Source organism: Calypte anna, chromosome 1, assembly GCF_003957555.1.
Source record: "Calypte anna isolate BGI_N300 chromosome 1, bCalAnn1_v1.p, whole genome shotgun sequence".
NCBI classification, from domain to species: Eukaryota; Metazoa; Chordata; class Aves; order Apodiformes; family Trochilidae; genus Calypte; species Calypte anna.
In genome coordinates, this window is record NC_044244.1 from 112,697,854 (window position 1) to 112,769,942 (window position 72,089).

Consider the following 72,089-nt stretch of genomic DNA (forward strand, 5'->3'; position numbering starts at 1 on the left):
AGCAGAGAGCCAAACTTCCATGGGGCTTCAGCCTCAGCAGCTCACTCAGCAAGTTGTCAGTGGTGATAAAATCAGTCCCATTCTGTTTCAAAATTGGTTTAAAACGCCTGGCTGTTTAATATTTAAGCTGAATGTTTAATGTTTAAACAGGGAAATCTTTCTGATTGTTAGAAAGGGCATTATAACGCGGGATGGAAACGGGTCTAAAAGCTCTGACAAACACTGCCCTTTGGCTGCAGCAGTGTGGTGCCTGGGAGCTGCAGGGGCTTCAGAAATGCCAATTTTAATCAATCTCTTTCATTTCATTCACCACTTACCATTCCCACAGCAGTGAGCCTCTCATTTTCCCCACGGAGGGGGGTCTACTGTAGCTGGCCCCATTGAACAGTGTGAGGTGAGTACAGCCAGATTGAACTTGCACTTCACCACCCAAACAAGTTGCAACAGAAAGGGGTGTGCACAAGGTGAAAAGTGAAGCTGGACAGTGTTGGCTCCCCCCTTTTTGCACATGAACACAAAAAGCTGTAAATTTCAGAGACCAAGTTTCAAGTCAGCACCAAAATGTTTGTTTCTCAGCCACAAATACACATATGGATGAGTATTTTTCAATAGCCATGGACAGTGGTTTTGAGGCAGAGGACACATCCCCCCAGGGAAAGCGTGTAAGAGTGCAGAACCATTTCATGCCACATAAGGATTGTCAGGAGAGAGCCCTTGCTCCCAACCCAAGGCCTCAGGTGGGCACTGTGGCTGTGCCAGGCTGCACACACAGGGTTTTCCTTGTACATGGGGATCCCTGCTCAGTAATGGCTGGAGCTGGGGAGAACATATGCACATATGAGTCCAACAGCAATTCAGAAGTCACTTCCCCACCTATAAAAATGCTCCTAAAGTGGATGCTAATCTGACCTGTCATCTGACCTGTAGCATTTAACACTACAGTTTAGTGTATTCAAAACCCATCATTGCTGCTTCTTTCCAAGACTGCTGTGGGTAATTTGCTGGTGTGAGCTCAAGGTAGATGGGAAAACTGAAGCTGAAAATGTAGGTAGTCTTTTTATAAATGACCTGTTCAGGCTTGGTTTTCCCCAGAGAAACCAGTAGTGTCTGGCTGATCCTCAGCGCAGAGTAGATGCAAACAATGATCAAAGCAGCTCAGGAGATTGTCTGTACAACCTTTTCTGTGCAGTTGCTTACCTCTGGCACTGCAAGTACCTGCTCACGTCTAATGAGAAGGGGCCTCCTGAACCACATTTCCCCTCTGCAAATGGCTTCTGGTTCGGAGCCCACTGACACCAAGGCTGAGATTGGTCTGCACTTACAGTGTGTACAATGCTTTTGTACCAAAAAGTAAGAGAACATACGAAAGTGCTTGAAGCAGAGACCAGAAGTGAAGTCACCTTTCAGAAGTAGGTACTTGTGTTGTTTTTCTATACATCTCTATATATACATATGGATCACACTGAGCAGCGCAAGGGTATGGTGGCTGCTGCATATGTGTGTCTAATGATTTAACATACTAAGGAAAAATCACTGTCCACAAACTCACAAAAAACAACTCAAGAAAGAATCTGAAGAAAAGTTTATAGAGGAGCTCCTCTTATCAAAGTTTCAGGACCATTGAAAGGCACGTTTCACCCATGTTGAAAGACAGCTGAGTTCATGGACACATACAGTGCTCACATTTCACAGCAAAAAGACCACATTATGATGGTATGTTGTGAAACATATATTCCAGACTTTAGGTAAATGATAAAGTGATTATTTGAAGTGTGTCATGTACATAATAGGAGCAGAGCAGACAGATGCATCCAGTTGCTGTAATTTACAAGGCAGTAATTCAGCCCCAAATACATTTCTCCTTATTGGAGGAAGGCAGTGCAGATTACAAGCAAAAAACAGGGGCAGAGAATTGACAGAGAGCCAGGAAGCTGCTGCCATTCGGAAAATAACAGCTCGTACCTCCTGCAAGTCAGAGGGGCTTTAGCTTTGGTAACTCATTTCACTCCAACAGCGAATGCCTGGGCTGGATCAGATGAACTGAGCCATAGCCCTGTGGCCCATGATATGGGCACCCTGCAGAACATACAAGCAAACAGATGTTTGCTCAGTAGTTTGCTCGGCAGCAGGCAGAATAAAGTCCACTTGTGCTTCCTCTCTCACTGCTTAGTGAGCTGCTTTGTGCTAATTACCTCTTCTCATCCAGCTTATGGTTAATTTTCATGTTACAATGATTAATAATTAATCAAATGCATCTGAAAATTAATTTGGCAAGTCTGCATCTGATTGCCACGCTAATCTCTTCCGTGCAGTGGGGATGGTGTGGGAATAACTTCAGATATTCTGAGCTGCTAATCGAGGTGAATACATAAGGGCATTTGTTATCTTGTGTGGTAAAAAAAAAAAAAAAAAAAAAGCAGTGAGTAGAAATAAATGCATTCCCCAAGGCCTCTGTGACTTTCAGGAGAGGTGTGATCCCCATTTTGCCTTGCCTGTATTAAGAATGTTACAATTGATATTTTCATGTCCAATCAAGACAAACGGACAAGAAAAAGGCAAATTTGAAAAATGCCCCCACAACCAATTTATTTCTGTTCAACTGGCAGCAGCTGCAGTAGATTTGGTGCATTAAATATGGTACTAAAAAGAAAAATCACAAGGAAAACAACTTCAGCCCTTTCCAGCTGTCCATGCCATTTCTCTCTGGAAAATAACACTCATCTGGTAAGAAGAAAAAAGAGGAAGTATATAGCTTCCATTGGTGTGTGGTCCCCACTAGTTTCGAATTAATAGTCCCTTTTTATAGGCAAAGAGCCCCAAAGCAGCCACAGAGGTGAGGCAGATGGTAGAGCTAAGCAGGCACAGCAGCCCTGGTGTGGATGGCAGATTCCTCTCCCAGAAGCTGGTGGTGAATGGCTGGGCTGGGACATCCTGTGGGAGAGAAGAGACAGAGCCACTGCAGGGTCACCCTCATCATGCAAGAGGGGAGAAATGTTCCCCCTTAGGCTGGGGAGATCACAGGTTTTCCTGAGGGTCAGATCAGGCTAGGGGGAAGGAGGGTCACAGCTGTGAAATGCCTGTATTTTATGGTCAATGAGACAGTGAAGGTGGAGTTCCTTGTGACTGGAAGTTATACCTGGCTTAAAACCTGGGCCTGGGCAGAACTAGAATAATTTTCTGCATTTCGCAGTCCCCAGGCTCTGAGATCCCCATCCTTGGCTTTTGGCCATCTACTCTTCAGACAGAGGTAACACCATATCCCAGGTGAGTCAAAAAAAAAAAAAAAAAAAAAAAAAAAAAAAGATGACCAGCAGCACATGATGTAACCAAAACCTCACCAAAGCAGGGGACACCATTCTGACTGAGGGGTGTGTACCTGACTAGGTGACAATGAGGGAGTCTCTTACCTTCGACTCTGGCTCTGGCATCCAAATTGCATTTTGTGAGATCTTCCCCATGGTGTACAATACCTATAAGAAAAAAATTATTTGTGTTATATGAGAGAAAACCGAAACCCGTGCTACTTTCAGAGCAGCAGCTTCAGAAAAACAAGGTGACATTGATAAAATGCATAACAATGATAGCTGAAAGTGCTTTGAACCAGAAAATATACAGTGATTTCTCTGTTTCTATCAGCAAAGAGAGAAGAAGGAGAAAGTTTTGGTAATAAAGTTTGTTAGCTTGGGTAAATACATGACAGCTGGTCATCAAACCAGTGTCTTAAGGGTAAAAGGAGAGTTTCACAGAATCATTTCTTGAAAGTAGGACTTCACTTAGAAATACACATGAACTTCAGGTGTCTGGGGTTTTTTTTTGTTTGTTTGTTTGGCTTAGTTTGGTTTGGTTTTTTGGGGCTTTTTTCTTGTTCACATGACAGTTTGAGAAATAGCGAGGTGAGGTTACCACCAAGTGCTTCGGATGCAAAGCTTGTTAGGGGTGACCCAGCTTGAATCATCAACTTGAAGGAGGAAAGATAACAACTCTGGGGCTTTCAAAGCATACAATTTTGGAGTTGTATCTTGGCTATTCAGACAGTACAAAGCTCATGGAGGATTCATCTTGAGAATAAACTAATTGTAACAACCATGGAGGTTCCTGGGGGCAAATTAGTATCTCCAGAAGAGACAGCTCAGTGTCTTTGTAACTGCTGTTCACATGCATGGAGTAAAAGAAAGAGAAATAAGGTGACTTGAAACCGAGCAAGTAATAATGAGGATTATAAAGCGAATATGATGTTCTGTCAAATGGAACCACAGGACTGATTTTCCCTTAAACAACATGGTCCTGTTGTACGGCAGCTGTAACTGTAATGTACACCCTTTAATGTTTTTTCCCCATCCCTCCAGACCATTGTAAAAGCAATTTCACTGTCACTGGGAACCCAGCCCACTGCGTTCCATTCTGAGGAGATTTAGACATTATCAGAGCCAATGATTAGGAATTCATAGAGCTGAGCTAACAGTACTCACTTGTAAAAGGAGAAGCAGAAGGGATAGATCAAAAATGAGAACAATGCTCAGATTTCCAGATTGCTGCATAGGAAATAGCTGTGAGCATCTGTAATGACTTAAACAGCTTTTAAAACATACAGTGATTAATCTGTTAGAAATTGCAGTAGTATATCTAAGGGCAGTATCAGGCTGGAGGGGCTTTTCCTCTAGACATGAGGTATAAGGCATGAGCTTCATTTTAAGTCTCCAGTGCAGCAACACACCGCATAATGCTCTGATTCAGGTGAGATTCTTGGTATCACTTTATTCAGTAGCAAATTGAATTAAAAAAACAACAAAAACCACATTACATCCTTTTCTGGGATTCTTCCCCACCACTTCTAGGAGCCCTTGCAGGGTGTAAGGCAAATCAGGCCCTTCAAGCTGTACTCAATGTTTTTTAACCTTTTAATAGAGATATTGAAAGCAAACCAATTATCTGTACCTCTCTGGCTGCTCTCTCTCCTGCCTGTACAGCTCCCTCCATGTATCCACTCCATTGGGTAGCTGTCTCTGTACCAGCAAAGTAGATTCTGTCAACAGGCTGGCGAATGATCCTTCAAAGCAAATGGAGAATGTCAGATGACAAGTAACAGGAAGGTGATGATCCTTCTAAAAGCAATTTATGGGCTTTGATGGAGTTCTTAACTTCAGTCCTCCACAATTCCTGCAGATCTGCACAGCCAAGTATGGTACAATAAAACTGTCCCCACAGGACCACCTACTTGCTTCTGTACACAAAATTCAAGAAATGAGAAAGAAAAAATCTAAGGCATAAATCACTATGCCCAGGTTCTGTGCAAAATAACATGAGCCTTATCTTAGTGCTGGGATAAGGGATAATCTTAACGGCCTCCAGAAATGCAGTGCAGCTGATAGATTTGTATCTTCTGCCTGGTAGCTCTGTTATTATCCTGCCATTACAATGGGATGTGAATGATGTTATTCCAGTGATAGGTCACTAATAGTAGCTTCTGTTTGGAGGCTGGACTTGCCTGCTTACAAGTCCTGCCAAAAAGGGGATGGCAGTGAAGGCCTCAGTCTTCAGGGGGCTGCATTCACTCTGTAGGGTCATGTAAGACCTCAGCTGTGGAAAGCTGGCCAAGTACCTCAGTCAAACAAGCCACAGGCAATGAATTATCTTTTCCATAGAGAGATGTGCTTGCCCTAACCCCCATGATTACATTTTTCCTGTGTGCCTGACACTGGCTTCCCTAGGTCAAGGGCCCCATCCATCACTATCCAAGTGTTTAGATAAATTACAGCAGAAGAGTCTGTGCATGAGATGACTTCTTCCTACATGCATTTGGCACAGAGGCAGGCACAGCTCTGTGATGGACATGCCAAGGGAGGGACTGTACTGCTTGGTTTGTCTGTTCTTTGGGTATGGAGACAAGATTTGTCTGGTTGTTCCTATTACATGCTGAGCTGGGCCTGCCAGACACTTTTCAGTATTATATCTAATATTAATCAGTATTATCTAAGGCATTACTTTAGGAATATGAGCCATTCTATGTGGGGAGGGCATGGGAGGTTTTGATGGGTGGGAGGAGAGAATGAATTTTCATTTAAGGGTTTTATCTCTTTGCCTCGTGATGTGACCCGATGAGGTCTACCAGAACCCAGTGGTCCACCTACACAGCCAGTGGAGATGCTTTGTCTCTCTGAGGTGTGTGCTCTCAGGGTCTTAGAAAGCATTAAAGGGGTCTACTGCAAATAATGTGTAGCAGCAAATACTGTAAGTAACCTAGTGGGGAATGGTTTCCTGGCTCGAGCAGTTCTCTTTATGGCAGTGCTTTGTTTCCTTGAAAGTCACAAGAGAAGCTCTGCTGTTATTACAGTCAATAGCAAGATTCTTGTTAGCCAGGGAGTAGGGGAAGAGAAAAAGGGTTGAAATTCCCTCAGTATATTACTATGCCATAAATTTGTTGCATAAAGTATATCAGTGTACATGAGCTGAGAAATGTAAATTAGAAAGCAAAGCATTCTCTGGTTTACCTTCCATAAGAATACATTATGCCTGGTGGGAAGTAGGCTGTGTAGCAACCCCCTGAATATTGCTCCAGGTTCCAGTTCTTTTCTTCATAATGCACAGGCTGTAGGTATTCACAAACGTTAGAGAGCACAAGAGAAATTGGAAATAATAATAAAAAAAAAAAAAAAAAAAAGAAATTCCTTTGAAGATGGAAAAAACAGGCCAAGGATACCTGTCAAGAGTGCCATGTCATCTGGTTAATGCAATCTATCTGTACAAAACAAATCTTTGCACTTTTACAGAAGCACTAGCCTCCCATGGGGAAATGACAGGATAAATTAAACCATGCACTGCCTTCCCTTTTCTTGTAAAGAGTGAGACTGGCAGGTCTTTTCTTCCTGTACTAGGTAGTGCTGCCCTTCACTTGGGACTACAGATTGTATGGCACAACGTACAATTCTAAGTACATATTTTAGGTAGAAGGAATTTTTGCTTCATCCTCCAGAACAAAGAAACAGCATTACTGTAAAACAGAGGTGAAAACAGGCTTTCATTGCTTACATGTAAAGCCTCTTCCATACCCATTGCCCTGGCATATGTCTCACAGATTTTCTTCTTCCTGTATGAAAATAAAAAAACAAACAAAAGAAAAGTGGAAAAAATCTCCTCTCAGCTATTATTCTTCTTATAAAAAAAAGAAAAAAACCCTCCAGTTATTGTGGTGCATTGGAAAGAAAGTTGGCTTTAGCTTTGGTTTTAAGCCTGATTTTAAGTTCTTATCTGAACCTACATATTTCAAATGCTGATGCCTAAAATGTGATATCCAAAATAGATGCATGGAATGGGAAATGAAGTTTGATTTTGGCAATGAGCTCAAAAAACCCAAATTTTTGTGAAGTTATTTTAGGATGCAGAACCAATTCATTCTCACATTCACTGGTGTAGGACCAGAAAAGAAGCATTATAAATCAATTAAGTGCCTACAGTTTTACTATGGGTGAGAAAAAAACATTAGCTGGAAAATATTATTCACATTCCTAAGCAGAACTCTTTCACTTTCATGCATACCAAATATCACATTTGGAAAGTACTGTTTTTTAATTTCACAGACTATTGGAGAAGCCATACTGTTGGAAACATGGAGGTTTAAAAATTTTATCACCCAGTCTGAATGTGAAGAATATCCAAAAGTACCCATGTCAGTGCTCCCTATATCCCTGGGGTAAAGCATCATTCACTGGGGATGCAGTCTGGGTTTGTCTTTGGAAAAATCATCTCAGTTCACATAGATACACAGAGCTGATACATGTAGAAGCGTGCAGGACTTGGAAACTCAGAAATATGCATAACTGGATGCATATTAGCATTAGTGTCCTTGGCTTGATTATGCCAAAAGCTCAACTTTTGTCCCATTTTCCAGCATTGGTATTTGTATTAAACACATACACATGCATATGCACACACATATTCCTCTTGGGAAGCATCCCAAAGAACTATCTTATTCCTAAAATATTTACAGTTTCTGAAGTCTTACCTCTCTTCCTTACTGAGATTGGCCAGCTTAACAGCCTTTCTAGCAAGAATGAAACTGAAAAGAAAAAGATGACACATAAGTATCATGCAGTGTCAGCACCAAAGCCAAGTCACAAGCTCTTTCTTGAAAGAACTCTTAAACAAAAAGACAGGCAAAGCTCTTTACGAGTATGTAAAATTCCTGTATGTAAAGTAGCCAGCACATAAAGTACTGGCTTAGCACTTTTTAAATCATATCTCATCACTTAATTATTAAAGGTCACATGGATGAAAAAGCCTGTGTGGGGTACCCTGTGGAGATGGTTGAAAGGGAAAGACAGCATTCCCAGGAGGGAGGTACAGAGGACTGCCTGGCAGCTACCAGATGAGAAAGTTGCAGACTGGAAGCTTGTTTTCCAAGCTGCTAGCACTGGCCTCATTTTGCTCTGTGGGAGTGAACCCTCCATCCCCAGAGACTCCGAAGAACAATGTTACACCCAAAGTAGGCAGAGAAATGACAGTTTCCAGCAAACTTAGGTCTTAGCCAAAAGAACTAAACCCCTGAGTTTTCTTGAGGTTCTGAAGTCTTGCAAGCATCTGGCCATGCTACTGCTCATGTCATCTGATGTTAACAAGAAAGCCCCACAGAAGCTGAATACAGGCTCACAAAAGGATCTATTTCTAAAGCTAATCCACAGCAAAATCAAACAAAAACCCAAACATTAACTGAATGCCTAAAATGAACTACAGCTGAATTCAGAAACTCTTTCCAACCATCTCCTTTAGACAGGAGAGGGCACCACTGATGTTACATGGCCATTTCCTCTCTTCTTCCTCCTCCCACTTCTTCATACAAAAAGAAATTCACATTTCTAAGTCTGGAGTAAAAGCTTCTAACCCCATAATGGCAGGGAAAGACCCATCAGGTTTCGTGTCATCTAAGGTTATTTCAATTGGAGACTCCTCATCCTCAATGATGAGGGCACCGCAATAACCTACGGGGGGAAAAGAAAACAAAATTATTGTCAGTGAAACTTGATAAAGAGAATGTTTTTCTGATAACAATGAGCAAAGAGAATTATCCACGAAAGAACTTTTACAGTAATTCTTTGGTCACCAATAATATCTACATGTCTGAAGTGTTTTTGTGATAGTCTCTCTCTTCTCTTCCCTCTGACTCTGAAAAATGTTGTACACACACTTGTGAAACATATTTAAATTCCATTCTTACTTAGCAAAGAATCTCTGTGGACTGTTGCTTTCTACATTGGGGGCAACAGGCATTCAAAATAAACAGATCTAGTAGAACTAAGATGGTGCATTTCATAATTAACTTTGGCCAAAACAACAGCAGCAGCCACAAAACCCTGTGTTATTACATGTGGTCACTGCAGGCTCAAATTTGCACTCTGTATTGATTTTGCTGGTGATAAGACTGTCAGGAATAGTGTCCTGTAACAGTAATGCAGCAGAAACATGGGCCATCTATTGCAGTAACACATCAGTACATGTTTCAGGTGAACATGCAAAAAACCCTATGTAGATAGCAATGCATAAACCTACTTACACTTCTCTCTAATCCCAGTGGCTATTTTACGCCTTGAAACATTATATTAACAGGAATTATATCCTATTGATTAAGAAATGCTCTCACCCAGTGCAATTCTCAGTATCATTACATAGGGAGTGGAAACTAATCTGTACAGACAGATAATTCTGGGAAGGAAATGGTATCAGTTGGAGCTGAGAAACACACGATGTTGCAGCACATGGAAAAAAATATCTTGAATTAAACAAAGAGCTAACCTACTTTTTCCAGTCCTCTGAGATTTTGAGTCTGTAGACCAGAGGATTAAAAACAGGGAAAAGTCTTGCTTACATGTTAAGCTCTCCTTGTCATCTGCTGTAAATTCTCTTTGGCTGCCTTAATCCCTGGCAGGGAGAAACAGGGACCTGCTGTTGCAGGGTCCCTCCTTTCATGCATGGCAGGTTTCAGCAATGCTTCTTAGGGAAATCTTGCTTGTTTTCTAGGTCATCCCCCCTCAGCTAGCAACAATCAGATTTGGGATCCTATTTAGGTCTGCAATTATCTTTGGGACAAGGAATGCACTCAAACTTGGAGGAAGAGCCCAAAAGGGCTTTACCTTTTACTTTTCTGTGCTTTTTGCACATTTAACAGAGCCCCCCCACACTCCCTCAGATTTATTCCTTGATAGACAGCGGAGCTTCAAAATTCACCTAGCATGGGGCTCCTAAGTCCTTTGCTTTCTCCACGTACCCTTTCTTTCCCAGAAGGCTTCCCTGTAGTACATCATGCACTTTATGATACACCCCATAGGCAAACGCTGAATTAACTGGTTTCTCTTTGGCGGCAGTTCTGGTTTGTAATGAATCTTTGTTGTCAGGATTGGAGGGATAGCAATGATCACATACTTGCTCTGAAATGTAAAAACACAAGTCAGTACAGACAAGGTGTTGCCTCTTGCTTTGCTCACCTTGCAGGACATTTTTGAAAGACACTCTTATTGTTAACAGCTTTCCCACACGTGACTTTGCTGCTTGGCTTTCCCACACAGATTTTTTCCAGGTGACCAAAATAATTCTGGCATTTCAAAACAAGAAGCTGAGAAAAACATGTTGTTTTGTGGTTAGATGATTCTTAACAGCTTTCTGGACACTACAGGACCAGAGTTGAAACTTGTCTGGGAATAGCTGGGGAAATGGGGCAAGACAGAGCTTACGGCACAGGTAAAACTGCCTTCATCATCCCCAGGAAAATATGACCCATATTTTTCCAAATTATAAGCTGATAAAAAATAATATTATTTTTGGCATGTTCACAGAATATGCCAAGAAACACTGATGGTGACTTCAGTGCTCCTGAACCCGCTCAGTTCCTCTTGCAGGTCCTGTATCTGACTGAAGTGATGAAGGATGCTCTGCTTCAGGGCTCAAGGTGATTCCATGCCACAAAAGATGCTGCTCCTCCCAGGTCTTGTCATGCAGGTAGGCTGCTGAATGCAGGAATCCTGTCTCCTCTGTGTGGGAGAGGCTACCTGTTTAACTTTGGGGTTTGAAAATCCCTAGGTGGGGAAGAGAGAGTACCTCCTGGAGGACATCCTTAGACCAGCTTCTCTCTCAAACAGCCCCTTCCCTTTCTGCTAGCTTTCTCTAAATATCCTCTAAAATATTGGTGAGACAGGGGTCCTGCAGTCTGTGATGGTCCTGCACAAAGCCCTGTGGCCAGCTGGGCTCTGAATGTCAAAGGGAGCTGCTGCCCCATGGGTATCACAGCAGGAATTCAAGTACTGACAGAGCTTTTCACTGCACAGAGGCAAAATCTTACTAAAGGCATTTGAAGTAATCGTGGGGTTTTTTGTTTGTTTTGTTCTGCAAACCACAAATTCAGATACAAACAGGAACATTATTTTCCTTTCTTTGAAATGGTCTCCATGCAGAACTAAAATGTAAAAATATATAATCACAGAATAAGGCAAAGTACAGAAAATGACCAGCACAATACCAAGAAGAGACCTAGTCATAAATAAATCAATAACACAGGTTTCACAGTGTCTCACAGAGTGCCTGAGAAATAGACCCACACAAATGGATACTTCCTGATTACATCTGGCTAAGAGCTACAGCAGATGTATTCCCTCACTAAATGCACACTCTGCTTTTATTCTGATCAAATTACCTCATATATCTTGCGCTTTAGAGTCTCCACAATGACATTATCACCTGTCTGATCAATACGGACCACAGGTTGCTCCAGTTTAACTCTGCCTTTGAGGCGTTCCATTATTTTCTCCGATATCTGACCAGAACCCCCTTTAAATTTCCTCTCCTAAAAAACAAACAGAAAAGAAATTCAAACAGAAAACTCATCAGCATTAATCCCAATAACATTGAATATGACTTCTGCTCATAATCAAGAAACTCCAAGCTGAATCTGCAAGTCACAAGTTTGCATAGAGAGGCTCAGACTTGCAGAAGAGCACAAAGCTGAGGTCCAGTGGGGACTGATGCCTAAAACACTTTTGCAATGGTTTCCTTAATTATCTGGCTTAAAGGCTCTCAAAGCCTGGAGAACAAACATAATAATTGAGGTATTCTAGCTAGTGTAACATACCAATTCATTAAACAGAGGATTTGAATATTTCACTCATCACTGTCCCACGTAAAGCTATATAAGCTATATGTATCACAAAACCACCAACTTGCAGCTGTACAGCAAAAACCTGCACCAGCCCAGAAGCAAGACAGATCTTTAACTGGGTCTGGCCTTGAGTGTAGCAGGCAATGAGCTTCATCTGTTCCTGGGAAGACACAAGGACACTGATGTCTGGAAGAAAACACATTCTGTGACACATATTTCCTTGTGATGCCTGTACAGAGGCTCAGGGGAAGCACCAAGCATCTTTCATCTACTACTCAACAAGGTTAAATTGTGCAGTTCACTTTTATATTTAAGAGGCTGGTACTTGCAGGGAGGAAAGGATCCACAAAGTCTTGTGCTGGAAGACTGAAATGGGTGAGTGAAGAAGTTAAGACTTGTCATAGCCAGTAAGTCAGAAATCCTTAGTTTTTGCTCAGCTGATTTTGATTGGAGTGAAGGAAAGGGAAGGAAGGTAGAAACCATGACATCCAGACAGAAAGACAAGGAAGTGCTCTTTCCAGGCTAGCTTTCCCCTCCCCACGTGTTGTTTAGAGACTAGTATTCTCAATTAAATTTATTTTTAATTCTTGTTGTGACACATAGCAGTTGCTTGTGTGAGACACCAAATGTGTCTGAGGGGTTCCTGAGGATGAAAGTTCATGGGTCTTGTTCCTACCTCAGGGCAGCTCTACTGGCATCCTTCCTGACATATGGTTGTCTGTTCTTATCCCAATTAACAGATGTTGATGGAGATTTTGTATCTCTCCAGGCAACTTGTCTTAATGTCTTCCTACCCTGGGACTTTTGGAGGGGTTTGGTACTGTCTCCACTTTTGCTTTTGGTAGCTTAAGTCTGAAATGCTGCTGATGCTTCCTGAGGTTCCATTAACCAAGGTAGGACAGTAGTAAAGGGTGCTGATGTATCCCACCTGAATTACTTTGACAGCCACCTCTCCCCTTCTCTGAAATTTTATCCAGAACAATGACATGAAAACCATGATGTTCTGCAGGCAACCTGGCCCCCACCAGGACCAAGGCAAGAAACAGTCTGAAGTAGCTCATAAAACATGCTGCATGTGGATGCAACCCGCAGAAAACAAATTGGCAAAAAAGCAACAAAAGAACAGTGGTGAAGTGAATAAAGAAAAAACAATTGATTAAAATGTCCCAATTTATCCCAAAGCCTAGCTAACAAAATTTCTCATTGTGCAGAGTTAGTTGAGAGGGCTGTTCCACCCCATGAGAACATAACTGTCTCCAATGCCATGTGAACTTGGTGTTTTAGCCTCTTCTCATTAATCACAGGGCTCTGAGAGCTGCAACACTCCATTTACTCTTCACAGTTTTAAGAGAGTAGGAAGAATATGAGACATTTTGTACCTGGCCTCCATTGGTGACAGAGAAAATCCTGGATGTGCCACCACACTGCCTCACGTACCACAGGAACCAGAGAGCGGAGACTTCGTGAGGCTCAGATGTAACATTGACATTCACAAATAAGGTGGCAAATTCTTTAGCAGCTCTGCATGACACACAGGACAAGACACAGGCAGTGAATAAATGTGACTTCCTGACTGCTTACAGAATTTGTTGGTAAGGACTGCTTTCCCAAAGTCAGAAAAGCCAAGATGATTTATATTCATCTCATTTTTTAGCCTGTAGACTGTTTCAGCTGGTTTATATCAGCACCTCCCTCCCAAATCATTTACCCATTTAGTTCAAAATCCCATTGATTTCACCTTAATTATTTCTTATACAGTTTCCCAGTTACTATTCTCTATATGAGAACAAATAATTTATCTCAACAGGACAATGCATTTAGTTAACAGCTACTGAAATGTCCCTGCATTTCTCCTCCATGGGGAGATAATCAGGCACATTTCAAAGTCTGATGTACCCCAGCTAGCCACGTGGCCAAGACATCCCCCATCTCCCATGTAACACTGCTGCACAGACTTTGTGGAGACAAGAATCAGACATGGTAGGTAACCCAGAGACACCAAACTGACAATCACTGCCATATAAGCTGTCTATGGTAATAAGTCCCCTGAATATAAACAGTTACAGCAGCAGAAAATGAGGATCTGGCTATTCCTGTTTCTTTCCTTTGTGGCTAGAGATGACTAAGAAAATTGAGATAATTTTGCAAAGAGGGTGAAAGGTCTTTGACTTGGATGAAGGTTCATAGAACAATGTGAATGTATAATAATCTCTTAAAGGAAGGAGATTTGAAAGTTATCTGGGCTAAAATATTTAACTTAAAAACTTTTATAACCTCATTTTTAGGGTTATGAAGTCCAGACACCTCTATTTCATTAGCCAGGATAAGAAAACATGCACAGTCAAGAACCCTTTGCAACAATCCTGAAAGCAACAAAATATGAAAACACTGTGGGAAGTTCAGAGAAATCTGAAGCCTCTTCAGGATCAGTAAATGCTGATCTGTGACACATGACAAACAAATCTTCTTTTATAATCTTGACCCAAGTTGTAAAAAAAAACTTGCGGTAGAGATTTTCTGTTTAGGGCACCAGAGTTTTTAGCAATGTAGAGAAAAACCTGACTTGGCTTGAAAATCTAAAATGGCTTTTTACTGAGGTTTTGAATATTTCAGCTTAGCACATCCAATAAAACTGGAGTGCTGCAAAACCACAAGCAATAGAAGCAGTCTTACAGAGAAGCGTGTTACAGGAGACATCACTAAAAACCTCATTCTTAGACTCCACTGCCTCCCTGACCAAGTGGAACACCAAAAATCAGAAAAGGAAGAGTCAGTGCACTTACAACAGAAAGGGTAGTTCAAAGTGACCCAGTTTGCAGGCACATGGCTCATAAAACTAATTGTAAAGAAAACTACACTGCCACAGAGAGCAAGAGGAAGTCCTTGTACCTTGTATCACACGGAGCTAGAGCAAGATTTAAGCCAGATGAGTAATTTCAAATGGGAAGTTTTGGTCAGAAAGCTGAAGGCACAGTGCTAAACCACAGTCAGAGTGAAAGGGCAAACAGAACACAGACACAGAAATAAAAGATGTTGAGTGCAAGGGAGGAGATCATTACAGAATAACACAGGGGATGGCACAGAAGGTGGGGACATAAGTGCTGGTATGGGCACACTTCTCACTGCTGCTACCCCAGCTGTACTCAGCTATGCCCTAAATTTGCCAGGGACCCACTGTTATTCTGCAGCTGTATTTAAAAGTGAATAAAGGGTTTTGTACTTGGTCCAGCAGATCTTATTTATCAGCTCTTTCATGGTCATCTTATCCCATTCTTCAGCATGTGGAGCATCCCATGGTGCTTCAGGAGGAATCTGAAGGCAGAGGCAAAATATTTAAGAAATTATTCAGTTCTATATCATTGCTTGGTCATTGCTAGCTTGTAGCACAGAGTGGAGTGATACATTGGCCAGGAGTTGCTTTTGTCCCTTGCACATGGATGTACATTGGGGATAAATTATCTAAATATAATAGTTTCCATTCACACCTTTGGACACCATGACCACCAATCTGGCTTTGTCTAAACAATGAATTATATCCATATGCTCATCCAGCCTTCAGTCATCCAGAAGAGAGGTATCTATTCTAATTTAGTTGGCTTGGTGTCCTCTAACAGCTGAAGGAAAAATACTTTCTCCAGTCAGAGATTCTGTCAGTTACAAGATGGGCACCAAAGGCCCCTCTGTCTCTCTGTTAACTACAGAGGGTGCAAAAATGTCCATATACTACTAAACAACTTTTAGACAGTTAAATTCTTAATAATGATCCATTGCTTGCAAGTACCATGACATGTGAGGATGCGATTTTATATTTGAATCTAAAATACATATGTATTATTTGTAAAAAAACGGTGTAGTATCACACAGTATTTGATTCTGCAAAACCACAGAAGCCCAATGAACTTCCAACCTCATTTTTTTCAGATATCTTGGACACCTCCAGATCTTTTTTATGTCCTCTCATAGATTCATAGAATCTATGACCCTTAAAGGTCATCTACTCCAACCACTTCTCAGTGAGAAAGCTCTGTTCTTCCTGGTAATTCCTGGGCAACACAGTTATCTTTTCTGATGGATGAATCTATCTATCTGTCTATCTATCCCCTTCCTTTAGAAAGGAGAGGATGAGACAAGTGACCAAAGTTGACCAAACAAAGTATTCCATCCCATGCATGTCATACTTGGTATAAATTTGAGGGATCACAAGGGTAAAACCCTTTCCTACTCCTCCTTCTTCGCCTGTCCCTGTTTGCTTTAGCATCCCATCCATTCCTCTGCCTGTGGTCCTGATCCGTGCCATCCTAAATCCCTGTGTTCTTGCCTACAGCTCCCAACTGCTGCTGACTCCAGGAGTCCAGCCTGGACTTTCCCAGGGCTGCCCTGCAGCCTCGGTGGTGATGTGAGAGTTATTGGGGGAGAGAGAGGGGGAACGTGGTATTACTTTTTCTGTATATTTGTATATATTAAATAATTTTTCCTTTTTTTTATCATTACTGTTTCATTAAAGCTGTGTAGTTTAGTTTCCAACCCGTAAGTCTCTCTGCCTTAATCTCTCTCCTTTCTTTATCAGGGATAGGAGGGGGATTAATAGAGAACATCTGTCATTTGGTTAATTGCCAGCCCAGCGTTAAACTGTGGCACAACAATAAAAAAGTCTTCCAGAAACAAAACCAAAACCAAACCAGATATACCCATGGAGACTCATGAGCACTGTAAGAAATAGATACAATTTACACAGCCTACCTCTTTTCCCATCTTGTCCATGGTCCTCCAGAGGTTATTGTAATCCAGATAAACTAAGGGATTCCATGTTGAAGGGAAGATACCCATGAAATGTCGTGACTTTCCCTAAAATATACATGAGAACGTTAGCAACTGAAACACAACAAGGTATATCATTGCTCAAGAACACAAAATTATCAAAGTTAACACCCAAAGAGTTAATTTCTTTTTTCCCTTTTTTTTTCCCCTGCATATGCAATGGAATGCATGAAGCTAAGTGAGGGAAGAAAACAGTTGGGCTGACATTAAAAAGGATAATAACACTTTATTTTTAATTCAGAGGGGATGGAGAGGGGTACATTTGAGATAATATTCCTTGTTCCTAAGCATTATTTGGTACTAGATATGAATGAATCTAATGTTTGCCTCTCTCCTGAAATCAACATCCTAAAATCTGCAAGGGCCTAAAATTGCATGCAGTATGGTACACCTCACCTATAAAAAGCAAATGTCCCTTTTCATTATGCCAAGTACCTTGGGAGAAACTTAGCTTAAAAAAAAATTGGCAAAACAAAAGTTTTTGGTTGCATGAAGAAAATCTTCATACACTTGCAAAAATGGTATCAGTACTTACAATGTGTATGACACTGAGCTGCAACAGGAATAAGGACTGTTTCAGATAATCCTGTGATATAATGATAAGTGATATAATGATACAATCTAGTAGCAGCTGGTTCTTGGTAATAACTTTAAGCTGAGGGAGGACTAGATGAGCAGGCAATATTTTCTCTCATTGAATTGCTTTGAACCATCTTCCATGTCAGTCAATGGAAAAGTTCTCATCAGACCTCTTAAATGTTTAACTTTCCAGTTGTGTTAAAAGTTTGCACGAGGTCATGTATCAGGTCACATATGCAGCAAACATGCTGGACCAGGATAGGTAGGAGCTGTGGTGCTAAGCTGTGTTCAGTGCACTTCCAAGAAAGAATTTATTGGTCTTTTTCACTGATAACTATTCCTGTGTGTAAATACATATGGATTTCTAGTATTCTTCAGAACATTTTTCTGCAAAGACCATAACAAAATAAAAGGTGCAGATGAAATTTAGATAGTGCAATGAGATTTCAAAGCTGGCAAAGACAATAAAAAAGCCGAACTACCACATTTTGGTTAACTTCTGTAATCCCCAGGGAATCCTCTGCATGACACTGCCTCTTCCTTTTCCTTAAGCACAATTTTCATAGCCAGTTTGGAGCACTGTGTTCAGCCACAGACAAGAGGATCAAAAGATGCATGTGAAGCAATATACTGCATGCCATAGCTACTGCTGTCATAAACCAGTGCTACATCAAACAAGGAAATCCTGCTACAAAGCAGCAATAATTTGCTAATAATTTTATTCTTATTGCACAACATCTTGTTTTTCCAAAAAGATCATGAAATACTGCTCCTTCAGAGTTCATTTACTGATAGATTCTTTATTCTAGTCAGGAATGCAAGTGCCATCAATGTGTCTTCCTTGACATGTTTTAACATCAATAATCCTGCCCTTAAGCAGAGATGAAGTGCAACACTGTCAGGTCACCCAACAACAGGTGAAGATAAGCTACTATTGACTTTCTATCTTGTCAATATTGCAAGGGGACAAGATAAGCCCATCAATGAGGTTTGGTTCAAAGCAGCTTTTCACCTCCCAGCATTACTCTACTGTGTTCACACAGGTACAGGAACTCCCAAACTATCCTGATAGGGCCATTGGTGAGAAAACCTGCCCACTGCCTTGATACCTAATATTATCCTCCAAGTTTTCTATGTTTATACTGTCTTTAGACCACTGTGACCACAAACTGCTGAGGACTGATCCTTTCAACCTCAGCTACTGGTATGACATGACAAGAGCCATCAATGTGCCCTTGTGGCCAAAAAGCCAGGACCCTCCAGGGGTGCATTAGGAAGAGTGTGGCCAGCAGGTTGAGGGAGGCCATCCTCCCATTCTACTCTGCCCTAGTGTGAGGCCACAGCTGGATTACTGAGATCAGTTCTGTGCTACCCAGTTCAAGAAAGAAAAGGAACTAATGGATAGAAACCAGCAAGGTGGTAGAAGGGTGATTAGGGGTCTGGACCATCTCTCTTCTGAGCAGAGATTGAGAAAGCTGGGCCTGTTTAGCCTGGAGAAGAGAAGACTGGGAGGGGATCTTATCAGTGCTTATAAATATCTAAAAGGTGGGTGTCAAGAGGATGGCGCCAGGCTCTTCTCTGTGGTGCCCAGCAACAAGATGGGAGATCATGGGCACAAATTGTATTACAGGAAGCTAGATGTTACACCAGAAGACGAAGAAAAACTTCTTTACTTTGAGTGTGGTAAAGCATTGGAACAGGCTGCCCAGAGAGGCTGTGGTGTCTCCTGGTCTGGAGATATCCAAAACCTGCCTGAAGTGATCCTGTACAATCTGCTCTAGGTGAACCTCCTCCAGCAGGTAGGGTTGGACTAGATGATCTCCAGAAGTCCCTCTCAACTCCTACCATTCTGTTACTCTATGACATATATTACTCTGGATATTCATTCACCTGCTATTTGAAAAAAGTGCTACCCTTTCAATACTGATCTGCAAATATTATCCCCATATCCTTGGTCAATGGCTTAGCACAGGAAGATCAACAGGAAAACACATTTTATCCTGAGAACTATTAAATGTCAACTGATAATTAACAGAGCCTAAAGCTGCACTACTTGCTGCCCTCTTTCATGTGCAAAAAACACCCTTAAGTTGGAGAGAGACAAGGAGCAGGAAAAGCTGGAAAAATACAACAGTTCTAGGAGACCTGGAAGAGGCTGAGACTGAATTCAAGAGCCTGAAATAGTTCACAGTCACACCAACTCCTTGTACAGGGGAGCTGGACCTATAAGAGGTGGGAGCTGATCAAAGAAAAGCCCAATTCTAACAAATCCCTGTAGAAAAATTCCTATTGCCCATCAGAGAGAGAGCACCAAACAACCTTAACCACATCAATTTTTCATCCCTCTCTCTTCCACAAGTATCTCTGCAGCAGAAAATAAATCTAGCCTAATGACCTGGGGCTGGTAAGTTACTCATTTGCTTTTAATATAATTTCTCTACTAAGCAGAGGAGCTCTGGCTGCATGATTCACAGAGGAGCTCACTGCAAGCAGGTCTTGCATTATTCCATTTTTAAACCAGTTGATAGTGTTCTGGGTATATTATTTTAAGAACTACTGTTTTCTTAAGTGAAAGGCCAATAACCTACAGGCTTTGTTCCCATGCTAACAGTAGGCTGCTGGACTGGCCTGTAGTTTATCTATTTCTTCATTTCCTAGTGTGTCAAATGCTTTTGTGCAAACCTCAGATTTGAGTCCTGATGCCTTCCTGGATTAGTTACCTTACACCAATCCGAAGGAAAAAATATCCCCAAGCACTATAGTTTAGTGGTTAGAAAGAAGGCAGCAGAGAGAGATGCACTCTGTAAGGTCTGTTGCTTTCCCTGCCCAGGGCTGCACTGTGGATTGTAGCTGTAACTAAAGGATTTAAGCCCAGGCCATCACACTGTGACATAACCTCAGGTTTAAAAGGGGAGCAGACAGTTTTGCTGATCTTGAGAAAGGCAAATGTGGCTCCTGCCCTCTGTGCTGTGCATGATCTATAGTCAGGAAGCACAGGAGGAGCATCCTTTTAGCCCCAGAGCGGGATGCTACTGCCCTTGGGCCATCCACAGCTCACACAGCTAGAGCAATGTCTCCCTGAGGTGTAAGCTTTCAGGTGGGCATCCTTCCCTGCTCTGGATTTTCATAAGGTCCAGCCTTGCAAGCTCTGCAGTGTCTTGGACTGGGTGATTCCTGTGTCCTAGCTGCAGATTTACAGCAGTCTGTATTGACTAAGTCACCAACTTACTTGCTCTATGCCAATGTCTTAATTTTAAAGCTAGATGAAGGGAAGATTAGCTGCCTAGTGTGAAGCAATGGATAAGAGTGCTCATACTTTGTCAAATGGTACCTTGTTCTGAAAATCAGAAGCAAACAAATAGGCAAAAGCAGTCCTTACTTAATAAAGCTACATATACTGAAGCTGGGTGCTGTGGCCAGGTATAAGAGGATTACAATTACATGAGAAGGTTAATACCACACCAAGGCCCTAACACCTTTACTTTCCAGGTTATTCTACCAAAGGGAAGGTGAAAACAGAGCACAGTGCTAACTTAAAGGAGCTCTGTAAAAACAAAAAGCTATCTGCTTCTTCTGAAATGGGAGAACTCTAGCACATCTGCCTTTTCAGAGTCCTAAAACATTCCAGATGAATTATGGGACAGTAGTCACAGAGCAACCGGGCTGGAAAAAAAGTCTGGGGCTTATAACAAAATCTACAGTTTGAAGTTATAGATTTACAACAACAGAACAGGAACAAATTCCTGGTGGATGTCAGAGCTGTCCACATTACCATGTTAACTGATGGGAAAGAATGAACAAATGAAAAAAAAATAGTAAGCAATTGTTACTTATTTGGATTTTTCAGATAAATTGCAACTACAAATGAAACCTGCCCACACAGAGCAACATGGATTTTAAAGCTTACAGCACATGGAAATTTTCCCCACACATGTGGGAAAAATTCCTTTCTGAGCAAAAAAAAGCTCATAAAATTCCTCCAGGGATTTCTACTTTCCCTTGGCTGCTTCCACTGCTAGGATAAACCATTTCACAACTTCCCCTTAACTCAGTCCAAGCAGTATCCTGGAAACCTTCAGAAAGAGACAAACTTAACTGATTTAGTATTACAAGTAATAGATCAAAAATCTCTTAATCTAAAGATGCTGGGGATTATATTTGCTTGAATGACTATCATGACCAGGTCTAAAGCTATGTTTAGTGATTCCTCAAAACACTGTCCCTCCTCTCACCTCTGACAAAATGCACAGCATTGCAGACTTTGGAGAAATGCCCTTGAGAAGAAACCTTCCTGTCTGGCCCTGGCTACATGCTTCTTGATGGCCATCAGCTGACAGAAATAGCAGATGAGATGCATGGAGAAAAATTTTACTCATACTTTTCAAAACTGAAAGGCAGCAGCTGGCCTATGGGTAACAGCATTATTAGCCCAAGAAACACATCCATCTTTCAGATTAATATTTAATTTCTGAGGCAATGATCCTTTAATACAAAATTGCCTGTTTGCCAACACATTTATGGGGTTGAAACTGGGCTCTCCAGAAAGGAGCCTAAGGGTGGTCTACCCAAGGTATGAGACAAACCAGCAGCCCAGCTGAAGTGCATGTACACCAATGCACGCAGCATGGGCAACAAACAAGAGGAGCTGGAAGCCATCGTGCATCAGGAAAGCTATGATGTAGTCGCTATCACAGAAACGTGGTGGGATGACTCCCATGACTGGAGTGCTGCCATGGGTGGCTATAGGCTCTTCAGAAGGGACAGGCAGGGTAGGAGAGGCAGAGGGGTAGCCCTATATGTTAGGGAGTCTCTTGACAGTGTAGAAATTGAAGTCTGTAATAAAAAGGTGGAGTGCCTGTGGATCAGAATCAAGGAAAAGATCAACAAGGCTGATATCGTTATGGGAGTCTGTTACAGACCACCCAACCAAGATGATGAGGATGATGAATTATTCTACAGGCAGATGGCGGATGTCTCCAAATCGTCATCCCTTGTTCTTGTGGGCGACTTTAACCTACCAGACATCTGCTGGGAACTCCACAGCACAGAGAGGAAGCAGTCTAGGAGATTCCTGGAGTGTATAGAGGATAATTTCCTGCTCCAGCTAGTAAATGAGCCCACCAGGGATGGAGCCTTGCTTGACCTTCTTTTCACAAACAGAGAGGAGCTGGTGGGAGATGTGGTGGTCGGTGGACGCCTGGGACTTAGCGACCATGAAATAATAAAGTTTTCAATATTCAGGGATACAAGGAGAGTCGTCAATAAGACCTCTATGCTGGACTTCCGGAGGGCAGATTTTGGCCTATTCAGAAGACTTGTTGAGAGTATACCCTGGGAAATAGACCTTGAAAACAGAGGGGTACAGGAGGGATGGTCGCTCTTCAAGGAACAAATTTTGAAAGCACAGGAGCAGGCTGTCACAGTGTGCTGAAAGGCGAGCTGGCGGGGAAGACGACCGGTCTGGCTGAATTGGGAGACTCTGAAAGAAATTAGGGTAGGAGGGCCTACCAATTATGGAAAAAAGGGCTAACTACTGAGGAGGAATTAAGGAATATTGTTAAGTCATGTCGAAAGAAAATCAGAGAGACAAAGGCAAATTGTGAACAGAATCTTGCCACCTCTGTGAAGGATAACAAGAAGTCCTTCTACAGATACATCAGCAGCAAAAGAAGGGGCAAGGAAAACATCCATCCTTTACTGGACACGGGTGGGAATATAGTTGTCAAAGATGAAGAAAAGGCTGAGGTATTTAACACCTTCTTTACCTCAGTTTTCAGCAGAAAGACAGGTTACCCTGAAGATGGATGTCTTCTGGAACTCATGGAAAGTGACATGAATCTAAACAGCCCCCCTGTAATCCTGAAGGACACAGTCAGTGACCTACTGAGATGCTTGGATCCCCACAAGTCTATGGGACCAGATGGGATCCACCCAAGGGTAATGAAGGAGCTGGCAGAAGAGCTTGCCAAGCCTCTCTCTATAATCTACCAACAGTCCTGGCTCACTGGGGACATCCCAGATGATTGGAAGCTGGCGAATGTCACGCCAATCCACAAAAAGGGCCGGAAAGAAGACCCAGGAAACTACAGGCCCATCAGCCTGACCTCAGTGCCTGGCAGGGTTATGGAGCAGATCATCCTCAGTGCAATCACACAGCACCTGCAGGATGGGCAAGGGATCAGACCCAGCCAGCACAGGTTTAGGAAGGGCAGGTCATGCCTGACCAACCTGATCTCCTTTTGTGATCAGGTGACCCGACTGGTGGATGCGGGGAAGGCTGTGGATGTGGTCTACCTGGACTTCAGCAAAGCCTTTGACACCGTCCCCCACAGCATCCTCCTGAAAAAACTATCAGCCCATGGCTTGGACAGGAGCACCCTGTGCTGGGTTAAGAACTGGCTGGAGGGCTGGGCCCAGAGAGTGGTGCTGAATGGGGCTGCATCCAGTTGGCAGCTGGTCACTAGTGGTGTCCCCCAGGGATCAGTGTTGGGCCCAGTTCTGTTCAATATCTTCATTGATGATCTAGATGAGGGGATTGAGTCCATCATCAGCAAATTTGCAGACGACACTAAGCTGGGGGGAAGTGTCGATCAACTGGAAGGCAGGAGGGCTCTGCAGAGGGACCTGGACAGACTGGAGAGTTGGGCTGATTCCAGCAGAATGAGGTTTAACACGGCCAAGTGCTGGGTCCTGCACTTTGGCCACAACAACCCCATGCAGCGCTACAGGCTGGGGACAGAGTGGCTGGAGAGCAGCCAGGCAGAAAGGGACCTGGGAGTCTGGATTGACAGGAAGCTGAACATGAGCCAGCAGTGTGCCCAGGTGGCCAAGAAAGCCAATGGCATCCTGGCCTGTATCAGGAACAGTGTGGCCAGCAGGTCCAGGGAAGGGATTCTGCCCCTGTACTCAGCCCTGGTGAGGCCACACCTCGAGTACTGTGTCCAGTTCTGGCCCCCTCAGTTCAGGAAGGATATCGAGGTCCTGGAGCGGGTCCAAAGGAGGGCAACCAGGCTGGTGAAGGGACTCGAGCACAGACCCTATGAGGAGAGGCTGAGAGAGCTGGGGCTGTTCAGCCTGGAGAAGAGGAGGCTCAGGGGAGACCTCATCACTGTCTACAACTCCCTGAAAGGAGGTTGTAACCAGGTGAACGTTGGTCTCTTTTCCCAGGCAACTCTCAGCAAGACAAGAGGGCATGGTCTTAAGTTGTGCCAGGGGAAATTTAGGTTAGATATTAGAAAGAATTTCTTTATGGAGAGAGTGATCAAGCATTGGAATGGGCTGCCCAGGGAAGTAGTGGATTCTCCATCCCTGGAGATATTTAAAAAGAGACTGGATGTGGCACTCAGTGCCATAGTCTAGCAACCTCAACGGTGGTTCAAGGGTTGGACTCGATGATCTCTGAGGTCCCTTCCAACCCAGCCAATTCTATGATTCTATGATTTTCTATCCTCTAGGAAGTAGCACGGATGCTCTGGTTCCTGGAGAACCTATAGCCAGGAGAGCACAAATCCCTACCTGGCCAAATCACCATCAGAGCATGATAACCATGTGTACCGAATAAGTAAAATATGCAGGTCCTAAGGTCCCTGAGCACACTTTGTTTTCAATAGGCTTCTTGTCTAAGTAGGATATAAGAAAACATTCAACAACAGATCCCTAAAACAAAGGGCACAGTGACTGCAAGTCTCAAGGAAAGACTAAGGCGAAAAAGCAGTGGAAAACCTTAGGGAAAGAAAACAAAAGGTCACAGAATCACAGAATGTTAAGGGTTGGAAAAAACCTTGAGAGATCAGAGACCAACCCCCCCTGCCAGAGAAGGATAACCTGGACTAAGTTTGCAATTTGTGGGTAAGGATCTGGGAGGAATGAGATGTACTGGAGGAAAAGAATCATTATTATTTATCCAATGCTTAAGTCTGCACACACTGGGAGACCTTAAAGCCCCTTTGTTATCACTGTGTTCCAACAACTACATCTCCCTTGGGGACCCCAGTTATCTCAGCAGGACCACGATGCCAAATCTAGAATAGATCCACAGCCTGTGATACAGTTGAATAGCTCTTAATGCTGCCTCTTCTTTAGGAAACATGCTTCCACTTCAAAGAAAACTTACAAAATTACATGGTCATTAGGAAGGACATGCATAATGTATTGGGGGACACCAAAAAAAAGCTGCAGCTTCAGTGTCAAAATGGATTAAGGGCTCAAATTCATGTGGCCTATTTGAGCCTTTTATTTAACATACAGAAGATAAGTGCCTTTTAAGATGCTGAGAGATCCATGTCTGAGCTTAAATTAAATAGAGTAGGTTAAATGTGTAGCTTGTACAAATCAACCTAGACCACTTACTGCAGAATTATACCAATTTTCACCAGGTGCTACAATTATTGTTAATTTTTTTTTTAATGAGTATTAAAGAGTGGCGAGGCTCTTTCGAGTTAAGATGTGATTGTTTTATGATCACAGCATTAATCTGCCCAATAAGGAGAGGTTATAGAACCAGATGATAAAACTTTGCAGCATTAATGCATTGCTCTACTTCTCAGAAGAAGACGTGGGGAGATAACTGAAATGAAACTAGTCAAGGATACATCACACAGCTTTGCTCCTATGAAGTATGTCAGCTCTGACTCATTTAAGTTTCAAGCCATGTTCTGCTGGTCCGAGAAGCAGCAGAACTAAAAGAGATTAAAAAATTCAAAAAGTAATGGTCTTTGGAAAGCAAAGTAGCTTGTAAGTTATGGAGACTTGTAAGCCTCCAATTGTAATTTATGGAGATAGATGTTTGCACCTCATACCTCTGTATCTTTGGCCCCTCTTTGTCACTCTCCTTACAACTCTCCCTCTGCACAGGCAGGAAGCCCTGACTAGGATCTGAGCAAAAAATTGGTGGGCTAAAAATCTAAGACAGGGCTGCTCTGAAGACAGGTTTCATTCTAGTTCACTTTAGCTACTCAAAAGTGGTCATCTGGACTCCTGCTGCCTCCCACCTCAGACATGAAGCTTACAGCAAGCCTTGGGAGATGTCTCTCTCTCACCATTAGCTGGAGACTGAATCTCGATGAGTCTCAAATAAGAGATCCAACTTCCAGACATACATTTGTAAGTAAGATGAATCCCTCATTAAGAGACTGGAAGGGATCTCATGAGAATCTAATTACCTAAGTAGGGCAAAGACATTATATTGCTCCCAGACTAGTCTTATAACACTGTTGCCTGATATTGCCATTCAACAGTATCCAACAGGATTTATTTTTTTCTTACTTAAATTTGGCTTGCATTTAAGAAATAGCATTTTCTGAAATTTCAGGCAAAAATTCTTTAGAGGAGGTGTTAAAAGACAATCAGGTGCTGAATGTAACCTAAACTTTTTAACTGCGGTCAGCCTCAATTTCTGAACACTTTTCAAAAGAAAACAAGACCCTTCAATCCCATGGCCAAATACATTAAAACAGTTTGATGCAACACTTCAAACAGGTGCTTAGTGGATTACTAATAGCAAGCTTTAAATAAAACCTTCTTACTGACTGTCTGTACTTTCCAAAGCTCAGTGGTATCTTCAGGTATCTGAGCACGAAAGATGCAATACTTACCCTCTTATAATGGATGGTATGGCCCTTGACATTTACTTTATAGTTCTCAACACCCAGCTCTTTTGCCAGTCGGAGAATCCGGTTTTGGGTAGGTCCCACATATGATCCACCAACATCTACGTAATTAACTTGTCCATTCTGTCAACAGAAAGAATACAGGAATCAGAAGCCATGCAGGAAGTTCCTCAATGCAACCATCTAAAAGAAGGAAGAACTCTTTCCTACTGACTAGCATTGTAATTGTATGCAGAGGTGAAAATGCATACTGACTTGTCATAAAAGTAGGCACTATTGAGATCTAATGACAGGCACACATAGAAATCACAGTATCTTTATTCCATCAGACATGTGTGTGTAGTTGGGCTTAACTCATTTAAATTTCACTAGTTGGCTTTTTAGTCTCATAAAAGACATCAGAATACAAATACACAACCAAACCGATACTTTGGCTAAAAGTCTAGCCCCACTTTTTAACAATTCATGTTACTTTTCTTTTCATTGCAAAAAATCTTTCTCCAGCTGAAACTATCTCCTGCGCCAAGGCTTGTTTTCCCTTTGTAGATATCAGCTTAGATTTAATGCTGTAGATGCTGAGCACTGCACTGCAGTATTCAGGGAGAGGAATCTTCCCAGCATGGCACAGCTTGGCTCCTAATCAGTCTCCAGCCACGCCTGCCACCAAAGGTGCTTTACACACCCCTCAGACCAGCACCACAAGCAGTCAGGAGGGAGGAAGGAAGAAAGCAAAAAGTTGCAGGGACACATTCTATTACAAACAGGCTGGTTTCCCAAGACAGTAAGTCTTTTTAAACACTGTTTATAGTGAGCATTTTCAGTGTCACAGAAGGATGGTGTTTATGTTTTACATACCATGATTGCAGCTGAAACACCACTGCTTATCTCTGGTTTCCAGCAATGGAATCTAATATAATTTAAACCTTCCTTACTTCCAGGGTAGGAAGCAGAATTAATGTCTATAGTACATTACCCTGCACCCCAGGTGACTTGTAATTTCTTTCATTTTCTTTTTAATGACAATCAAGAAGCAGTTCATTTTTAGAAGCATGAGTGTTATTTCAGATAATTTTAAGCCATGTTAAAAAGTATGTCTACACTGTAATGATTATCTGGCTCTGCTCAGGCTGTTTCTCACAAGGCTCTTAGTTATCATAATTGTTACAGTCCACAAGCTGAGATGAGAATGAGAGGAGAAATGCTTTGACGCTCAGCCTCAGATGATAGTTTCACTCTGGAATGCTAAAGGCAGAGCAGATCCTGCCTTGGACAAAGGGTACAGACTATGTGGGTGGAATTAATTACCTTAATACAGATTTCAACACCATTTTTTACAGCCCAAAGTGTCCAAGACTTCCATGGAATGCTGACAAATTTGACTCATGACCTACAGAAGACCTGCAGCTGGAAGGCAGGCAAGATATCATACAGAAGCTAAAATGGGACTACACAGTCCTGGTTAGGCAGTCAGATCTATTTGATGGCTCTCAGAGGTGCTTCCAGACCAATTTGAAAGCACCTCCTGTCAAGAGAAGCCCACTGGCATATATTGCAATGCAACCTGTCCAAACAGAGCTTTATTACTTGACAAAAAGGATGGCTATTTGAGACAGCTGTCTTCTATGGAAACCCTACATCCCCTCTGCACCCTGGCGAATGATGTCAATCCCAAAAGAATCACAGAATTGTTGAGGTCAGGAGGGACCTTTGGAGGTCATCTTGTCCAACCTCTCCTGCCCTGGAAGGGTCTGCAGAGCTGGCTGTCTGGGACTGCATCCAGACAGCTTTTGAATGTTTCCAAGAAGGAAGACTCCACAACTTCCTGGGTAACCAGTGCCAGTGCTTGGTCACTCTCACAGTAAAAAAGTGCTTCTTGATGTTCATATGGTGTGAACCTTCTGTGTTTCAGTTTTTACCCATTGCCTCTTGCCCTGCCACTAGGAACCACACTGAAAAGAAGCTGGCTCCATCTTCTTTGCACTTTCCCTTCCCTTTCATCTACACATTGCTGAGGTATCTCCTGAGCTTTCTCTTCTCCAGGCTAAACAGTCCCAGCTCTCTCAGCCACAGAAGCGATGCTCCAGTCCCTTCACTGTCCAGATCATTAATGAAGATATTGAACAGGATCAGATCCAGTATTGACACTGGGATATGCCACAACTTACTGGCCTCCAACTGGACTTGGTATCACTGATCACCAACCTCTCAACCTGGCTTTTGAGACAGTTTTCAGTCCACCTCACTGTCTGCTCAAACCACTCGTATTCATCAGCTTATTTATGGGGATGTGATAGAGAACACAGTGCTGAATTACTGAAGTTGAGGTAGACAACATCCACTGTTCCTCCTTCATTTATTGAGCCAATCATTTTATCACAGAAGGTCACAGATTGGTCAAGCATGACTCCCTCTTGGGAAATCCATGCTGACTGATGACTTCCTTGTCCTTGATGTGCCTGGAATGGTGACCAGGATCAGTTACTCTATCACATTCCCAGTGACTGAGTTGGGGTTGACCAGTCTTTATTTTCCTGGGTTCTCTTTCTGTCCCTTTTGAAGACAGAAGTGACATTTGCAACATCATAGACAGCACAACTCAAAGTCTGGCATCTCATGAAGAACTTACCTTGATAGTGAATGTCCTTCCTCCAACTCTGTTACGGGCCTCAAGAACCACCACGTTGACTCCAGACTCAGACAGCAATTTGGCAGCTGACAAACCTACCAGAAAAAGAGAGATTAAAAGAAAGTGGCAGCAGTCAGCCACACTAATGGTTGAAAACCAAATCAAAACTTCAAGGTCAGAGATTCCAACACTGTTTTCAAACATTCCTGAGAGAAGTCTAAAACATTTAATTGTGTGTTACTACAGAAATCATGCTGCTTAGTTCATATTACAACCATCTCTATAAGCAGCAGTCACAGAACAAAGTTTCCTCCTTCAGATTGGCATATTGGCATTTTGAAAGCAGTAAAATCTCAGTTAAGGGATGTACATCTTACCCTTCATTTGTACAGAGCACAGAAAGATAGAACCCACCTTGTGGGGCTTGCAATGCTGAAGTGATAGGAATAATAACATAGTAAATAGGTACATTCCAGCAAGGTAGGCTTCCAACTTCTTGTCTCACTCATCAACTCCCCACTCTATTGCTAACCAATGTCCTTATCCATATGCAGAAAGTCTGCTCCACTGTCAAGATTGATCTTAAGCAATGGAGTTTGACCCTAGCAATTAAATAGGCTGTATGTAGATACTTTATAAAAGGAATTATCATCTCAATAGAAATAATCTAATTATTAGACTTTGTGAGAGAGGCACTAGAGACAACTGAAAATTAAATAGGACAGGAGTCCTCTTTTCTTTTGAGAGATGGGAACTGAAATTGTAAAAAGCAATCATGAGTTTGTAAAATCAGATTATCCCATTGCCCTGCAGGCCAATTTGGCACTGAAGTATTGTTTCCTTGGAGTTGTTTCCCCTCCTTAAGTATAAAAGAGCCAGTCTTATTGATCAGAACTTCCAAGATACCCTGCAGCAAAGAGTAATATTGTATTTGTGTTTATTACACTACCTCAAAATGTGATTAAAAGAAACTGCTCATGAGCCTACAAAAAATGGCATGTCTGAAAAGACCAGGGGAGAGGAATTGTTCTGTTCAGCATTAAGTGTACTCATTTATTCTGAAGGCAAAACAGAATAGTCCGTAAACTTCTGTGCACCATAATCTTTTAATGGGGAAGGGGAACACCATCCACTGGAAACCAGAATGGAGGAATTTCAAATGCTTTACACTGATAAAAATGACATACATTATTCCCATACCCATCTAAAAATAGCTTTACATCCTTGCAACATATTCTTTAGACTGCTGATGGAGTGGAAGTATGTTTACTTCTTCTATCTATTTATTACAATAAGTTTTAAAAAGCAAATAATTTGTCAGTGGAGCAAACATCTTACAAACTGATCTGATTTTTTTGTAGTTTTTGATATTTTTTTTTTCATGACAGTCTACAGAGAACATTTTACATTTTTTTATAGCTAATTCTTTAGTCCTTTCAGTGATGATGTTCTCTTCTTCCTCAGCATGAACATAGAAGACACAAGTCTATAATGTCAGAAACACAAACTGCAGTATTTTCCTATAAGTATTTATATTTTCTTACATATATTTATATTTTTAAATAATAAAAATTTTCAAAATGATTTTTCAAAACATACAGTGGGGGGGGTTTGTTACAACCCCTCCCATACTTCCTACATAAAATAAAAGGCTTAATTTCTCAACTTTTTGAGTAAATTACACAGGACCCTCAGGCATGAGTGAGTAATTCCTTTTTTTAGCAATGTTTACTGTAGGTATATGAGGCTTGAAGAAAGGCACAGCACATGCATGTGTTACCTTATGGACCATGAAGCAGCAAAACTCTGGCATAGAATAACTATGAAAATCCTCAGTGCCTATAGACCACCATTTATGTCTGTATATGTTAGCTATATTCACAGCACAGCCAGTGAGGAAAATGAATAGTTGCACTGGACTGGGTTGGGTGTTAAGCTTAGTGCTGGTTTAGAGCTTAACTATATGATACAGCCAAATAGAGAAGGACGACTAAAGGATGAAGAACATGTGGCTATGCAACTGAAGCTCTCTAGCCTGTTTGCTTGTAAAACTGCACTTCTCGCATTCCAACCTTACAGGATTTTTAGTTTCACAATTGTTAGCCCAAGTGTGAACACAGACACTGATCCAAAAATAATAAAGTAAAAGACTTTGGAGCTACACAAACAGGGAAAAGTCAAGAGATACATCAGGGCAGTGATGGATTAGTGGCAGCCAGGAGAGGGACTGACTCAGAAAAGAAGGCAATGCAAAGTAAGTTGATTACTACAATGCATTTACTTATTTAAAGAACAGAATAATTTTCTTGCAAAATGAAGGAGTAGCTACAATACCCTCACAGAGGGTATATCTATGTAACCCAACTCTTTAGCTCCATCCTGGTGTGACTCACGTGTACCAGACACAGATGCTTCCAGAGGGGTGTCTTAAGGATCACACCACTCATGAATCCTATGTGCTGTTGATGCACCATTAACCTCTAAAAAATTTTTAAATTTTCCCTTTATCTTCTCCATAACTTGAATTTTCAATACTCTGATTGTTGTTCTGGTACCTTTTACAGGGCTGGACACCAGAGAGTGGCCATGTATTTCTCTTTGGCAGATGGTGTGAGAATGAGAGAGAGGAAGGAATGAGACCATCTCATTTCCAGCTCCTTGCCCTACCTCTGCTGCTCAGATTCCCTCAGGGACATGAAGAGCACCTCTCACCTCCTTCCTAAAATCTCCTTTCTCTCCCTAGAGCACATCACTCAACTTCCAGGAGCTTCCAAGGGGGAGGCAGGACCTTTATACCACAGGGGCCTCCTCCAAGGCGAGCATTGCTCTACAGCCATAGAATCATAGAGTCAGCTGGGTTGGAAGGGACCTCTGAGACCATCAAGTCCAACCCTTGATCCACTACCGCTGCAGTTACCAGACCATGGCACTGAGTGCCACATCCAGTCTCTTTTTAAATATCTCCAGGGACGGAGAATCCACCACTTCAGTGGGCAGCCCATTCCAATGCCTGATCACCCTCTTGGTAAAGAAATTCTTTCTAATGTCCAACCTAAACCTCCCCTGGCACAACATGAGACCGTGCCCTCTTGTCTTGCTGATAGCTGCCTGGGAGAAAAGACTGACCCCCACCTGGCTACACCCTCCTTTCAGGGAGTTGTAGAGAGTGATGAGGTCTCCCTTGAGCCTCCTCTTCTCCAGTCTGAACATGGCCTCTTCTCCATGGCCCTCTGCCCCTGGCCACATCCCAGACAGAGACCACTCTAGGTCTGTGAACTGCTTGCCTCAGAAAGATGAAAGGGAGCCTGCAAAAAAACAGGTCTCCATTTGAAGTGTCTGGCTGCAGAAATTCACTTTGTTATTAGATGAGAACAAGGCGGGACGACTTGTGCATCCTCCACGAGGGTTTCTATGGCAATCTCACACCATGCTCCTCCCCGCCTAAAGATGTGGTGCAGGAAAGCTCTATTCCTATTGATTTTGCAGTGCTATTAAGGACTGGGAACTGTTGCTACCACAGATCATTCTGACACTGCTTAGCTTTCATTTCAGAAAACTGGCATAACCCTACCAAGCAAAGCAGTTCCAAGTGCATCAAAATACTGGCTATACAGTTAAAAAAAAAAAAAAAAGCCCAAACAAAACAATCCTTTCCCCCCAAAAGAGCCCCACCCAACAAATTAAGATGAATTTATGCCAATTTGCAGAGTACAAGACATAAACCATGACTGACATACAGACACTGAGTAATACTGAATTTTGCATGTAGCCTGATGGAATATACAACAAAGCATGCCTCTGCCTCAGAGGAAAGAAAGCTTCAGGTCTACAGGTAGTGCACAAGACTGGAAATTTAGACAGCTGAACTTGGTTTCCAACTGAGCCCTTCTGTGTGGGAAATGTTCCACTATTTTGTAAGGAATCATTTATATGGGCAGTGTTCATGAAAGTAATTCCAAGTTGCTTTAACACTGAAGTTGACATGGGACATTTGAGCAGATACAAGTTCTGTAGAACAAATGGTGGGGGTTTATATTATACTATTTAAATGCTACAAAATAAATAGTTCTTTTTAAAAGTTACTTTATTGGAATTCTATAGTAATTCTATAGTTACAGCAGGGTGTACTATAGTAATTCTACTTTTCAAAATCTACGCTCTGTGAATCCACAGCATAAAAATAGATTCACTGAAACACAACGATCAGCAGCAAAAATCACCAGTATCTTTCCCAGAGACGGTACTTCTTATGTGATCTATGCTGAGCATCTCCAAAACATGTAAGGGCAGTCCCTAGACATGGTAATGAAGGTCAATGAAAAGGGAATAATGACAGTCTGGTACAGTAACCTTTTAACCTTTCAAACTGAGGACACTAAGCAGGTGCCATACTGAGCAGACCAAAACAAAGGCAGAGAAAGTTACCTCTTAGTACTGAAGAGGTAATTGCTGGGTTTCTGGATGCATCATTCCCCTGCTTGATAGCTCCTTTGGTAAAGTTCATTTGCCTTGTATAGATTCACTATTGGGCTGAAAGTTTACCAAAACCCATCCTAATACAAGGTATGTTCTTAAAATCCTTGTTAATACACCCTATGGTACATGGAGTGGGTTAATTACATTGTGCCAAACATGACTGACCAGTACTATAGTGTTCTAGCAGACTTTGAGTAACATGCAAAAAAATATTTCTGGAAAATCTCTACCATTTTCTGACCTTAAGCAGGGGAATATTTTAAACTATTTTGCTCAGTATTCTAATATATATATATATAAGTAAGGCAACTGTCAATATATCCTCATTAAATGTCCCCTGTAACAACATACTAATGCTGTGATTATTTTTACTGCTTCACTGCTGGAAAATCTAACCTTTTCCAAACACAATTGAGCAACTAAATCTAGCACTGGTCACCTTAGAATCAGCTCTTGTTATTCAGCTAGAAGTCTCATTGACAAGTCAACATGAACCTGTCAATAAGAGATGCAAAACATTTCTGCCATGACTGTAGGGTAAATTCTCCCTTTCTCACCTCTTTTTTCTTCTCTACTCCTTTCCTGATTTTTGTTTCATTGGAATCTTTGTGCACATCATGGTATTTAAATAAGTTTTAAAATATAGTTTTAATTATAAGTTACATCAGATTGACCAGAGAAATTGTTAGTGGGCAAGAACATATAGAAGGCTGAGAATGAAAAAAACCCCACCTGTTTTCTTTCACAGACTAAGGATTTGAAGATCTAATATTGCCACTGAAACACGTAAACAAAAAACCCCACAAAAACAACCCAGTTAAATTACAGCCCCTTAAATTTGCAGAAAACAGCAAGAATATAAAGTGGAGATCCCAAGTCTATATTTATTTCCTTTTCAATGTTGTCTAATACCATAATAAACCTTCTGTTTGTCAGAAACTGTATTTTATCTTTTTACATATTTTTTCACAATCCTTACTATAAAATTCTTGATACTAGGGATGAAATTGCATTTATTTATTTTGTCATTGTAGGTAAATGTTTTTTATTTCTTTCTCATCAATTCTTTTTCTTCCCTCTAGCAAAACCAACCCAGCTGATTCAGTAAATATTTCAACCAAAGGAGAATATATATTTTCTATTACAAAGTACATTGTATAAATGACCAACAAGCTGCTCTAAGTGGTTTCAATGGTGCTACTATCTGAGTGCTTGAAACAGATGGAAGCCTTGTTCTGAAAGGGACAAAGACAGTTTCTCACAGACAGTGTTAACAGAAACACAGTGGGCAGGCAGAGGGAATTGTATCCCAAGTATGAATTCACTCTTCCATAACCACCCACTGGGATTTTCAAGTCTTCCCCAGCATAACTATAATAATAGTCCCCCTTTCCTCCCCTCCACACCCCAGAACAAAGGCAGAAAAGAGTTAACTAATGTTAATGTTAATTAATGTTAATGTGGAGCATCTTCCTTCCCCTTACATACCAAAATAAGTAGCACCAGTTAAAATTATGATGGTTTGCTTCCTCCTCGTTTACGGAAACTTCTAAAGTAATAACTCACATTGCTTAACTATTGGCAATTGTTTTAATTGGTATGCAGAATAAATTCCTGTCAGTTAAACAGTGATCTTCATCTAACTTAGCATGTAAGAAGATGTTGGTGCAACACTATGATCAGTGTCATTACCACAAATATCAAGACCATCAGATTACTTATTCCCAAGATAGACATAATACTTGTCCCATGCCTGCTTTTATTATGCAAGGATATTTAGAGTCCCAACTACTTGGCTGTTTCTTTTGCCCACTGGAGTAAGTAACACTCTTATATTCCTGCAGAAATACCTAGCAGGAATGCTCTTTCCTACATTTCAGCCCTGAGCCATGATGCACATTCAAGGACAAACCTTAGGTTTGCAGCATTCTCTCATGAGATCTGGATTTGCTAGCTCATGAATCTGGAGCAAAGGAGCTCGGCGTACTCAGACTGCGTACTCAGATGGGCTAAAGAACGTTTCAAAATTATGCATTTACCATAGGAAACCACATGAAGAATATGATGACAGATTAAGAAAACAGCAATATTTCTGCATCTGGATACATAATGAACAAACCATAATCATATTTTGACCAAACCAAAAGACCTAGCACTGAGCATAACACAGGACTTTATCAACAAAAACTCATGCTCCAAGTCATAAGGTTTTTCACCTTTAGTAGCAAAACATCAGAATACATTACAAAGAAGCAGAGGAATGGACATTGGTATTTTTGCTTATTAGCCATTATTTTATAAAAAAAACCCATTTCACTTTATACGAGGGTCTTGATTGTTTTGTTCCTGCTGTGAATTTTTCACATAATGACAGTCAGCTTGATAGCAGTACATGGTGAACTGAGAGCTCTGTGAAATATTGCTGTTTATTTCTGCATGCCAAAAAATGGCCTTTGGGAATTGCTGGTACCAAGTGACAATATTATCACCAATTATCAGCTTTCCTGTTGGACTCAGAAAGCACGAAGCAACTGGGTAGCTGGACCCCAGCACAAGGCAAATGTAAAGTACAGGACTCACTTTAGAAACCAGCTACTGTATTCCCAGAGGTAAAATTCTGGGAAGTTTAGAATTAATAGTAGGAAAAAAAAGCTACTGAAAACTACTCCAGATTTACACAGGTGAGACTGATTGTATCTTTTATCAGTAACTGTGTATTTGACAGTTTATCTGGCACTATGACCCACCAGCAGCTTGGCATGCTGTCAAAGCAAACAGAGCAGTATAGAAGGTAAGTTGTGTTGCCATTATAGCAAGCGAGGCAATCTGCATTTCCTCGTTATTCAGTCTTTCAGCTCAAGGACCACAGCCAATGTGTAGAAAGCTCAAGGGGAAGGGTTGTTGATCCCACACCATGGAGATACCAAAACACAGAGCTCTTCTGTGGAGGAAAAAAAAGGCTTAGGACTGTGTATCATATGATATATGATACACATATCATATATATATATATATATGATTTAATATAAAGACTTATTCTTTAATAATATAAAGACTTATTCCTATTTAATATAAAGACTTATTCCTACTATTTTTACATCCCAGCTTCTTGCACAATTTGTTGCCCTTGTCCTCTTCCATAAGTGAAATAGAAAACAGCCTGCACATGGCTATCAAATCTAAGCATCCATTCTGTTTAGCCATGAGATCTCTCTGTTTCTAGCTAGCAAAAAATGTGGTTTTCTTTTTTGAAATATAAATTATCCAGGCCAAAAATCATAATCTCCAGCGCAAGTTTCAATTCTGGCTGTGTTTCCCTTGGGCTTTGTTCTTGTAACATGATGTGCTGAAAATTCTTCCAAAAGATATTTGCATACAAGTTCTCTTGGATTTGTCACTTCTGGACAAACTTCTCCATAGCTAGCCCGTATCTGGTTTGTACTATATAGACCAACATTCTTAACTCTTCATTCCTTCTTTTGATAAAATGGGCTTCAAGTGTCCAAAATTCACATGTGAGGCTGCCACATGAATGTAGGTAGCACACATTATTCTTTGATTTTGAAAGCTTGTGGCTTTTTTTGATTCCTATTTTGGAAGTTTTAGCTGCAACTTTAAATTTGGCAAGGAGGTAGCCTTTGAGTCAACATAGCACATTTCCTTATCCATGTGAAAATATGTCCCAAAAAGGTCAGAAAGTTTTGAGAAAGTACAGATCACATGTAGGCAGCAGCCACTTTCTAGATCTCAAAAGCTAAAATAGTTGAGGTTTCTGTCAAAGCTCCCGGAGCACTTAAGACTCTTCAGTAGCTAAGAAGGAGTCCCCAGGGAGTGACTGAGCATCCTGGACCACCTTACAACCCATCTTGTATCTCAAAGCAACAGTGCATGTTCCATCCTATGGCCATGGAGACAGAATCTGAATTTCCCTGTAAGTATGGTCTTGCGGGACAGGTTTTGGAACCAGGATGAGGACAATGCATCAGGACAGGTATAGAAATCACTTGCTGCATAAAAGTGATGACTTCTAGAAGCTATCAATACAGTTCATCCACACAGAGGATGATAATCTACTAGTCCTTAAGTAGTGTGGCCCCTTCACCCAAGTAGCAGAGCACTCTGCTGGGATGCCATGGTTATGATCCTGCTGAGTAATAAGACACACACCCATGAGGCATCAGGTGCTGTCAGCTTGCTGTGTTTAACAAAGGAGGGAACTGCATAGCTTAAACCAAAATGCACAAGCAAAAGGTCAAAATCAATCCAAACTCCTGAGTTCAATAGAAAACCCTATAACTAGAAAAGGAGAGCAATATTCAATGCGTGCAAATAAGGACACCCTGTGGGAATAGCTAAAGTCTTTAACTTTGGGTATCAGTTTATTTAATATTCTCGAGTATAAAATGTTATAACTAATATTAAATGCATAATGGAGGACATTATCCATTAAGAATACAAATAATGATATAAACATGCGCCTGAGGCCTTTCCTGGCCGCCATCCATATTTTTAACATGCATGCCCACGTGAAAAGAGGAGTCTAGCCCAAGCTCCACAGCTTCCTCTCTGTCAGGTCCCAACATACATGCTGGTGGAATCTGGACATTTTGAACATGATTCCATCGGGTACAGCAGGAAAATCTCAGCAGCAGAACAGAGTATTTCTTCCAAGAGCTTCCCTGCTGTGATGCACTCTGCAGAAGCTCCTTCCATCCCTAGACTGCAGCTTCCTACATGCAGAACCAATTCTGTATCCCTGTGAATGACCTTGTACAAAGGGAGCAGGGATGAGAAGTGTGTCTTGTACAGAAACTGGATCTCAAGACCATACTTCACACTGAGGAACAGGCATCTCAAGAGGTTACAGTCAGGATTTGAGCTTCATTTTGAAAATACTGTACAAATAATTAAAAAGTCCACAACCTCACTGCTGGGAATCTCACACTTATATGTGTATAACAAGCAGCTTGCTTACTCTTTATATATATTTCATGTATTTCTAGAAAAGAACGAGCTCATCCTGAAGTTTCCTGTCCCTTCTTGCAAGTGTCAGGCAGTGACTATTTAAGCTATAAAAGGCGAGAAGACTGTAATCTCATCAGACAAGGTATTTGCAAATATATCTTCAGAGAAATAAGCAGAAGCAAGTTAAGACTGAAGTCAGGGAGATGTAGAGGGTGAAACCCTCTCTGTGTTAGAGCACACAGTAGTCTGTGTTCAGACTACTGGTCTGAACAGAGCCAAAATTTTAGATATAGATTTTTATTTTATTTTTTTAAGACCTGAAAGTAGTGTCTAACCTCTAACAGAACTGAGGTACAGGTATATTAGTTCAGGAATGGTAGCAAGAGAGAAACTGTGTGAAAAGTAAAACAAACCAAAAAGCTGATAGGAATGACAAAGATGGGTTAAGTATGAAATAAAGCATTTATAGTTTATTTTTCTTGAAAAGAAGCCTCTTCCAATTCATATCAGGCAGACACTAATTTCTACACCACTGGCATGAGATAAGGGTTTCTATTGGCAAAAAACTGTGACAGTTGTTTACGGTGACATCTTCCTAATGTCACCAACAAATTTTCTGGGACTGTAAGATCTTGAAATTTCCTCCTTGGCTATCTTTTAGACTCCCCACCAGGTTTTAATCCAAGGTATAATTGTTCTGAAGTAACTTGTACTAGTGAGGCAAGATACCTCTTAGAAATGCTTGGTACATTTACCAAAACTCTGATACAGGTTGGAAAGCAGGAGGAGCAAGACACCCTCCAGGGAAGAGACCTTCTCAGAGCCCTAAAAACTGTATAAAGAACACGTGTCCATCAGCTGCACACAGTACAGATGGTAATTCCCTAAGGGCACTGTGTGCATTACAAGAACCTTAAGGATGAAGACCAGATCACTCATGATATCAGGAGAACATGCAGCCATCTGGGAAAACTAAAAAGCAAGCAAATCTATATCTAAACTCTTCCTTGCTGTTCAGGGACACTACAGATTATTTATAGAATTACATTGTCACAAATATTAATTTGAATAATTACTGCTGGTTTAGAAAATGAAATATTGTAAATAAAAAACTCGCTATTTTGTGCATTAACTCACCACAGATTAAAGAAAGATTTTGTCTCCTTCTCAATTCTAATAAAAACTAAGTTTACCTTAATAGCAATTTATAACTGAAGTCGCCCGGTCACATAACTCACCTTTTCTGAATAATAACTGAAATAAAGACTCCCTGGGAAGAGAGCCTGGCCAAACCTGCTACTAACATGGTATTTGTCTGGTGGACAAACCAAACATAGATTTGCTTTAACACAGCAACATTCTCAGCTTAGGTACCATCAGGGGCCATTTTTTTTTTTTTTTTTTTTTGAGGATCAGGGACCACAATGCACTTGCTCCTGTTAAAGCAGATCCGAAAAGTATTTTATGAAGTATTTCCAAGTAAAGTGTGAGGAGCTCATCACAGTGTGGGAATTTTGCTCTCTGAAGTACATCTTTCCTCACAGTAATTAAACCAACCTGTTTTTACAGGTACCCCAGATATCTTTCTCCAGAGATGGCCAGCGATGCAAGAGCCGCCTAAAAAACCCACAGCTTCAAAATCCTGTCTTTCTTGGGATGCGAAACACCCTGCCTGTGTCCCTGAGGACATCATAAAGTCACTTTCCCTACAGACTCCTCTGATGAGCACCAAGTACAAACTCAAGAAGAAGCAAAGACGCCTGAACACAGCGAGCTGGACCATTTCCCCCCCCCCCCTTTTTTTTTTTTTTTTGTTTTTTTCCCCTAAGTGTTTCTCAAACCCCTGGAGACCTGACACACCTAACCACCGCCCGAAGCTTCAGGCCAGCCCTGGGGACGAGCCAGCCCCGGCCCCGCCGCTCCCAGTCCCGGTGCCCTCCGCCCTTCCCCGCCGCTCGGGACGGGCTTTGGGGCGCCTCCCGGGGTGATGCCCGGGGGAAGGCCGTCCCGTCCCCCTCCGGGACCCACCTGAGATGCCTCCCCCGACCACGACCACGTCGCATTTCTCAGCCATGTCGCTGCCCCACGTCCCGGCCGCTGCCCTCTCCCTCTCTCGGCGGCGACAACGGTCAGGACCCGGTTCCGAAGGGGCTGCCAGCACCGCCCGTCCCGCCCGTCATTGCCCCGCTGCTGGGCGTGTCCTTCGCCCTCGCAACCAATAGAAGTCTTATATGGGCGTGGTCTGAATTGGCCACACCCCTCCGGTTCTTGCCCGTTCGGTTCTTACCCCTGCGGTCTGGTTCGGTGAGATTCCGTCCGGTGCGGAGCTGTGGCGGAGCAGGGGTGCCGAGACGCGGGGCTAGGGCTCTGCCAGGCGCTGCCTCCGAATAAACGTATTGCCTGGTCCCGGCCCGGTACCGGCTGGGTTTCTCACCAGCCTGTACATCAGAAGGGCTGATCGGCTCCGGCGAGGCTGCTGCAGGGTGCGACAGCGCTGGCAGCCTGCTCTCGCTGAGCCTTTTTTTACTTATTAAAAATGTATGAAGTCTGGTAGCGGGGTGTATGTGCGAAGAGCCTTGGAGCTACAGTGTCCCAGCAGCAGGTTACAGCAGCACAACAGACTCGCCCTGTCCAGGAAAACAATAGCTCTGGGTCGATGAGCCCGGGAATGAAAGGGTTAACCTTTGCAGGAAAGCAACTTCCCGAAGACGATGCCTGAAATAATACCGGGTTGCCAAAATACCAATTGTGTTTGTACTTCTACTGTTACGGCTCTGAAATACAATGGTGGCTGTGATTTTTTAATTTTTTTTTTTATTTTTTTTTTTTTTTACATTTTACGGCTCGTACAATTTTTATTGCCAAAGTGTAAATGTCATCTCTGTGAAGATAAGTAGGAAAAATAGAGAACCTGTCCATCCCCTTCCAAGTAAGCACAGAAGACCTTTACAATTCACATAATTACAGAAAATCCTAACGCTACTTTACATTAAATATTGATAAAAGTTCTTGAGAGTTGTCCAATTATGCAATCACATTCCATACCAGGTTATGACCAAAGATTTGAATCAGAGGGCAATACTGTGCAGTCAATGTCCTCAGAAATTACTTGAATTTCTTACAGTGGGAAGAAGTAGGACTTTTGGGTGTTGCTAATTGTGCCAAATGAGCAAGACATGGACCTGTTGGAGCAGGGACCATAGGAGGGCCACAGAAATGATCAGAGGGATGGAAGATTTCTCCTATAAGACAAGGTTGAGAGAGTTAGGCTTGTTCAGCCTGGAGAAGAGAAGGCTCTCGGGAGACCTTAGAGCAGCCATCGGGTAACTAAAGGGGTTTATGAGAAATATGGGGACAAAGATTTTAGCAGAGCCTGTAGTGATAGGACAAAGGGTAATGCTTTTAATCTAAAACAGACTAGCTGCTAGGAAGGAGTTTTTTATACTGAGGGTAGTGAAGCACTGGAAGAGGTCACCCAGAGTGGTGATAGATGCCCTGCCCCTGGAAGCATTCAAGGTCAGGTTGGACAGGGCTTTGAGCAACTTCATCTAGTTGAAGATGTCCCTGCATCTTGCCAGGGAGTTGGATTAGAAGACTTTTAAAAGTCCCTTCCAGCCCAAACTAGTCTATGATTCTATGACAGCAGCAACTGAATGCTGAAGATCTGTGAAATCATTAGGTTCTAGGTGGATCAGCAATAAGAGAGACAGAAGACTGCATCTTCTTACAAATGAAAACCAGGTACTTTAAAAGGTAAAGTAGATGTGCAGTGCTAATTAAGTGAGCTGCAGACACTCAAGTGCCAGGTACTATAGCAAAGAAGGATGAGATCCCTGCTGCTGTCAGAGCGACCACCTCGCAGTTCTGCTGGCCCCAGGGGGCAAGTCACAGGGAATCTGATGAGTAAGAGCTTCAGCAAGTGACACCTCCCTCAGATTCAAGAAGCCAAGTTTGGAAGAAAACAATAAAAATTTCCTCTGTGGTAACAACAGGAAACTTGTGTCTAAGTAGATAACATGCTGCTAGACATGCTTGCCAAAGAATCTCTATTGCTAAAAGGGAGTTGCAAGAGGCTTGTCAAAGAGATTGAAATGGCTTTTGCTAGAGCAGCTCTAATGATGAGAGATGACATCAGAGTGGATTGTACTTATTGTGGTTCTCTCAATCCTTGGGTTGAAGGCAAGAAAAATATCTAAGGAACTACAAGGCCAAGTGTCGGGTCCTGCACTTTGGCCACAACAACCCCATGCAGCGCTAAAGGCTGGGGACAGAGTGGTTGGAGAGCAGCCAGACAGAGAGGGACCTTGGAGTTTGGATTGACAGGAAGCTGAACATGAGCCAGAAGTGTGCCCAGGTAGCCAAGAAGGCCAATGGCATCCTGGCCTGTATCAGGAACAGTGTGGCCAGCAGGTCCAAGGAAGTGATTCTGCCCCTGTACTCAGCTCTGGTGAGGCCACACCTCAAGTACTGTGTCCAGTTCTGGGCCTCTCAGTTTAGGAAGGATATCGAGGTCCTGGAGCGGGTCCAAAGGAGGGCAACCAGGCTGGTGAAGGGACTCGAGCACAAATCCTATGAGGAGAGGCTGAGGGAGCTGGGGCTGTTCAGCCTGGAGAAGAGGAGGCTCAGGGGAGACCTCATCAATCTCTACAACTCCCTGAAAGGAGGGTGTAGCCAGGGGGGGGTTGGGCTCTTTTCCCAGGCAACTCTCAGCAAGACAAGAGGGCACAGTCTCAAGCTGTGCCAGGGGAGGTTTAGGTTGGATATTAGAAAGAATTTTTTTATGGAGAGGGTGATCAGGCATTGGAATGGGCTGCCCAGGGAAGTAGTGGATTCTCCATCCCTGGAGATATTTAAAAAGAGACTGGATGTGGCACTCAGTGCCATGGTCTAGCAACCGCAACGGTGGTTCAAGGGTTGGACTTGATGATCTCTGAGGTCCCTTCCAACCCAGCCTATGATTCTATGATTCTATGATTTGGGCATTATCAGCCTCCAGGGGTAGCAAAGGCCATCAGAACTACATAACTCCTGAGCTTTTAATGCCACTATAGTACAAATAAGAGAGCTCTGAATAGTTCTACCTAAACTCATACAGATCTGAAGACATTTAGGATTTGGAAAAATAAAGGCAACCAGATGCTGAAGCCTAGCTTGAGAACAAGTGAATGACCCCAGTGGAAAATGATCAAGGAGATCTTGTTAGCCTCTTGGTAGTGTCCATCGTGGTTTGCTGAGGGCCTGTGGAAAATACAAGAAGCAGGGAAGGAAGCAGGTGATGTGTCAGTTGAGCGTGATTTTCCCATCAGGAATATTATAACCCTGTTTCAAAGACAGATTTGAAATGTGTTCAGAAATCAATAGAAAATAAAGGGATGAAAACTTTACAGTAAAGGAAATTTTATTCCAAGTAGATAAAATTTTATTTGGAAAGAAGGTAATTGTTGCTCAGAACAGAGTTGAATAATAAATAAATGCTTGCCCATGGGTCCTATTCCATACGCACTATAAAGAAAAAAAAAAGGGTGAGCATACGAAGCTACTGTTCCTGAAACTATTTCCTGCCAATCTGTCTAGTTGATTTCTGTCTGCTTCAGTGAATGATTCAGTAACAATTTTATTAGCTTCCAGAATGGTAAGAAAGCCACAGTATAGAAGTATAGAACGCCGCGGGACTGAGGTAGGCTTTCCAATTTACCAGGATAAAAGCACTGAAAGTTACTGAGAAATGCAGTGGAATATCCAGAGCAAGGCTTTCACTTGATATCACAACTGTGTCAGCAACAATAAAAATTGTCAGGTAGCCCCAAGAACTGGAAAAAATGCATCAATTTCATAAAAAAAAAAAAAAAAAAAAAAAAAGAAAAATATCCAAAGGTAAGTGACGACATCGTTCTTTGTTGAACTACAGGTGTTTTGATTTCAGTTTTGCTTACTACTGAAGTAAGGAAGTCAAACTTCTCAGGTCATGTCATTGGTAGTCATAGTTATGTGTTATTTTGCCTCCTAACAAGTACCCCTAATGATGAGTAAAATCAGTCATAATTATTGGGGAAATCACAGAAATTTTGCATTCCTTCCTGATTTCACTGTTACTTTATTTTACTGATGCATCCAGAAATTGGACCACAAACATAAGGAAAATCCTTGGCATGAAATTAAAATGGTTTTGTGAAAACAAAACACCATGATCTGTTGTATACTCATGTATACAGTTTAATTTTTCAATTCTTTATATTATTAATGTATTTTGACAGGTAAATAGAAAGAACCTGAGTGCTGTAAGGTAAGAAAGCACTAAAACTAGAAAACTATAATTATCAAGATCATAATTACAACCACTTAGCCACCTCTAAAGTAATGTAATTCTTGTATCTTAACGCTACTAACATAGCTTGCTTGCAATATCCCAGAATATGCCATCAGAAGTGTTACTGCCAGCTGAAATTTCTGCCATTAACTCATCATCTGTGTTGATTAGGACTCAACTCTGCAGGCACAAAGATGAGCTTTCCAGAGAGCATCAGAGCGTTTGCAAAGCTTAATTCACATAAATTTACATGCACAAACATTTTAATTCTGGTAATTATATGGTTAGTACTCTGGGTTACATCAAGCTGAAAGAAAAAAGACTGGAAAGGAACCCAAATACTTCCCAGCACCAGACTCAGTAGTTCTGCTTGGAATCCATTTGTTGGGTAACAGTGTGCATGATATGGAGTAACATCAAGAGTCAGCTGTAGGGGATACTGTATTTTCTAACTACAGTTTTCTGTTTTGGAACAATATGTTAGACTATCTTATACTAAATTTCTGGTAAGCAATTAATTTACAGTGCTAATGATATTTACAGAGTTGTTGATTTTTTTCCTTTATCAATAAGGCAAATGATAAAAGGAAATGCAGCACATGTTAATATGTGATGTTTTGCATGATAAGTAAAAAAAAAAAAATATTGTTCTATAAAAGGGTTGAAGATTTAAACTGCTTTCCTCTTAAACAAACAAAATCTGAACAACCAACCTCAGATCAAATTCTCTCCAAGGATTTTGTGAAAGTGGAAGAGAGAAAACAATATTCCCAGATAGCAAGGAAGATATAACCCAGATTCCTGCCCAAAGCAAATCCAGCAGATCCACCCTAGAGTTCATGCAATCTCACTGCCTCACTCTGGTCCATCAGGTAGGTAGTTATTCAGACAAATGGGAATTGCCCCAGTAGGGAATTTTGTGTTTCCCACACTCACAATTACTGATCATCCAACAGACCTTCTGGTGTGGTGCCTACCCTGAGGACAAGATGCTGGCAGTGGGATGTGGAAGAGCACGTGGGGACTGGGGTGCTCGAAGCCAGACCCCAGCACTGGCAAAGTCTCTCCTCTTCAGTGACTGATCAGCACTTACAAGACCTACTTATTCACTTTCCATCCCATGCAGTGCTCTGGAGACCTTGTTCACTTCCAGAGTGCCAGAGGCAGAAGGCATCATTCATGTGGCTGTGCTGAATTTGAGGTCTAGGAAGCTTTTGACAGGGACAGGGAAAAAAGGTAACTGCATATAAAGAGTTTTCTTAATGCCGTCAGGAAAAAGTCAACTACTATGACTTTAATGTCCCTAAGTAAATCTACTAAAATATATTTAAAGCAATTATCCAAATTCGAAAATGCTCCTCTATACCAGGGAATAGATAAACAAAATTCAGCATGAAGGCAACACACCCTGAAGTTTTCTGTTCCCTTGAAGAAGCTTGTTACATACTCACTGTACAAAGTTTTGCTGCCTCATACCACCAAAGGATACTACGACTTCACAAAGATGTGGAATAAAGCTTTATGTAGTTTTAGACATCAAAGAGCTCGGGATATGTTTTCTTTCTGTGCTAAGCCACCATCAATAATTTAATTTTGCACTATATGTCATTTTGTAACACAATATGCTTAGGTGTGTGAGGTACTAAAATTCAGAAGACAGGCTGGGAAGGAAACTGAATACCTTAATATTTTTTTTAAGTGACTTCCCTGAGAGACTGTGGAGTCTAACAAACTTCTTACTGATCTTTTAACAGCACCAAATTCTCCTCTTTGTAAAAGTTTCAAAATTGTCCAATATTTTTTTTGGAAATCTAAGCATTGCATTCATGAACATTGAGCAGGCTTCATCAGTGGGTGAAATAAAGCCTGAATCTCTGTGTGCCAGAAGTCAGGTGTGTCCCTACAGCTCCTGCACAAAGAAGTCATTGTTGAGAACAGCCAGAGGTGGAGTGAGGAGAACTTGCTTTCTGGTATTAGAAGACAGCTTCACATTGCTTCAGGAACAAGTAAGTGAAGAGCAATAAGCCCATTTTTTTCCTCAGGACTAAGCCTTCCTCCATAAACAGCCTTTTTGAAAGAAAGGAACCAATTTTAGATATCTCTGTATTATAACAACTATTTAAGTTCCACTATAGTGGCAGCAGCAGATTCCAGATAACTTCCTGATAAACACGTTCTGGATAGTGTATTAGGATATCAAAAATAAGTTTGAAGTCCCCATGTGTGTGGTTTTTTGGGCTTTTTTTTTGGGTTTTTTTTTTTTTAGTTTTGTTTTTGTTTGTTTTTTATATAAGATGTGAAAGCAACAGTTTCAGATACATACCTCATCCTAAGAAAACAAATAGAGGCAATTCAAGTTAAAGTTAGCATGTGTGACTAAAAAGATTATGCTGGTAACTAATTTTTAATCTCTATAGCTCACTATCTTATGCCTTATGTACATTATTTTAAAAACCAGTGTTAAGACAGACACTGCCATCTTTCCCTTTCTCCCTAATTAATCTTCATGTGCCTATAAAGGGAATTTATTTTAATACTGATGAGGTAAAATATATTCACTGAGTATAGTAATAAGGATTTCAAAAATATGTACACGTTTTTACTTGCTTTCAAATAAAAGAAGCCTTGGCGTTATTTCAACGAGCTTGAATTAAATAAATCCTTCTGGTTACTCAGTTCTACTAAAACTGTGCTACAATGCAAGTTCCAACATGAGGTCAGCAGATGGGAGGGACTGCAAGAAAAGTCTAGAAGGGCTCCAGCTTCTTAGTTCTCTGGAGCTCTTTCTTTCTGTCTTCCCAGGGGAAGACCTTAGTAGGCAACACTTGTGGTTGCTTGTAGCAGGAGGAGCCATTCTTGCTCCTGAAGCTTGACAAGCTGCTGGTCTCTTCCAGGACTCCAGCCACCACACAGCGCTTCCAGGGTAGAAGTGTAGCGGGAAGAGCCTTTCTTGCTCCAGAGGCTCGACGAGCTGCTGGCCTCTCCATGCCTCACACCAGAGTGAGCCTGAGGTGCCTTCTGTGGGTGTGTGTCCCACCTTTATTGGCCCCCTGGTCTTGCTCATGCCCAATAGGGGCCTGTCCTAATCAGGCACAGGTGGACTCACACCCACTCACTGGCAACTCGAGGCACCTGGTTTTCTCTACAGTTGCTCCATTGCACAACACAAGTAGCAGGCTGAAGGCAAAGGGGCCATCCAAGCAGCTCAGAGTATGGGGTCGTGTTCAAAAGGAGATGGCTAAGGAGATGTCAGTGGGAGATGTCTGCAACAGTTTTGGCCAAAAGGTATGCAAAGACCCCAAGTAGGTTTGTAGGTGATGCAAAGAACAGCCCCAGCTGAGCAGCCTTTGCCTCTGGAAATGCAGAGAAAGTTCTGAGTCTTCCGTTCTGGATTCAGCTCTTCAGCAGACATAGGTCTAGGATTCAACCCATCCATTTCAGGTCTCTGACTTTGTCACTGTGTACCAGACTTACACTACAGTATTTCTGAGGGTGTATTAAATTAAGTCCATTCTTGGCTTAGCAGCTCCTGCTGATTTTCCCATTCTCACTTTTCAGGCTTTTGATTCCCTATGAGTACAGGTGCCTTCCGACCTCTGGGGGAGAGAGTTTGGCCATACTGCCCAAAGTATGCTTCAGCTAGTGGATAGGAAGTTTGCTCATGTTCTTTGAAGCACACAAAACAAGATCTATACCGTGCATTGTCATTGCTGCTATCAATTTTCCTATGTGCCTTTCACCTACCCTCTCACCATCAAACAGTCTTTATGCAGTGTTTTTTTATGATACACTTTCAGTGATATTAACAAAATGGTTCTTTAATTATCAGCTCCACAAAAAAGTGTTTTGTATAAAGCTCATGGATTGCTGGTAGCATTTGAGATTAGATCAAAGCTTGTCTTAGAGGCAACAATTTGAACATAATATATTCAGAAAAGAAATATTGGTTATAGATCATGGATCCTTGCTGCAGTTTGAACAGCATTTTGTAAGTAGTGCAGCCATTAGAGGAATATGGAGAGATCAGTGGAGATTATTACTGTAGGGAGTTAAATTCCAAAGAAGTACAGTAAGATATAATGTAAGAGTTAAAAAAAGCCTAGTGGAAACTCCAGCCAGGATAAATAATCCAGTTAGAGCCATTGAACTCCAGTCCTTGTTACAACAACAAAAAACATCACAAAGCTTTGCTAAAACTAGGTCAGAAAAATTTGTACAGCGCTCTCACAGCCAATTAGGTAAAAAAGACATTGGAATTCTATAGAAAGCATCCAAAAGGCTGTTCTTATCTACAAATCCTGTATGGGGTGTTGTCATGTGGTCAGCTTCATCTCTCTTCTAGCTTAATGACTGCTTCACTGAACACCTAAAACCCTCAGCACCCCTCCTGAGAGGCAAATTTACTGCAGGGGTCTGGGAACTTAACAACCCTTCCCACCAGTCCCCCTCTGCCTCTGAAGCAACCCAAGGAGCTTTGTTAATTGGACCCAGCCCTAAGTACCACCAGGTTGAAACCAGTCACACAGTGACCTATCCCCATCTCTGTCAGGTAGCTGAACCGAAAAGGACAGAAAGGTGCATTTCCAAGGAGCCATTTCTTTTCTTGAAAGTCTTTGGAAGTTACTCTGTGGACTCAGCACTCTTAACTAGTCTGACCCAAGAAATCAATTTTTTATATTGAGTACATAATGTTAATGGCATGTTTTCCTTTTTGCAAACCCAAACAGAGAATCACTGATCCTAAAAGTTCTAAGCTTCTAAGTAACAATTTTGAGTCTTAAAGAAAACCTTGGAAATAACATGCTTGTTCCTAAAACTTACTTTGGTCAGAAGTGTATTCTTTTCCCTTGCATAGTTACTCAAATTCAGACAATCAATTATCAGAAATTAGAAAACAATGAATTAGCAGATTTTGTACTAAGAACTGTGACTAAATTTTAACTAAAACTCAAAACAATGAGAACTGTTATTAATTTTTATTGCCCTTTGGTGTAATTATGTGATCTCAGCAGTATTTATGGTAGTCACTATCGCTTACCTGGTGGTATTAAAACATGCTCTGGAATAGTACCGATTACTTCTGTTTCATGTAACAGTATTTTTTTGCCTGCTTTAGGAAAAAACCTCTTGATCTTGCTCCAGATTTACTGAAACCCAACCCTGAAATTAATCTCTAATCAAGGCAAGTTTGGCAGTGTTCTTCCAGTAAAAGAAAAAATCCCTACTGTAACCTGTGACGATTTCCATCAAGACCACCTTGTGTGACTTCTCAGAGCTCTGTTTAGCAGTTGTCACTGCCACTTTCAAAAAGATAGGCCCAGAATGCAAGGGGAAGTGCCTGGCTATGCATACCTTCTTGAGGAACAAGCAGGTATGCAGCCCTGCTGCATTCAAGTGTTCACAGCAAGTCATCTAAGTCTGCCGGGCCTACAGGGTTATATGTGAGTCAGGCAAACCAAAGCAATCAGAGTGCACTTTGTAGTGTCAGGGCAACAGAAAGGAAGGTCAGGAAAGCTGTTCTCAAATGTGGGCTGCTTGCCTCAGTGGTGCTGATTTACCTGAAGCCAAGATGCTGAATATAGGTGTAAGGGTAACTTACAGCAGCAGGAGGTAGTTGCAGTTGTGTTCTGCTTATTCCTTTGGCACACACTAGAGGTACAATGCCGTACTCCCAGTGCCAGTGCAGGTGTCTGGTTTGGGTGGCAAAGTCCAAGCTGTTACCCTATGACCAGATCATGAAGCTGCACATCCACCCATAGGAATGGAAGTGAGGGGTTCCACAGGAGGCAGCTTTGCAATTATTAGAAAAATGCATCGCCCGTTGTCTCTTTTCTTAGAATCATAGAATCATAGAATTGTCTGGGTTGGAAGGGACCTCAGAGATCATCGAGTCCAACCCTTGAACCACCGCTGCAGTTACCAGACTATGGCACTGGGTGCCACATCCAGTCTCTTTTGAAATATCTCCAGACACGGAGAATCCACTACTTCCCTGGGCAGCCCATTCCAATGCCTGATCACCCTCTCCAGAAAGAAATTCTTTCTAATATCCAACCTAAACTTCCCTTGGCACAACTTGAGACCATGCCCTCTTGTCTTGCTGAGAGTTGCCTGGGAAAAGAGACCAACCCCCACCTGGCTACTCCCTCCTTTCAGGTAGTTGTAGAGAGTGATGAGGTCTCCTCTTCTCCAGGCTGAACAACCCCAGCTCTCTCAGCCTCTCCTCATAGGATCTGTGCTCGAGTCCCTTCACCAGCCTGGTTGCCCTCCTTTGGACCCGCTCCAGGACCTCGATATCCTTCCTAAACTGAGGGGCCCAGAACTGGACACAGTACTTGAGGTGTGGCCTCATCAGCGCTGAGCACAGGGGCAGAATTAAGCAATTCTTAATGAATTCCTTAAGAGAGAGGGTGATCAGTACGATTTTCTAGATACTTTTTTTTGTTATTACCTCAGGAATCCTAGAAGTGGTTTTCATTCTTGTGAGCAGTGTAACAAGATGCAGGTATCATTATGAGTTCAATCCTCATCTTACACCTGTGAAAGAAGGACTGAGCCTCTAGTAATTTAGCATGCATGCACTGGAGCTGCTTGCATTAACTGATGCAATGCCTCAGTGTGGAGATCATTTCTGTGTGTTGACACAAGTAAGCATATATATTATTGGGTGGCCTTTGGAGTTTGACTTCTGAGTGGTTTTAGTTTTATAATCTTGAATGTCATCGAGCCATCAAAAGGAGCCTACAGCAATAAAAAATTCAGTGTGTTTGCTCTTTAGCGTCAAAGTACCATTTCTGAACTGTGGGAACCTCCTGTATGTGAGGTTTTATATCTGCTTGAACTTTTTATCTACAGGATGCTTTGTGTTTTCTGGTGTTGAAGGTTACACAGTGGTGAAACTGTGAGTCTTTTCAAAGACACTTCCTCTGCAGCACGACTGGTTTTCAGAAACATTTCTAAGGAGATAATACCCAGTTACATGTTTTTGCCTGAGAGAACATTTATGTGGTGAAGGAATGACTATCAACAGGAGACTCCTGGAAAAAGAAGGAATAAACACAATAAGGCATTAGGTGTACAAATCCTGTGTATTTGTGTGCTAGGACATGAGTACCACTGTGAAAGAGCTGTGGTTATTTTCATTTCAATAGCTACCCTTTTCAAGCTCGTGCTTGTCATCTGCTTGGACTCCTTGTTTGTCTGAAGTAGGTTTATCACATTCAGATCCCTTGGTGACTAATCTGACTGGAAAGAATCCCATTTATTAAATATTCTTCTATCAGGACTGTGCTAGATCTTCTTAGCTTATTTTCCATAGAAGAAAAATATCTGTTCTTGTATTATGCCAAGTAATTCAAACACTAATGAAGTAAACCACACTGATTATCTGCATGTGGGTTTGTGTTTTTTATATATATACTGTTCAGTGATATTCATAGAATCATAGAATGTGTTGGGTTGGGAAGGACTTTTAAAGGTCATTCGGCAATGAGCAGGAACTTCTTAAACTAGAGAAGGTTGCTCAGAGCCTATAAAGCCTGACCTTGAGTGTCTCCAGGGACAGGGCTTCCACCAGCTCTCTGGGCAACCTGTTCCACTGATTCACCACCCTCGTAGTAAAGAACTTCTTCCTAATATCCAATCTAAGTCTGCCCTGCTCTAGTTTCAGACCACTGCCCCTCATTTTATTGCTACACATTTTTGTAAGCAGTCCCTGCCTAGCTTTGTTGTAGACTCCCTTCAGACACTGGAAGGGAGCTATAAGGTGTCCCAGGAACTCGATAAATTAGAAAATCCTTCTTGATACTGAAGTTTTGGTTATCTTGGCTGCCACACTCAGAGATCAGTGTAAATGGGCATCTGGCAGAGGAGCAACTTCCAAGTGCAGGGATGGATGGAGCATTCCTTGTTGACATACCCCTGTCCATTGCCATAGGGTGAGGTGTGTTTCTGTTCCTCCTGGCTGCACAGCAGGGCAACCAAGCCACTTGCTCCCAGTTTCTGTGCTGCATACTTGGACCCATTCAGTGGGTAAAAAATGCCATGGAGCTGCAGAGGTGTTAGAGTGACTATATGGATGCCCTCTGGGAGGTCCCAAGACTTCAGCCTATGCTTAGCATGGGGCTTTACCTCCAACTGGGAAAAAAAACACAATCTAGTAGCAAAGGGCAAGCAAAACAGTTTTCATGCCAGTAGAACAGAGCCATTGCTGACTAGCAGACCAGGTAATGACTTGTAGTGTGCTGGTTACTGGTCTCCTGCTCCACAAACCTGGAGAAGAAGCTGGATCTGCTGGTTTCATGGCTCCTGCTTAACCATCCAAGTAGACCAGAAAGTTTCAGGCCTCCTGTACATTAAAAGATGTTACTTATTTATTTCTAGGACACCATCCTGGTTTCACTGGGGTAGAATGATAGGCTGGTCATGGTAGGCAGGCTATCACCAGTTTCTGAGTGAGCTGGGAGCTTCAGTCAGGGCAGCTGTCCCAAGCTGACTAACAGGGGTAAGCCCACCATGAACATCACACTCATTATGAAGGGAAAGGCTTGCTGAGGATTGGGAGCTCCTCTTCCTGGGGCTTATTCTCATCAGATTTCTTCTCCTAATGATCCTGAGGACTGGTCTGAGTATAACCCTGTATGCTTTGTGCTGTCATTAGTATTGGGTTTGCAATTTCATTAAATCTGTTTTCATTTCAACTGACAAGCGTCCTTTTCCCAATTTCTCTTCTTGGATGAGGAGGGGTTATCAGGTCATAGAGCAACTGCTGTTTAGCACCAGATCTGGGATAAACATAGGCAGACATCCATAACTGAAAGCATCCCTTATTGTCAGGCTGTATAAGGAGAGAGTGACTGAGTAGGATTAATCTCTCCTGATTTTGTCTAAAAAGAAGATATCTGGGTTGTCTGTACAGTTTACAGAGAGGGGTGTATTGCACAGGCACAGTTCATCCTGCCCAGGGGGAGCCAATATAAAAACATTCTTGCAAAGCAAATGAAAATCCAAAAAAGAAAAACTTACCACCCAGCATCAAGCAGAGCTGGAAAGAAGATGACACAGAACAGGTGAATCCCTGCACAGAAAGTAAGGATGCTGCCTTCCAGTTTGCTTTTACTTTGGGCATTTAGACTGATGAGATGCATTAGCTCTGGAGACAGAATCAGGGCTTATACTTACATTTTTATGCACTTCAATGCTTCTTCAGTGTGGCCGAGACTGGAAAGGGAAGTGCTGAGATCCCAGGAGAAAGATTTTCCTTTCTGATATCCCCAAAGGCAGATGTGTTGACTTTACTTGGCTCCCTCTGGGAAATGTCTTATTGACCCCATCACCAAGTTTGTCCAAATAAAGAGACAGACTGGCTCTTAGTTTGAGATATGTAGACAGCTCAGGTAACTATCCATCTTTCATGCTTCTAGTTTTACCTGTATTTTGGTAGTTGGCAGCCCTTGATCCACTAATATTTCATCACAAAATCTGTCAGACAAGAATACATCCAGCAAACACCTGGAAGCAATGACCATGGCCAAGGTGTCCTCCTTTTTCCCAGATCCTTGTCACAGAGGAACAGTATGTCTCAAGTTTTTTATTCATACCTACATGCATCTGTACACACATAAGTACACAAAATCCTTAAGGTTCAAGCACACATTAATCTCTGGTTGGCACTAGTCTGAAGGAATTTAGAATAGACAGAGGCCATGTGCTAAGATTGCTTCCATAATTCATTATTGCAAAATATGACAAAGCTTTTAAAAATAAAAATGCTAGTTAAAGACAGGAAAAACCTATTATAAATAAACCAATTAATTAACGTACAGAATATGGTTGTTATCTAGTGTATTTTCTGGCCATCTAGCAGAAAAACTTTCCAGAAGGCAGCAGACATTTTAAGCACCTGTAAAAGAAAAGAAAAAAAGGACTGAGGAGCCTCTTCTCTTCTCTTCTCTTCTCTTCTCTTCTCTTCTCTTCTCTTCTCTTCTCTTCTCTTCTCTTCTCTTCTCTTCTCTTCTCTTCTCTTCTCTTCTCTTCTCTTCTCTTCTCTTCTCTTCTCTTCTCTTTTTGCAATTGTTGTGGTGTGAGTATATAAAACATCAAAAGCCTGGAGTACCCATTAGAGATTTTATTAATGGATAGTTTCATTTCCTAAAACTAATTGATTTCTAAATTTTATTAGGAGATACTGAACTTTTTTTAGTATTAATAATGTAGTAATTGGCTGAATTTTTTTCTCATTTTCATGAATAGCAGGTAGGTGTTTGCAACACTCACTGTAGAAGCAGGCAAGCAAGAAAAAGAAATGTTTTTCTATCCCTTCCTGATTTCTGAAGCAAGCACAAAATCTTGGAGATTAGATTGGCAGAGCTGAAATCTCATCATCAGGTTGCTGATGCAAAGATGCAATCCAAATGATGGTGGTGGAACACTGCTGATTAATCCATCTAAATTTCCACAAAGCCAGTCTTTACGGTAATTTCAAGCTTGAGGCCAACAAAGCCATGGTTCTCCCCAATATTTTGCATTTCCACACACCTCTGGTCATGTTGCATCAGATTGAGATAGGGTATAAAAGCTGAGTTACCAAAAAGATGTCTCTCCTCACAGGAGCCAGTGTCCACTTGTCCTCCCAGAGACTTAGCAGCTCCAAGCAATGGGTTTAGAGAAGTAGGGGGGTGACCTTCAGAGAGACCTCATGTTTCAGAGAAACTCTGCAGCCTTTTTCTCATCCTGCTCTGGAAGTGTTGTTGGGAGAATTTGAAGTACAACAGCCCATGAATGTGACCTTCTCCTTGCCCCACTACTCTGGCCCTCTGACCATTGGTAAGCTATAAGAAATGACCTCTCTGGGGATGTGCAGTCAGTCCCCAGCTCTCCATGAAAGCAAGGCTGAAGCTATCTGTGGGTGCATAAAGCCTGATGACCAGAGATGTAGGCAAGTGACAGAAGGGACCCACATGGACAGTGGCTGTCCCCAAATCAAGGGGTACATATGGTCTTAATCTTACAAAGTTTCCCAGCCTGTCGATGACATATGTCCAACCATGATGAGATAGGCTCTGCTAAATCATAAAATGGGCTTAAAACTGCTGAAATTTAGAAAAAAGGAAAAACCCAGTAATACGAGAGGTATTTACAGTATTTATTTTGCATTATTAGCTTATACCAAAGTTAGAGCTGCAGCTTCTTTGCAGCGCTGGACAGCAGAACCTCACTTCTTTAAAAATGGCACAGCCCAAGATGTTTGTATGATTCTAAGAATCCTGAATACAAATATTTAAAGACAAGGCTTTGTAACCACAAAATCTGTGGTGGAGTCACAAGAATTGGCAGCATTTGCTCTGAGTCTCCGTTATATGTAAGATCCAACAGTTGCAGTAACTTTGAGAAAACATGCCAAATTTTTGGCATGGCTCTTGGAAAAGAAATGCTGAGCTTTTAAGGGTTGTATTCTTTATTTCTCTTTCTCTACAGTCATGCCTGAGGTAGCTGGTACCAAAATACATAATTCCCAGTAATAATATATAATATTTCTGTCCAAGAATAATAATGTATATAAAAATGTGTGGCACCCTCAGGAACAAGTTTCTGGTGACAAGATAATTTATGACAATTAGCAATACACATCTATTTCCACTCACATTTACAACACTTTTACTAATATTCATCTGCAATAAATTCATTTCTTCTTTCTTTCCAGACCAAAACACAGTCTGAATGACAAATTAAATACTTACACATATTTACAAATGCATTCTGCAAAATCCACTTAGTGCACTATGTTGGCACTATAAGATAGGGAATATAAATCAGGTGTTGCTTTCCAAGGAGAAGATAGGGAATATAAATCAGGTGTTTCTTTACAAGGCGGGACAGAGAGGACTGGCACAAAACCAAGCAAGTTATCTCCCAGGGACTACAGCAAGAGCAGGGTTCCTGAATACCAAATATGTCCCTGATTATGTATCTTCTTGTTCCTTATCTGCTCCTTGCACAGCACTGTGTGGAGGAGACCATTCCCATGTGACCCCTGCCAGGTCCTGCACTGTAATCTGAGGGCTCTCTGATCAAGGCCAGGACATGATGCACTTGTGTTCAGATTCCACGAGGCCAGGAGATTCAGGACATGCTCACCTCTGTGGATATTACCTCCTGAAGTGCTGTTGCCATGGGTTGCCCCACTCTGTTCTCCTTCCTAAGCCCTCATGAGCCCTGAATAGACCTAAGAAGGGAAGTTCCACAGCCACTTGGGGTCCCTTCCTTGAGGTGCTCCAGGACAGGGGCAGTGGCCCAGGCATAGGAAAAGTGCAGCTGGGAAAACTGAGCCATGGGTGGAATTCGGCATCTGTTTCCATTTAAATTAATTGAACACTAAGATCCATAAAAGTGGAATAAATCTTCTGAGGCTGCTAATCTCAGTGGTGGCAGAGCACATTGCTCGTCTCTTTGCGTGACTTTTTGATTGAAATAACTCTGTACCCCTCTGCTTCAATGGCATTTAACTGAGGCATCTTGAAAACATGGCAATGAACAAGACTGTGACAGACTTCATTTTATTAAGCATAGTGGAAAGGGTTGTCTGTACAAAGATTTAGCCAGCATCAGGATGTTTTCCAAGGCACTTTAACCTCAGTTGTGTCTAAAGAGGAAAAAAACAATGGAGTATGTGTTTGTGTTACAGCCACCATCACATCTGAGACACTGGTAACTTATATGTAGACATTCAGAGATAAAACCATAAGCTGGCTAAGCTTAACCTAAAGAATTAACATCAGGGGATATAGGTGCTCCGTATAGCAGACCTTAGAATAGTGGATTACAGATACTGCACAGGCTAAGAAAAACAAAACAAAACAAAACAAAACAAAACAAAACAAAACAAAACAAAACAAAATAAACCAACAATCCTATGGTCTACCATAGCTGTCTTGAATCTGTTCTCCTGCTCCCAGAACATGAAAAAACCTCAGTGGTAAACCACAGCCCCCAAATAACAGGAAAGGCACAACACTGACAATGAAGAGTTATGAAGTCATATGCTGTCACTCCATTGCCCCTTTCTCTCCAGTTCCTGGTACTTAACCTCCACATCAGCCTGGACTACAGGGACTTGCCCACTGGGTAGGTAACCAGTCAGTCTGATCCTGGGATTGAAACACTTGCCTGGGGGCAAGTACAAAAATTACATGCCAGCTTTGTTAACCCTGGATGCCTCTGCAGAAGTCAAAGATACCTCCTATTTTTCAGGGTCAGGTAATGTGTTTTTTTTTCAACCATTAAGTGACAGGGAAATATGTGCACTGGAAAAGCAAAGGATCATGTTTTTTGGTGACAACTTAATTTTGTTTGAGTGTTTCACTCTTTGTGAGATATGGAAAGGCAACATATTAGATTGTTGTCCCAGCCTTGGAGCTTCTCTGACTCTACCTTCCCATTTTCCAGAACTTCCTTCTAGCTTCTGTAGCCTGTCTGCCATTTGAAGCACAGTAGCATCCCATCAGCAGGGGTGAGCACTGTGCTTGTACCCCAGCTGCCTCCCCTTCTCACCCTGCCACTTGCCCTCCCTGGAGGCACCTGCAGCATCCTCACAGTGAATCCCCTGGTACGTTTTGATATCTCCTCTTCCCTCTCTCCCTCTTTTCCTCACACATTTTGTCAGCCTAATCTGAGGGTGCTTTTTCTGATTGGTGTTTTTAGTAGTGTGTATCTTCACAAATGGGATCTGGGATGGATTGGACCAGCCCCACTCCTGCTGAGCAGACTCCATGAATGGCCTTAGGGATGCAATTTTTCAAGGGGTGAGTAAGCTATGAGCAAAGAAGGGCACTGTCCCAAATGGGAGGGCAGCCCAAGGGACACCCTGGGCTTTCTGTTTCCAAACTATGCTTTCTTTTCCATTTATACTATTAACATACTCCAACTACCTTCCCAAGTGAGCTCTCATGCAGAAACAAAGTTGATGTGATGGTGTGATAACACAAAATGTCATAATCTCTTTCAAAGGGTCTCATAACTTCTGACGCCTCAAGAACTTTGGAAGTGCTTAGTCTTTTGAAATGTCTGGTGATCTTTTGTCTCTTGGACAGTCTCTGGAAACCTGTGGTTTTGAGGCTCATACTGGACAACCCTTTATGGAGAGAGCAGCAGGTACTCTGGTGGAATTTCACAGTCTTGTGACCTGCCTGTACTATGGCCTGCACCACTCTGAGGTAGAATATACTCTCAAAGGTTGAGCCTGACCAGCCACCAATATCACTGACTCAGCCTTGCCCTCTCTTACTTGAATATTTACTTCCTGTAGATTAAAAAAATGTTTCTGCATTGGAGATTATTTTACCACTTTTATGTGCTCTAAGAAAAATGTCGTGCAGCATTTTTAATATTGCTAGAGAGTGTCTAGGGATATTTAGGCCAGTGTGGAGAGATTTGTCTGCTCCCACTAATTGATGCCCCAGCATGCTGTGGACAAGAAGCAATTAACTGTGCTGGGCTGGAGATGGGCTCTGACCCTGGGATGCAGCACTTCTTGTTGAGTGAAACGTGTGGGTCTGGGCAGGGGGGGCAGGGGTGGCCAAGCTCTGGCTTCTGAAGCCCTGTGGAGCCTGAGCAGAGCGCAAGAAGTGAGTGGAGGAGGGCAAGAAACAGGAGAGCTGTGGACAGGTATTGGAGGCTGCTTGATCATTTCTTCCTATTCAGCATTTGGTGCTGAGAGAGAGTAGTGGCTTCCTTAGGAAGGGAATAAAGACCTACTTTTCACCTCCAGATTTCTGTATTTTGTGTGTGGTATAATCTTATATAACCTAACCTCATGTTTTAAGGTTCGTGGTTATGTTTGTTTTGTCGGAAGGGCTCTATTTGGGATTATCAGGTGTAAGCATTTAAAATAAACATTTAAAAATATACATTTTACTAACATATACTTCATGGTCTGACCTGCCTACTATTGCAGGGTGGCCAGCCAAGTATGTTAGGCTAGGCTAGGCTAAAGCAAGATACTAGCTAACTGAGAATAAGTAAAGTATTGTTTGAAGCTTAACAAAACCGAGTGCTGGGTCATGCACTTTAGTCACAGTAACCCTAAGTGTGTCCAGCAGGAGTAGAGAAGTGATCGTGCTCCTGTACTTGGCCGTGGTGTGACCACAGCTTGAGTATTGTGTTCAATTCTAGGTGCCACAGTATAAGAAAGATATTGAGGTCCTGGATCATGTCCAGAGAAGAACTTTGAGGCTGGTGAGAGGTTTGGAGGGTGTGTTGTATGAGGAGTGACTGGGAAAACTTGAGTTATTTATTTTGGAGAAGGCTCAGAGGAGATCTTATTGCTCCTGACAACTTCTTTAAAGGAGGTTGTATAGAGGCTGGTGTTGATCTCTTCTCCTGAGTAACTAGTAATAGGATGAGAAGAAATGGCTTTAAGTTGTGCCAAGGAGGTTTAAGTTGGATATTAGGAACAATTTCTTCACTGAAAGAGTGGTGAGGCATTAGAATAGGCTACCCAGAGAGGCGGTGGAGTCACCATCCTGGGAGGTGTTCAAGAAGTGTTCAGATGTGGTGCTTCAGGATATGGTTTAGTGGTTGTGCTAGTTGGATTAAAGTTAGACTCAATGATCTTGAATGTCTTTCCTAACCTTAGTGACTCTATTGTAAGTATGCTGTGAAATAGAATTCAGCTTGTATTAAAAAAAAAAAAATTAAAAATAAAAAAATAATTCAAAAAATAAAAATATTAAGAAATATATTATGTTTCCAGCAGAGCAAGTTGTTCATGCAAGAGGAAAGCAAGATGCATAGAGCTTGGTTAAAGAGGAGTCTGCTGCAGAGGAGTTTAGAAAATGTACTGGCACACTGGCTGGTGTGCACATCTCGAATATTTCAGTGCTGTTGAAACTGTTCTACAAATAGCTGCCCTCATGTTTGTTGAAATGAAGAAAGGCTGATTCAACTACTTAGCTTCAAGAAGCACATGGAGCTGGTGGAGTGAGTCCAGAGGAGAACCACAAAGATGATCAGAGGAAGGACACATACTGAAATGACAAGGTGAAATGGCTTTAAATTGGAAAAGGGTAGATTTAAGTTAGATATTAAGAAGAAATTCTGTACTGTGAAGGTGGTGAGACACTGGCACAGGTTGCCCAGGGAAGCTGTGGCTGCCCCCTCCCTGGCAGTGTTCAAGGCCAGGTTGGATGGGGCTCTGGTCTAGTGGGAGGTGTTCCTGCCCATTCAGGGGTTTGGAACCAGATGATCTTTAAGGTCCATTCCAACCCAAAGCAGTCTATGATTCTATGATCATTGGGCATGAAAATTGCCCTGTGAGCCTGGAGGGATTCCCTTGATGAAGGCCAAGGCACAACCAAGTGGCTGCATTGAGTCGCCACACGATAAACCTCAGGATGTCTCTAGGATTGCTTCCTTGCTCATGAGAGCCCAAGGTAAAGAACAGGACAGGGAAAGATGTCCCCAAGATGATTTGGATTAGATGTGGTCCTCATTGGTAAGCAACGTGATGGTTAGAAAGCAATGCTCTCTTTAATGAGGAATCAGATTTTCGTGCACCTAAACAGAGCCATGATAATAGTTTTTAAATTAACAATAAATAAATAAATGCAGATCTGCAAAGTCCTTCATCCCATTGTTATATTACCTTTCTCATGATGAAATCCAAAGCCTCCCTTTTTCTCCTGTTATTTTGTGTTTTCATTCGAAGCATTGATTCTGGCATGAAAGAAGATGGGGAAAACAGCCATGTGGTTCACTCTTTGTAAATACAAATTGTGGCAAAGGGCCATTTTTATGGTGAGGATATGTTTACAGGGCTACCTTAAATGTAAGTAAATCATAGAATCACAGAATTTTCAGGGTTGGAAGGGACTTTTAAGATCATGTAGTTCCAACCCCCCTGCCATGGGCAGGGACACCTCCCACCAGATCAGGTTTCTCAGAGCCCTCTCCAGCCTGGCCTTAAAAACTTCCAGGGATGGAGCTTCCACTACCCCTCTGGACAACCTGTTCCAGTGTCTCACCACCCTCAGGGTGAAGAACTTCTTCCTAACTTCCAACATAAATCTCCCCTCCTCTGGTTTGAACTCATTCCCCCTTGTCCTATCACTACCTGACATCCTAAAAAGTCCCTCACCAGCTTTCCTGGAGGTCCCCTTCAGATACTGGGAGGCTACAATAAGGTCTCCTTGGAGCCTTCTCCTCTCCAGACTGAATCACCCCAACTCTCTCAGTCTGTCCTCACAGGAGAGGTGCTCCAGCCCTCTGATCATCCTCGTGGCCCTTCTCTGGACACACTCCAGCACATCCATGTCTTTCTGGTAACAGGGGCTCCAGACTGGATGCAGTGCTCCAGGAGGGGTCTCACGAGAGCAGAGTAGAGGGGGAGAATCACTGCCCTCGACCTGCTGGCCACGCTTCTCTTGATGCAGCCAAGGATCTGCTTGGCTTTCTGGGCTGCAAGTGCACATTGCTGGCTCATGTTAAGCTTCTCATCCACCAGCACTCCCAAGTCCTTTTCCTCAGCACTGCTCTCAAGCCAGTCACTGCCCAGCCTATATCACTGCTAGGGATTGCCTCAACCCAGATGCAGGACCTTGCACTTGGTCTTATTGAACTTCATGAGGTTGGCATGGGCCCACCTCTCCAGGCTGTCAAGGTCCCTCTGGATGGCATCCCTTCTCTCCAGCATGTCAGCTGCACCACACAGTTTGGTGTCATCAGCAAACTTGATGAGGGTGAACTCAATGAACCCTTACAAGGATTTGGAGCAAGGTTGGAAGGACTGAGCAAACAGGCAGTGGCTTGAATGCCCTTAATTTGCTTTTCCTTCCCTGAAACCAACAGAGGTGTGCATGAGCTAAAAGCAGTTTGCTACACTGAGCATGTCAAAGGAACCACAAAGTGTCCTACTTCACTGTATCAAGCAGCAGAAAGGTAAAGCAATAATGAACACCTAAGAGACTAAGGTGGGAAAAATGTAATATAGAGGTTCATATAGGTGTGATTAGTAGCCCACTGCTCCCTTTGTTAAACCAGAAAATATTAAATCCATGGATAATAATAAAAATACGCATGCACTTGCTGTCATTTTTTCCCCCCAAAGATGTCAAAATATGCTATAAATGAGAATATATAGCAATAATTATGTCCACTGTGGTCTAGAAAGCAGGAACTTTTTAACTATGCACAATAGTAAAGCTGCAGGGGAGGTTTTGGGTTGGAGGAAGGATTGGTCAGGTCCCAGAACCATGTGGTGAGATCTCCTACCTTTGTAAGGGAGGTAATTTATTATTTTGTGACCACAGATGTCCAGGACATGTCTTTTATTTTACCTCCAAAATATTTTCTCTTTTTTATGGTTTAGATCAAATGGATGAAGCCCAGATGCACCCAAATGCTCTCTGGACTCAGCAAGGAAGATATTGGTGCTTTTTAACCTGGTGAAAAAGTAACAATCCTTATGTCATGAAAGGTTTGAGAGCATAAGAAGCAACACCCAGAAGCCCACAAAAGTGTCTTAGAGAGAATACATTATGTGATGGAAAAGCTGAATGCACAAGGCTGCCTTTTTGTTTCTTTATTTATGCAAATACAGAATTTATAGCCACACTGGTGACTTGTTTAGCTGTGACTGGTTATATGATGATTAGGCAGAACAATAGATTTAAACCAGAGTGTCAGCTTGGGCTTTTCTTACCTCTGTTTGGCTATCAAATCTAACAGTGAAGACACTGAAAGAAATTGTTATTGCCTATGATAAGCAATAAAGTCCTTGGGAAGAGACTCCACACTTGTGAAGGGTTTTCAACACTGGCAAGAGAGTGTTTGTGCTGGAGCTGCTTCTCTGGTACCTTATTACCCTTTGTAATTTAGGGAAAAATGACTCAGTATAAAATGCTTACAGATCCCTCCAGTGCTATGGCTATATCCTCCAGAGCTTTTGTACTAATGCTCATTTTTTTTTGCTCTCATCCTTCCCAAGACCAGTAACTCTGCAGTGCTATTCCTCATGGTGCCCAAACTGCTGTCAAGCTCCATGGTGCAGCCACACAGATGTGCTGGGAGCTGGAATGCTGGGCACAACTAATCCCAGGAGATTGTGAGTAACAGCAAATAGGATTTTCTCTTGAGTTAAAACCTTGGGAGCTCCTATACTCCATTTCCATGGAAAGATTAACTTAGTGGGGAAAAAAATTACAATGTTATGCACTGCCCTAGCTATTCCAAGCTGTTAGTTTACCTTTTCCCAGGGGCTGGGTGGGGTACAAATTTGGACTACCTTGTTGCTGATAGTTTGCAGCCTTTCTTGTTGCTGTAGCCCTGAAGCTTGCTTCAACTAAGAAATGCCTACAGAGCACAACAGCCTGAAAACATCTCAGCCCCTCCAGTGTTACAGCTGTTGGAATATGCACATCCAACTTACAAATATTCACTGAGTGGAGTTGATGTTTAACATAGTTTCTCAGATAGTAGGAACAGATAATCTTTGCCTAGAAGAGTCATCAAGATATGAACCCTCTTTTCTAGTGCAAGCTCACCTCTTATTGTTCCTGGGAGGGAGACAGTGTACAGCCAGGGCTCAGGTAGGCAGCACATTGTCTTCTGGAGACACTTCAGCCTGTGATGCTTACAGGTTTGTCACAGTAGTTTTCATAGCTTCTGTTTCACACTGACTGAGTCCTCTCACCCTTTCCTGTACATGCAAGCAGAGCAGCCAGGTACAGTCTTACCTGTTTTTTGGGTATTTTCTTACCTGGGACTCTCTGGATCAGCATCTCACAGGTGTCCAGGCACCCAAGTCAAATCTCAGCAATATGGACCTTGCCTAAGACAAGAGGAAAGGAAGCTTTGGTGGCACAGGGACACCATCAGCCTTTGTAACTTTGACCAAATGAGATCATGTGATTTAAACTAGTGTCTGAAGTCTCAGTCTGGCTCCAAAATGCCTTCCTTCTTGGAGCTTTGCTCCCAAAGGGAGAATATCATAAGAATGGCTAAAGAAGTTGGGTCTGCAGGGCAGCTTTTGCTGGTGCCTGAAAAAAGTGACAATGGGATGTCATGGGAAAGTTCTCGCACCCAGCCCTTTCTCCAGCAAGCTGTCTGGGAGAGCCAGAGACTTGTGAGTGTTAGGTTTGGAGGGAGAGTGTGTTTCCTTCTGTGGATCTCTAATTAAACACCCCAGCAGATCCACAGTTGGTTACTCTGTGCTGGTTGCCTCAGACAGGAGCTTCCTATCTACACTAGCAGTTGTTATGACATACAAACAGATCCATCAGTGCAATGTGTAATGGGGGAATTATAGAATGGTCTGGATTGTAAGGAAACTTAAAGATCATTAAGTTCCTACCCCTCTGCCATGGGCAGGGACAAATTAAAATAAGTAAGAAGCATTGCTTCTGCTAAGTCTACCTGCTTCCATCGTGTGCTTGGAAAGGCTGGTGTTTGCCCAGATAGCAGGGAGGAGACCGGATTTATTTTTATTTATTTATTTTTCTTTCTCTATAGGAAAAAGGTTGCCTGTAGTCCCGGCCTCCACTCTTTCGAACCACTCCCCCCCCCGGCCCCCTCCGCCCCGGCCCCGCAGCCCGCGAGAGGGCGGTGTCGGCTCGGGAAAGTCACTGCAGCGGGCACCGGTCCGGATACGGGGCTGAGACTGAGGCTGGGGAAAGGGCTCTACTTTCCGGGCCGGCTCCGTGCCTCACAGTCCTGCATCACCCTGCATCCCTGCCCGGAACGGAGCGCCGGAGTTAACAAAGCCCTTCGCACGCAGCGCGCCCTCAGATGATAAGGAGGACGCTGCATCCTCTTCTACTTCACCCCCCGCCCTTCGCCCTCCCTCGGATGATAAAATCCAGCGGGGCAGAAAATAATTTCAGGGTTGAATCGTTCACCCTCCTTTCAACAAATATAGAGAACTCCCCGAACCTGTCAGGTCCCCCCGCGTTTGAGGAGGAAAGCTCCGAGCGTCTGTGAGGGCAGAGCGCTGGAGCGCGGATTTGTGCGGGTGCGATGGGAAGCGGCCGCGCTCCTACGGCAACAGCAGCTCCGGCCGACAGGTACCGGCGAGAGGATGCTCCGCTCCATCGCCGCGGCCAGCAGATCCCTGGCATCCTCTGTTCTGCACACCCATCGGTTTACAGGAGGGTTTGCTTAGGGCTGGCCGCCCCCAGCAGGCGTGTCGTATTAAGTTTCATCCAGCTGCACCGTGAGCTAATTGCAAATTCAAACATGCAAAAATTTGCCATGAAATGGGCGAAAGTCAAACGACTGTTGGGTTTCATATTTTTATCCTTCACATGTGACAAGAAAAGAACTGTCCCCATTTTGTTATTCCTTCAGGGAAGACAATGGGAACCATTTGCTTTCCCATCGACATCTACCCCCTGATGTTCCTGTATTTACAAGCTAAGAGCTCCAGTCTCTGCTAATTCCATCTAAAAACACTATAAAGACAAAGTGATTCACATTTTTCTTCTAATTTAGAAAAGCAAACTAAAGACAAAGTCCCACAGCTCTTTTTCATCACTTCTGATTGCTCTGTGTACTAGGACAATAGCTCTAGTCTGGCTGACTCAAGTGTAAGAATTTTTTTTTTAAAACTGGGAGCAGAATTGCTTTTTCTCTTGGAAACGGGTTGCCTGAGTCTATATCCTATGGCCCTAATACAAGGACACATTCCCCCCCCCCTCCCCTGTGGCTGTTCCTGCTTTCCTATTTTCATGAGCTTATAACATCTTCCTTGGAAGTTCATCCCTTCTGCATCAATTCAGAGTAATGTAATGGACTTTCTATCTTTCTGTATATTCTAGAACTCTGGTCTGGTGAGGCCTCACCCAGAGTATTGTGTGAAGTTTTGGGCTCTCAAAGAAGGACAAAGAACCAGTGGATAGAGTCCAGCACAGGGCCACTAAGATGATTAAGGGATTGGAACATCTGTCCTTTGAGGAAAGGCTGAGACCTTGGGTTACTTAGCTTAGAGAAAAGGTTGAGAGGGGAATCTTATCAAGGTTTATAACTATCTAAAGGGTGGGTGTCAGGAGGATGGATCCAGAGTCTTCTCTGTGGTGTCCAGTAACAGAACAAAGGGTAATGGGCACAAACTGTCACAAAAGAGATTTAAATTAAATACAAGAAAATGCTTCTTCACTCTGAGGGTAACACGGCACTGGAATAGATTGCCCAGGGAAGTTGTGGAGCCTCCATCCATGGAGACATTCAAGACCTGCCTGGATATATTCCTCTCAAAGCAGCTCTAGGGGATCCTGCTCTAGCAGGGGGGTTGGACCAGGTGATCCTCAGAGGTCCCTTCCAACCCCTCCATTCTGTGACTCTGTGATTTCTGTGATTCTTTGTAACCTTTGCTTTTTTTTTTTTTTTTTTCCCTTGCCTCATCTATGCCAAAACAGGCATATAAATAAAGCTTGACTTTCTGGTTTAGCTAGTGAACTCTCTAATCTTACTGCAAAGAATCACTTGACAACCTGTAGTGCACCTCTGTGTACATACAGGTACAGACACATATCCATACACACCCCCTAAGTCCTTTTTAAATACACTAGTTCTCATGTTTTGGGAGTGAAATGTTGCACTGAGTTAAGAACTTTTTTGTATCTGTGGAGAAGCTGTAACATATTCATTAAAAAACTAGATGGTGCAATGCCAGGGACAACTCTGAATTAATGTCCAAAGTGTAGAAAAATAGCCACAGATTTTTACTACACTTTTATTGTGAATCATCTGATATTCTCACATGATCCCTGTGTCCAGCACTGGCACAAATGGCTAGAGGAAGCTTTCTTTGTTTGAATGTGGCACCATCATACTTAGATAAATGGCTTACAAGCTTTTGTTTGCTGCACCCAGCTGCATTTCACCAGAGGACTTCACGACTCTCCTTTGAGGACAAAAGAAGGTCATCTGCTCCTTTAATTGCAACTGCTCTTTTGAAATGACACAACCAGCCAGGGAATAAGCAGTGAAATGTTCCATTTCTTTTACATGGAAGAAAAAACACTGCAATGTTTTTCCTAATTTTTATATCTAGTACTTTTAAATCCTATATCCCTCTCTTGTCCAGTTTACAGGAGAATGTTCTAGCACAGCAGCTCTATGATCTAAGATCAATTAGTATTTTGACAGAGATTTATGACTGTTATATTTTGATTTATAATGCTAATAACTGTATTCTTGGAAGGAATTTCATTTTTCATGGAAAGGGTCCAACATTAGGGGTTCATACCATTAAAGCCCCTGATTGATTTTAAGGAACTACTGTTATTTTTATGCTTTGTTAATTTGGATGTTCATTGGAGACACATATGTGGTAGTAGCCCCTGCCTAGCTGCATCACAGGCATTCATGAAGAGATATTTGTGGTGCTTTTGAGGCATCCATGATGAAAAGCATCCAACAAGTGGACCTCAAGGTTCATTAGGCATCAGCATGAAGGAATGTCTTGTAAGGGTCCAACACCTGCTTTTCCATTACTGCAGTTTTCTGATCCCCAGTCACCTGTTATGCATGAAATAAATAGTTGAGCTAAATAGTGGAGCACAGGACTGGTCATCTGCTGTGTTGATGTGAAGTTGAGAAAAGTAAGCAATTTATTCAGCTGCTAAAACACACAGATGATGCAGCTTTTCTCAGACTTAGAGTAGCTCACTTTAGCTGTGGCATGTAATATTGAGCAGAAAAGGGGGAATCTGATTCAGGTTGAAGCAGCTTCCTTTGAAGCTTCTCTTAGAAGACATGGCAAATCACAGAGCTTGGGACTTCAGGATCCAGTGATGTATGTTGTGTAAATCCTGCACATTGGGCTCTTGGGCTCACCAAAATATTCAGGCCAAGCCTAATTGTAAAATGTGTGGGGAAAGAAAGGCTTCTCCAAACAGCTACTGAACAACAAGGGTTGTTTTGGGCTTGCTTAGGCAATCCTACTCTCTACTAGAGATCTACAAAATTGGGAAGTCCTTTCCCAGGCTAGCTAAACATGTAAGCACATGGTTAATAACACACATTGTAATAGTCCCCAGGGACTCAAATCAAATTAAGCTGTGTGCTTACAAGCTCTGCTGAACTGGAACCAGATTGCATTAGCTTGCTTTAACCTCTCCACAGATCACAAACACAAAGCTGGAAACACCTGCCTTGGAGAACTGAAGGTAATAGGGAGACACAGGAGGGAGGATGTGATGATCCAGGAAGCACCTGCTGGGACAGTATTGACTGATACCAAGCCCAGTGTGTGACTCCATGTTTCAGAAGACCAAAGGATTGATTCTGGTGCTGTACTGTGAATGGGGAAATGAAGTAAAAATGAGCAGAAATTTTTACCAGGATAACTCTGTTGACCTTGGTAAGGAAGTCCAGTACATACGGAAAGAGAGGATCTTTCACATGTAATGACAATGTTACTCACAAGGACAGAGTGCTGGCATTACAAGGATTTTACTGCTTAATCTCACATTTCATTACACTAGGATTTTTTAGCTGAACAACTGGTGGGCAGTGTTGCTGAAACTCTAGTTCCTCAACACCATGACAGAGCTCACTTGAAACACAATGTTTTTGTCTTATATAGGTGACCATCACAAAATGGGATGAGGTCCTTGAATAGACCTTTTTTTATGTGAGTGAAATGAAACACATTCAGTACTAGAAACCTCTCAGGAGTTGTCAATGACATCAATTTTGGAAGCCATTATACCCATACCTAAGGATTTCACTTTTTGGCAAATTGCAGCTATCTATGGACCATGTCAAAATAGGTTCAGTTTTTCATGCTTAAATCCTGTAGTTGTGTTAGGACCTGACTACTCTTCAAATCATCTTCATCAGACCACAGATGTGTCTGTATGCTAAAAATAAAGAGTGATATCTGTATCCTTTTATTATTTGAGAGACCCTTAATCTTCTACTGATTTCAGCAGGAGATTGAATATTTGCTCTGGGAACCCTTCAGTTGTGAAATTAATGTCTCATGTGCACCTGTTTCACACCAAAAATCTCCATGTAATGAATAAATATCTCTGAACATTTAGTTTTCTATATTGAAACTCAGTCATCCTCAATACAAGTCACTAGCATCTCTGTAGTGTTACTCACTATTCCTTCTCTATTTATCAAGGCTTGTAAGAGGGTTCCCAGTGTGTAACCAATGGACAATGGCAGCTGATAAAACTCATCTCCATGGCCTACAGAGAAACTTTTTAATAGTGACCAGAGCCAAAGTGGTGACATTTATCTTTTCTTTCATGGTTTCTGAGTGCAGGGGTGGTCAGGGCTGCTGGAGCAGTGCAGAGCTCAAGGAAAGCACTCCCAGGCATTCAGTGCTTGGGGCAGCTTGGGGTTGCCACCTCCAGCCCTTCCCATGCTCAGTGAGGTACCAAGGACCTGTTGCAAGGTCTAGCCCATGGTACCATGTCATGGTGACAAGACTCCATTTTAATGCATGGCAGGAGACTTTGAAATGCAAATCAGCACAAAGGTTTTCATAACTGCCACAGACACTGCCATCAGTAAACAGGTGCTTGCTCAGCATCTCGTCAGCATCCATAACACTCTAACAGGTAAAGCACCAGAACTAAGCATAGTGTAGTATAATATTTTGTATATATGATACATTAACATAGTACAGTGTAATATTATATATAATATAATATAATATAATATAATATAATATAATATAATATATATGTACAATATAATATGTATGTACAATATAATATGTATGTACAATATAATATGTATGTACGATATAATATATAGTATATATATGATATAATATCTTGCATATATACGATATAATATAGTATAATATAAAACAATATAATATAATATAAACCTTTGTGACAGAAAGGCATAAAAATAATGATGTGTGATAACAAAGCAATAACTAGGCTCATTTTAAACAGTCTGATTAATAGCTTCTCAGCTGACCTCTGCAGAAATTGGCAAAATAGCATCAGCTGACAACAAGGAATAGCATGTATAATATTACAGGAAACATCCTATTTTACAATTAATACACTATCTACATTAAAAGACTAATGTTTCTTTTTAAAATTTGCATGCAATGTTGAAGTGTTGCCTGAAAAACACATTCTGACCAGGAAAGTATAGAAACTCTCAGTGTTATTTGTTGCTTTTTCTTGGGTGGGGAAGGAGGTAGGGATGAGGTTGATTATTTTTTTAATTTTTTTTTTTTATTTCCATAGTTTTCAAGGAACCAGTTTTCCTTACATATTCCAAAAGTCTCTAATGAGTTACCGGCACAAATAGCCTTTTCTTCAATAAAAATAAATGCATTTTTAAAGATCAGTTTTACTTGCTACTTGCTGCTGCTGTTGCCAGATACTCGCAGGATGCTCTTTAAACTTTCAATTTTATACAGTCCACTGTATCAGTATTGTCTCCTTTCATTTCTGTTAGCATATTAGAAGAATGAAATGTAACATCAAAAATACATTAAACTTTGTTTCATATGAACATTTTCTAAGCTAAAAGCATCAAATGCCCTGATAAATCAGCAATAAAATTCACATCAACTTCCAAGGTGCAGAATCAGGGCCATAGAAA

The 72,089-nt window shown here is 42.0% G+C and overlaps 1 protein-coding gene across 1 annotated transcript; it reads right to left on the reverse strand.

Moving 5' to 3' along the window:
• Positions 1 to 1,564: 1,564 nt before the first annotated feature.
• Positions 1,565 to 41,366, reverse strand: LOC103534384 (amine oxidase [flavin-containing] A). Its single transcript, XM_008500337.2, has 15 exons — positions 41,237 to 41,366; positions 29,768 to 29,862; positions 27,127 to 27,264; positions 16,877 to 16,981; positions 15,357 to 15,448; positions 13,516 to 13,657; positions 11,675 to 11,824; positions 10,256 to 10,415; positions 8,876 to 8,972; positions 8,000 to 8,053; positions 7,027 to 7,084; positions 6,489 to 6,586; positions 4,936 to 5,047; positions 3,408 to 3,470; positions 1,565 to 2,931 (listed from the first exon to the last, which is right to left on the reverse strand). The coding sequence occupies exons 1-15, from the start codon at positions 41,280 to 41,282 to the stop codon at positions 2,776 to 2,778; spliced, it is 1,566 nt and encodes a 521-aa protein (XP_008498559.1). The 5' UTR covers positions 41,283 to 41,366; the 3' UTR covers positions 1,565 to 2,775.
• Between the last annotated feature and the right edge of the window lie 30,723 nt (positions 41,367 to 72,089).

Coding starts and splice junctions, on each gene's coding strand:
- LOC103534384 (XM_008500337.2), bottom strand. CDS start 41,282: ATGGCTGAGAAATGCGACGTGGTCGTGGTCGGGGGAGGCATCTCAG. Junction 16,982..27,126: donor ATACCATCCATTATAAGAGG/GTAAGTATTGCA, acceptor TGTATATTTTAG/GGAAAGTCACGACATTTCAT. Junction 5,048..6,488: donor ATAATGTATTCTTATGGAAG/GTAAACCAGAGA, acceptor TTTGCTTTGAAG/GATCATTCGCCAGCCTGTTG.